Source organism: Cynocephalus volans, chromosome 1, assembly GCF_027409185.1.
Source record: "Cynocephalus volans isolate mCynVol1 chromosome 1, mCynVol1.pri, whole genome shotgun sequence".
NCBI lineage: Eukaryota > Metazoa > Chordata > Mammalia > Dermoptera > Cynocephalidae > Cynocephalus > Cynocephalus volans.
Window position 1 is genome coordinate 190,125,170 of NC_084460.1, and position 71,225 is coordinate 190,196,394.

At 51.1% G+C, this 71,225-nt stretch overlaps 1 protein-coding gene across 3 annotated transcripts; it reads right to left on the reverse strand.

Moving 5' to 3' along the window:
• Positions 1-27,096: 27,096 nt before the first annotated feature.
• RRP1 (ribosomal RNA processing 1) lies at positions 27,097-60,221 on the reverse strand. 3 transcript variants are annotated; one of them, XM_063113939.1, is made up of 14 exons: positions 60,032-60,221; positions 58,921-59,003; positions 57,953-58,010; positions 57,081-57,166; positions 55,211-55,272; positions 52,687-52,816; positions 52,533-52,597; positions 52,085-52,293; positions 50,539-50,618; positions 49,865-49,962; positions 49,546-49,565; positions 48,447-48,557; positions 47,025-47,308; positions 27,097-29,373 (listed from the first exon to the last, which is right to left on the reverse strand). In XM_063113939.1, exons 1-13 carry the CDS (start codon positions 60,162-60,164, stop codon positions 47,043-47,045), a joined length of 1,401 nt encoding a protein of 466 aa, XP_062970009.1. In that variant the 5' UTR covers positions 60,165-60,221; the 3' UTR covers positions 27,097-29,373; positions 47,025-47,042. The 3 variants fall into 3 exon arrangements, with proteins under 3 accessions (XP_062970009.1, XP_062970018.1, XP_062970028.1); XM_063113948.1 differs by lacking the exon at positions 27,097-29,373 and having other exon boundaries at positions 46,706-47,308; positions 57,010-57,166; positions 60,032-60,119; XM_063113958.1 differs by lacking the exons at positions 27,097-29,373; positions 47,025-47,308 and adding an exon at positions 48,989-49,155 and having other exon boundaries at positions 48,468-48,557.
• Between the last annotated feature and the right edge of the window lie 11,004 nt (positions 60,222-71,225).

Here is a 71,225-nt window from a genome sequence, read left to right on the forward strand (position 1 = left end):
CGGCTTCCTGTCCACCCGCTGGGCACGTTGCCCATTCGGTGGCTGTGTACAGGTTCCCTGGATCCTCCTCCAGTGCCCGTGGGGATGCTGTGCTTGTCCCTGCTCCTGCTGCTCTTTGCATTTCTCCTAGCATCTTGAGCGGCTCGAAGTCTCCAGGACAAGTGCTCACCTGGACAGTTCAGAGACTATTTGCCCAGGCTGGGCCAACTCCCCTCTGCCCCCCACAACATCACTCACAGGTGTCCCACTTGACTCTGTCATAATGGAAATATTAGTTGTTGTTGTTGTTGATGAGAGTAATACGTGATCATTGTAAAAAGAGTTTTGACAAAGATAAATGAAGCTGGACATTAGTTAAAGCGGTGAAAAGAGATTTCATTCAGTAACTGCTGCAGTTGGGGAAAGGGTGCTCTGAAGGGGGGTGCAGGGTGGGGAAGGAAAGGACTCAAGTGAAGAATGACAGAGCCTTGGTCAGTAAATGCCATCAGGCCAGGCATGTCTGCTTGCTGGCAACTGTCCAAGCCAGCGTACTAGGGGGGCAGGCCATCACCATGCCCTGGGGAACTGAGTCAGGCCGGGTGCCACCCACAGAGGCAGGCTAGAGATGCTCCTGGGGGAAAGGGGTCAGGGCCTTGCCTTCTTTTCTCTCCTTGAAGCTCACTGTCACTAGAGCGCCATGGAAGGCAGGCACTGCCCATGGAGGGCAGGCACTGTCCAGCCAGTGGACATCCGGGCTGAGGGCTGGACGTTTGGGGAGAGCTGGTTCTGTCCCCAGGAGTGCTGAGGAGAGCCCTCCTACCCCAGAGAGGACAAGCATGAAAATAAACTGTAGCTTTGGGGGGCCAGCATCAGCATCCCAAGGCTGGTACAGGGCACAGCTGTGAGACGAACACCCAGCAGCGTGTGGGATCCGTGTCCCGCTGCATGCACCTGTGGTTGCCATGGAAACGGGGGCAGGCTCTGGTGGACATGTCAGAATTGGCTGTTCCCACCCCAGGGTGTCTGGTGATAGGACTAACCTCTTTGGGCTGATGAGGCCTGGGGTCTCGGAGTGCTCAGGGAGTGGGGACCTCAGCAGGGACTGTGGACTCCCTTCCCATCAGGACGGTGGCGAGGCCACAGCACCTGCTCTGTGGGTTTGAGCACTGTGGTGCCACTTCCACTGATGAGTTTCTAGAAACAGGATCTTCAGGTCGAAGAATAAGGGCATTTTAAACATTGATCCCTATTTCAAGATGCTCCAGAAGCATCCAGTCACCTCTTCGGGTGGCGTGCGGAGGCCGAGGGTCCCTGCCAACCTAGCATGTCATCAGTCCCTCTAACGCTCAACCTATCTACTGAAAGAGAGCAGCCACAGACCCACTGTCCAGTGAAGCGGGGGCTTCAGCCACAGTCCTCAGAGGGCAGTCCACCCTGGGCACAGCTGAAGATCCCTGATGGTGAGGACATCTGGCTTCCCCAGAGGAGGCGTCCCCAGGCAGGCAGAGGCAGAGACACCTCCTATAGGAACCTGGTTTGCAGTCCCATTTTCCTGTTGTTCTGCTCTGATATCAGGAGCTCATGGCCCCAAGAGTCCCATCAGATCCAGAGGAATCAGATCCAGAGGGTGTCCCCACCCTCCCGTCTCCTCTCGCACGGGCAGCCTCTTCAGAGCAGTTGGGAAGGACGTCACCCTTTGCTGCTGACTGGAGTGTTGCCAAAAGGAAGATACAAAGAGGAAAAACGGGCTCTTCTGGGCCCCGTCTTCCTCCCCAGGAGGTCCAGTCACCGTGTCGTCCCCGCTATCTGCCCACCCCAGCATTCATCTGGTCACGGTCTTTGCCCAAGCAAGGGAGGACATGGACGGAGCCCAGCACCAGCCCTGGGTGAGACAGGATGCCAGGCTCTGCACACATGCAGCCCCCCCTAACCCCCCACCCGCCCCCCACCAGCCCCTGTTCCACCTCCCACATAGACAGAAGGGAGACAGTGGGTGCCTCTGCTTTAATCCAGATTGACACCAATCAGTACCACCTTGCAGGGACTGTGAGGAGGACGTGTTTCCTCTGACCCGGCTCTCAGAGCCATGTCTGAGGAGGACAGTTCTCTTCGATCCAATGAACTTTTACTGGGGTCCTGCTGGAGCGGAGTAGGTGGGGCAGGAAAGCTCAGACCCTGGCTTGCTCCTCAGACAGCCAGTGTCCACAAGTCTGACTGTGACATCGTCACGGGTGTGGCCTCGGGCAGGAGACCTCATGGGCCTCCTTGTATGAGGTGGGGTAGAGGGGAACAGGCAATAAACCCTGAACAGAGCTGGCACATAAGAAAAATCCTTCCCACACACCAGCCGGTTTTGTTTTGTTGTGACAAAACATACATAACATAAAACCTACCACTTTAATCATTTTTATTCACATTTTTGTGCAACCGTCACCACCATCTATCTCTGAAACTTTTTATCTTCCCAAACTGAAACTAAAACTCTGCACCCGTTAAATACCAACTCCCCGTTCCATGTCCTGTCTCTGTGATTTGACTGCCCTGGGAGTGGGATCACGCAGTGTGCGCCCTTCAGTGCATACTGTATGTCACTGACCACAATGTCCTCACGCCGCCTCCATGCGGTAGCATGTGTCAGGATTTCCTTGCTTTTCAAGGCTGAGTCGTGTCCGTTTGTGTGCACAGACACATTTTGCTCATCACTCACCACTGATGGACACAGGTTGCTCCCACCTTCCACCTATTGGCTGGCATGAGCAGTGCTGCTGTGGCCAAGCGTGAACAAGATCCTCCTTCAGTTCCCTTGGACATATACCCAGGAGTGGGATTGCTGGGTCGCGTGGTGATTCTGTGTTTGGTTTTTTAAGGAACTGCCCTGCTGTTTTCCACAGTGGCTGTGATTCATTTTTGCTAACATTTTCCAAAAGGTCCTGGAAGAGGAAAAACAGAGCAGACAGTAGGAAGTGCTCAGCCTGGAAGGCGTCTCAGACCCTGCCAGCTGCATGCTGTCACTACATGACCCAGCTGTGACCGTGAGTCTGACTCTGTATTTCACGTCTGACAGCTGACAGCTTTTGAGCCCCCCGCTCCCCTGCCCACACCCGGGAGGACAAGTGTGATCAGCTGCACCTGCCGGCAACAGCGGCATGCATAGGACCGCAGAGTGACCCTCTGCTGAAGGCCTGGCTTTACAGGAATGTCACATATCCCAGATGCAGTGTTGGCAGCAATCCTCCCTCCCAGCTTTTCCTGTCCCGATCCTAGAAGGCTAAGAGATGAGAAGGACACTGGCCTGGGAAGGTGTGCAGTGGGGGTGGGTGGGAGCTGATGACAATGGTCTTTTCCAGGTCCCAACATTGCTAAGTCTAAGGACCCCTGGGGACTGACTGATTCACTGGACAAGTACTGGTTAAGGGTCCACAGCCTGCCAGACACGGCTGTGGCAATGAACAGCAAAGACAGACCCTCCCTCGGGGAGCCGATGGGGAAGGGGGTCCATGTAAATAGACTTGTGAGCAAAACACCTGGAACATCAGAGACCATGGGAGAGGAGCATGTGCCTGAGGACGAGGGGAGCATCCTGCTGTGTCAGGGAGCAGCGAAGAGGCTGGCGTGGCTGGACTAGAGCCGGGGACGTGGGGTGGGAGCTGAGGCCATGGACATAGCTGGTCTTGGGGGCAGGGCCCTGGGGCCTGTGAAGAGCCTTTGCCCTTTTCCCTGAGACAGACAGGAGCTGCCGGAGTGTGCCGTGCAGGGGAGGGGAGTAAATATCCAAAGAGCCACGTCCCAGAGGGGCTCCCCCAAGTCGCTCCTCATCATTGGCATACTGAGTCATAAAAAACCACTACCGTGTGACCCTATTTACATGGCATGTCCAGAACAGGCCAACCTGCAGAGATGGGAAATGGATTTGCGGTTGCCAGGGCCCCGGGGTGAATGGGGGAACAGGGTGTGACAGCTGAAGGGCACGTCATTTCTATCTGAGGTGATGGCAATGCTCTAAAATTGACCCTGGTGATGGTGGCACTATTCTGAATATATTAAAAACCACTGAATTGCTTAAATGGATGATTGTATGGTACGTGAATTTTATCTCAATAAAGCCTTTGTTTTTTGTTTTTATATTGGTGGCTGGCTGGTATGGGCATCTGAACGCCAGACCTTGGTGTTATAACACTGTGTTCTACCCAGCTGAGCTAACCAGCCAGCCAGTAAAGCTGTTTTTAAAAGTTGGGGCATATTTTAATGATTTAAATGGCCCAGTGGAAACCCGTGCTCCCCAGACACACCATGACACCCCCCTCTCCCTCAACCCGTGGTCCTGGCCCTGGTCAGAATCCCAGCTGGCCTCCTCCTGGTGGGCTTGGATCAGGCCTCACCACGGGGCTCTGCTCTCAATCCCAGGAGACCCTGGAGTGGGCGAGGTGTCTGCAGACCCCTCCCGAGGCTCAAGTCCCATTGGAAATGGTTCTGTACAATAGAACCAACTTTGCGGTTGCTTTAAGTTAGATCTTCTTTTTTCATTCTGTCCCTAAGGTGGGCTTGGAAAAGCAGGTGTCAGGGATGTGGTGCCTTTGAGCTGTCCCCAAACTGCCCGTGTGGCTGGGAAATTTCAATAGTTTAGTTAGTTCCACGTGATGCTTCCAAGCTCCTTGAAGGGAAGCTGGAGGATGCTATTTAAATCCAAGGTCTAATTTTTGTCCTTATCTCAAAAAGCAGCTAGAAACAGCAGCCGCCTCAAGGGCTGCATTGAACCTGGCTGCCTCCTGTGACATGAGCTAACACGTGAGCCCCCGGGCTGCTAGTGGGCTCCGTGTGTTGAGCGCTTCCGCACGCCGGGGCTGTGGGTGTGTCTCATTCCCTCCCCCTGACCCTGACCCTGTCCTGCTGTGGGCTCCGCCCCACTCACACCCCCATGGCCTTGGCTGTGAGCCCTGCCATCCAGCACCACGACCAGCTCCCGACCCCGGCTGGACCCTGCAGCTCCCACAGCTCCCCACTCGCACAGTAAGGCAGGGATTAGGATGAGGTTTGTTTAGGGCGGGCAGTTGCAGGGACCGGCTGAGGCCCAGGGACCCCACAGCAGTTCCCCCGTTCCTCTCTCCTCTCGTGCTTGGGCCTCAAAGCACTTCCTCACTGTACACCCATCCAGCACCTTCTCTGTCCAGATAACCAGAGCTACACTAGCTGTCCCTCCTCTAGATTCTGTGACACGTATTGACCCTGCATGGGATTACTGAGCTCTGTGCCCAGCATGGGCCAGGGGATGAACAGGACAGTCACAGCCCTCACCTGTGGGAAAAGCAGTTTGAAGGTGAGACCAGGCACCGACAGAGAAAGTCCCAGCCTGAGACTACCTGAAGCTGTGTCCAAAAAGGCCCCCAGGGCAGGTGGGCAGCAGGACATGCTGGCCTGAGTGGGGGTCACCATCCAGGCATATGTTAGCATGAGGACCTGGGGTCAAGCAGGCCACATCAGTAGGCCATCCAGGGATATCTGCAGGTGGCCCCAGAGGACCCAGAGACAGGCAGATGTGCTCAGACAGACCTCCCGCAGGAGGCAAGGCATGGAAAGCAGGCCTGTGTGGTCCTAGGGTCTGGAGCTGCACGCCCTGATGCCACAGTGGCGTGCAGGGCCAAGAGTCCACGGAACCTTCCTGGCAGGGGCAAGGCAGGACCCAGCCTGGAGCTGCTGTGAGACCAGCAGCCAGGAACCAGGTGGGGCCTGGACTGGCTTCTAGGCCCCAGACATAGAGACACAAACCCAAGGAGGGGGAGAGAGAGAGAAGGGCCTGAAAGGGGCCCGGAGATGACCAGCTCCCACAGGCACGACATGCTCTCCATTCTAACAGCCCGTGTACCAGCCACGCTTCAGTGTGGACAGAAATCCCCGTTCTCCTTCTTCCAGCTGCTGCGTGGGTTGACTGTCACTTTACCATGCCCCTTGGAGACCGGCCTGCCTGGGTGGGTGCCGGTTGGGGGAGGTTGGCCTGGGAGCTCAGGCTGGGATCAGAGACTCAATTCTGGGACATTTGTGGGATGTCTCGGGAGGTATGATCTTACTTTCTGCCAGGCTCCCAGGCTGAGAACCACCTGAGTGTGGAGCCAATGCAGAAGAGACAGATGGGGGGCGGTGAGAAGGGAGAAAGTGGTCAAGATGGGGAGAGTCTCTTGAAGCCGGGACCACCTCCTCCACAGGGCCTGACTTCTTGGTGTGCTCGGACAGTGAGAGTTGGGTTTCTGTCATTTGCACCCAAAGAATCCTCACTGGTAGGTGGGTTTGTGGAGTCCCCACAGGGCCACTGAGGCTGCTTCACTCTTCCTGAAGGGTTCAGGGACATGTGGGAGAGGTGGGAGGTGACAGTGCAGTATTTGTCTATCCCCAGAGACTCCTGGACCTCCTGTGTCTGCTGTCATCGTGCAGAGCTATTTCCAGCACGGCTTGGTTTTGCAGCAGTCTATGAGCTGCAGAACATGTCTGTAGAGGCTTGCAAAGAATGTGCCCAAGACCTCTGCTCCAGGGCAGGTTTCAGAGGAAGTTTCTTTCCTCCAACTCTGGCTTGTTTGTATTTATTTTTTCTTCTTATACTGTCTTTGCAGCTCACTGTGTCACCTCAACTTGGGTCAAACCCGACTCATTTCTTCTGAGTCAGGGTGAAATATTTTCAAACACTCCTCTAATGTAAACTCTAACAATGCTTTTGGAAAATAATTTGATACATGTCAAGAGCAATGCAATGCTCAGACCATCTGACCCAGCAAATCCATCTGCAACTCCGTCCAAATAATCTGCACTCACCCCCAAGAAAGCTTTACACGTGACGCTTGTGGCAGAATTTAGATAGAAAACAACTAAGTGCTTATCAAAAGAGAAGGGTTATGTCAATTTGATAAGATATTATACATTCATTAAAATTATTAATATTACCTTTGCTTACCATAAAATCTTAAATGATAATGCAATGCTAAAATTTGTTTTTGTTTTGTTTTGTGTCTTTTTTGGCAGCTGGTGGTTATGTGGATCCAAACCCTTGACCTTGGTGTTATTACACTGCGCTCTAACCCATTGAGCTAACCAACCAGCCCTCGAATGCTAAAATTTGTAAACATAATTGCTTACATCAATACAAAAAATATCCTGTGTATTTGGGAGAAAGAATGGAAGGATATCAGCCAAAATAATCATGGTTGTTGTTTCTATGTGGCCAGACTGATATACTTTCTTTTTTTCTAGTTTTCTAAGTTTCTTCAATTTTATTTAATTAAAAATTGTTTTAATTAAAAAAGATGCTGGCATCCTGATTACCCTCTTAGTGAGAGTCGGCTCCTGACACTTGGTGAAATTAGCAACTGTACACCACACAATTATACCCATGTGCACAGGATGGTTTTGGGTCTACGATGAAAGGATGGTAATTATCCCTTCACAAAATAGGAAATGACAGTTATTAATTCTAGCTTCAGTGATGAATCTTCCATCTACCTCACACTTATGTTGGTAAAAATCAGGCAGTAGATTGGAAGGTACCTGGGAAAAAATTAAAGCACAATCCAAATTCTGGGAATTCACTCTAGAACAATGCCTGGAGACCAAATGCACACTTTTTAAACCTTAAACAAAATGAGTAGGTCATAATTTATATTTAACTAGGACCAGTTAGACATCCTCACCTCAGACTCGCATGCACAGCTCAGCCACGGTGAGAAGGCCACGCAGTCTAGGGCGGGTTGTGGCTTCCCTGGAGAACGTGAGTGGATGTCCCCCTTTTAAACTGTTTATTCATAGGTTTATTAGAACAAACATAAACAGCCTACTAAACCCATGGCTTTTTAGATATCCTCTAGGGCAAAACGAACATTTTACAAAGTAGTCAATCTAAATTTAAAAATTAACAAATTATTATATATAGGATACTTGGATAAAAAATAATAAAGGTGGTAAAGAAATAATTAAAGCTGAAGAAACATGGCTTAAGAGAAAGGGCCCACGTCTGATGGTATTTGGGGCCTTCTCTTCTCATACCTACCAAACACAAGACACAGCCCCACAGACTTCCCGGGGAAGAAACGGAGTATTTGGGAACAGCCTGTGATTGCAGCCAGTGTGGAGGGAATGTTTCATGAGCAAGTGTCTTTGAACAGGATTCTGAAAGATGGCGAGATTGCACTTGGACTCATGGTGACTCACTGTCTCTGTTTCAATGGCACCCGACATTTTTTAAATGAAGTTTATGTTCACGGATCCCCAGAAACAGGAGGCAGAGGAGGGTGAGGGGCGAGCGTGGGCAGGAGCCTCGCCTGTGGTTTCCATGGGTGGGCGGCTCAGGGTGGGCTGGCTCGTAGCCTCTTACTGTGGCTTTTGTGGCTCCTGTTTGTCCCACCTCTGCTGTGTTTTTACATCTTTATTCCTGCCCCTTTTACACTTTTTTGACTTGATTGAAGGTTCCCCCCTCATTTCACCAAGACCCCTCCACCAGGCCGCAGGGTCCACACTCTGCTCTGTATGCCAGTGTGGCCCTGCACACTTAAACAGGTGTGTCTCACCCCAGGCGGAGCACAGGACGGCGCAAACCTGACTGCCCATTGCCCACCACCCGCCACCCGCTGCCCACCATCCACCACCCACCCATTGTCGAGACCTTCCTCTATGTTGCATCGGATTCCCAGGGTCCCACAACAGGAGGGGCTCTCCGAGTAGCCACACTGCAGCAGCAGAGCCAGTGCCTGCCACGTCCACGTCCTTAAAGTTGTTCACACGTCCTTGTCACAGCGATTAGTGTTTTATGTCATCTCTGTCCTTAGCCAAGGCCCCAAACTCTGATGTCGCGTTTGTGCAGAAGTGGGACTGCAGGACAAGCCATGTTCACCAGCTGGCTGCTTAGTGAGCAGCCTTGGTTAATAATTTCTGAAAAGACAGTTGAACAATTGAAAGTGAGTGAATGAATGAGGCAATTGCTCACTGGGGCACAGGCCTTGCTCATTAGTTGTGGATGGGCAGGGGCAGGAGATGGCAGGCAGGGGTCTCAGAGATGAGGTCATGGTTGGGCAGGGGACACAGGCATGCCTGGGGCCAGGGGAGCCACTGGCCATTCCCCCTCATGATGCTGGAGAGGAGCTGTAGGAGCTGCCACTTCACAGGTGCGACATAGGTCAAGCAATCGTTCCGAGGCCAACGGTCAAAGAGAGAAGCGATTGCTTCCAGGGGCATGCCCTAGCCCTCTGCACCTATTAACACAGCTCTGTGGGGGGTTTTATTAATGTTTCACTGAATTATAAATTTCTAAAAATGTTTTTGCGAAATGAACATCCTGGTCATATGAGTATAAACATAGGCCCTCATACATCTCTACTGGCATTATGTCAGACTTCCACACCCACTAAGGGACAATGCTAGACGAATTGGTCTAAAAAGCAGGGTTTTTGTAAGGCAAAGCACGAGGAAGATGACTCCCCACACCTATATTGCCAGCCATGACCTATCACCACACTCAGATGTTCACAGCAGCTTTATGCATAACTGCCAAAATCTGGAAGCAACCAAGACGCCCTTCAGCAGATGAACGAACGAATAAACTGTGGCACGTCCAAACGATGGGGTATTACTTAGCACTGAAAAGGAACACGCTATCAGGCTGTGAAAAGGCATGGAAGGAGTTCAAGTGCACATGACTGAGAGACAGAAGCAACCTGAAAAGGCTGCACACTATGTGCCTCCACAGAGGAGGAAAAACCGCTTCTGCCCTCTTAGGGTCTTTGGCTGGGCCTGAGAATTAAGTTGACATAAGTCAGATCAACAGGAAAAAGCACACAGATTTTATTTCACACATACATGAAAGTCCCCACAAGAAAATGAAGGTCCAAAGAAGTGTCTGGGCCTCAGTGTATATATACTAGGTTAAACGAAGAAAGGAAATTGTGGAAAAGTAACTAAAATATATGGGGAGACTAAAGGAAGATAAGAATTATTTTAAGAAGGTCTGTTTGTACAGATTTCCCTCAGCCTCAGATCCCCTTTTCCGGTGATAAGAATGTTTCTTTGCACCTGGCACAGGGCAGGCAGCTCTCCTGTGGGAGTTCACCTCCTGCTTGCAGGAGAAGGAGCAGGGGGCAGACCACCCTGCTGGCAGCTGCTATTATTTTTAGTGCCTAAGCTCAAAACAACCTTTCTGCCAAAGGGGCATATCCTGCTGCCCTTCAATTCCAACTGTGTGATGTCAGAAAAAGGCAACACTACGGAAACAGTAAGAAGTGGTTGCTGAGGGTTGGGGGAGGGAAGCATGAGTAAGCTGTTACAGGCATCGGGAGAAATCACCCTTGGAAACTGATAAGGAAAAAGAGAAAAAAATTTTTATTTACAGCGGCAGGACTGCATTAGCCAATTCAAGGTGTGGCCCCAAACCGTCTTTGTTCTCAGTTTTTAAAGCTACAAGCACAGCAACTCGGTCGCCTGATCACTGCGCCAAGAGGTATTAGCCAATGCAAGCAAGCCAACAGTACTTGAACTAATTTTGCAGTTACCGGAGCTCCTCCCGTCCCACCCCCACTTTCCCACCTAGCTTTCACACAATAGAGGGGCTATCTTAAGTGGCGTCGGTCCTGCTCTTAGAAAGAGGGCATTACTTCAAGCAGGTTCACGCCACCACACATTTGTCAAAACCCATAGAATGTCCAGCATCAAGAGCGAGCCCTCGTGCAAACTATGGACTTTGGATGGATAATGCTGTGTGAATGTAAGTTCACATACTGTGACAACTGCACCACTCTGTGGGGTTATTGATGGTGGGGGCTGTGCATGAGCAGGGCAAGGGGGATATGGGAACTCTATGTACCATCCTCTCAATTTTGCTGTGAACCTAAAACTGCTCTAATTAATTAAAAGGAGAACAATCTTGAACCAATAACTCAAGCTTCCATCTTAAGAAATTAGGCAAATGGGCCGGCCCGTGGCTCACTCGGGAGAGTGCGGTGCTGATAACACCAAGGCCCCGGGTTCGGATCCCATATACGGATGGCCGGTTCGCTCACTGGCTGAGTGTGGTGCTGACAACACCAAGTCAAGGGTTAAGATCCCCTTACCGGTCATCTTTGAAAAAAAAAAAAAAAGAAAAGAAAAGAAATTAGGCAAAGAAGAGAAAACTAAATCCAAGTGAGTGGAAGAAAAGAAATAATGAAGACTAGAGGGAAATAAATGAGACAGAGAATATAGAAACAAGAGAAAATCAACAAAACTAAAAGTTGGTTCTTCGAAAAGATTTTAAAAAATTGACAAACCTTTAACCAAGAACAAAAGAAAGAAGACTCAAGTTACTAGAATAAGGAATGAAGGAGGGACATTACCACTGACTTTATAGAAATAAAAAGGATTATGAGGAAATACTATGGATAAATGCATGCCAACAAATTACATAACCTAGACAAAATGCACAAATTCCTAAAAAGACACAACTATCACCACTGACTCAAGAAGTAAGAGGAAATCTTAACAGACCTATCAGAAGTAAAGAGATAGCATTAGTAATATTTTAAAAACTAACCACAAAGAAAAGCCCAGGCCAAGACAGCTACACTGGTAAATTCTACCAAACACTTAAGGAGGAATTAATACCAATCCTTCACAAACTTTTCCAAAAATAGAAGAGAAGCTCATTCTACAAGGCCAGTTCTTCCCTGATACCAAAAGCAAGCAAAGATGTCACAAGAAAACTGCAAACAAACATCCCTTATGATACAGATACAAAAATGTACCAAGAGGGGTCCATCATCCTCTGCCCAAATATCTAAGAAAACTCTTATGCCAAAGTTTGTAGTGTTAAAGACTAGCATTTAGAACCAGGCAAGCAATGGAGCCAGCCGCCCCCTGCCCCGGGGTCCTGAAACGGAGGCTGTGGACCTCAAGCCCCACCGCCACCCACAAACAGGCAAGCAAGGAGCCAACTGCCAGGGGTCATGAGACAGGCCAAGGGCCAGCTCGCCCCCCACCCCCTGCCACAACCATCTTAGAATGTGCTTATTAGCCACTTGTGTTTCTTTAGGGTGTGTGACTTATCTGCTCATGACCTTCACCAAAATTCTGCTTAAATTTTTCTAATTCATTTTTAAGAGTTCTTTTTGCATTGAGGATGTTAATCTCTGAGTGTTAAATTTGTTCTTTATCAATTGACTTTAAATTTAATTTGTGGTATTTTTCTTCATTTCTATGTTGAGAAAATAATTTTCTATTTAAACCTTAAATAAATAAATAAATAAAATGTAGAAAGATTAAAAAAAAAAAAAAAAAAAGATTAGTATTTATTTGAATGCTACTCAGAGGAGCCCGCGGAAGCCAAAGGAGATTTTAAGACCCTGGGATCCCTGACAGCTTAGAGTCACAAGCATTTATATAGGAAAATCATGGGAGGGGGATACCAGGAGTCCTGTGTGAGTCTAACTGGTCTGTGGTGAGATCAGCGTAATTATTTCTGGCATCTTGACTTATATTTTCCATAATGCCTTAGGGTCCAGGGTGTGTGCTCTTCAAAGCAGGTTTGTAGTTGCTTGTTATCTGCAAAGACAACCCAAGATTGGTCTTACAGGTGTTATCCCAAGCCATGAGGTGTTTATTTAAGGAACAAACACCCTGACCTCTAGATCAAGTCTTAGCCTAAGGAAGTTTGTTTAATCAGCTCTACTCTGATCTTATTATTGCTGCTCCTGGGAATCCAGCCCGTCCTACCTGGTCAAGCAGCTTTTCTTTAACTATCCTCCTCCCCAGACTGCTGTCAGGGGGATAGCTAGGAGAGATTGGGGTTAGTCCTCCGTTTTCAAAAAATCTCAACAAAATACTAGCAACACAGAACCAGCAACACATAGAAAGGATTATACACCGTGACTAGGTGGGATTTATTCCAGGAATCCACGGTTGACTCAAAATATGAAAATCAATAAATATAATACACTACATTAATAGAATAAAGGACAAAAATAACATGATCATCTCAACAGGTGCAGAAAAAGCATTCGATGAAATCTAACACCTTTCATGATAAAAACACTAACAAACAGGACCAGAGGGGAGCTTCCTCAACCTGACAATGCACATTTATCACAACCCACAGCTTTAGTAACGTCACGCTTAATGGAGAAAGGCTGAATGTTCTCCCCTAAGATCAGGAACAAGACAAGGATGTCCACTCTCACCACTTCTATTCAACATTGCACCAGAGATTTGAACCAGGGCAATTAGGCAAGAAAAAGGAAGAAAAGGTGTCCATATTAAAAAGGGAAGTAAAATTATCTCCATTCACAGATGACATGATCTTATATACAGAAAATTCTAAGATTATACACACACAAAACCAACCACCGAACGTTAGAACTGATAAATGAGTTCAGCAAGGTATCAGGATACAAGATCTATATACAAAAATCTGTTGAATTTCTGTACACTAGCAACAAGAAATCAGAAAATAAAATTAAGAAAACAGTTCAATTCACAATAGTATCAAAATAATAAAATACTTAGTAATAAATTTAACAAAAGATGTGAAAGACCTGTGCACTGAAACCCACAAAATATCATTGAAAGAAATTTAAAGAACAGCTAAGTAGATGGAACTGTTCTTAGCAGCATTATTCATAATAGCCAAAAATGAGAAACAACCAAACATCCATCCGCTGCTGAGTGGCTAAGCAAGATGTGGTGCATCCACACACTGGACGATTATTCAGCCTACAAAGGAACGATGTGCTGACCCGCCCTGCAATGCAGGGCAAGTGACCAAAGCAGGAGCACAGGCTAGGACCAGCTGGGACCGCCCATGGGCTGCAGGAAGGGATCACTGGACTTGTTGATGCGAGGCAAGGAAACTTCTTCCACAGAACACAACCTACTTTCCCAAGGTGACATGGATATGAGGTGACCTGCACCAGACCTCCCTGCAGAGAAGCGGGCGTAGACCCTGCTCTGTGCACAGAGGTTCAGGCCTCAGGGACTGGCTGCGCTGGCCTGAGCAGGGGCTCAGGAGGGACAGCTGAGGCTCAGCCGGCCCTTCCTTAGCTGCGGCCCCACCTGAGCAAGGATGGCCCAGGGCTGGAAGCCAGGTCGCCGATCTCTCAGGGCTGCTTGTGGGGTCAACACTGCCTGTCAGGGCAAGGAGGAGGACTGTCTGGTGGGTGAGGCGGGCGCACAGCCTGAAACAGGTGTCCAAGGCTCGGCTGGGCCAGCGCCGGGACACAGGGACCTGGGTGCCTGCAAGATGCTAGGGAGGTGTGAGGTCAGTGACTCACAGCCTGCTCTCCTGGGATTATGACATGGCTGGGGGTGGTCTCAGGAGCCTCAATACACTTGGACTTTCTGTGGCCCTGCCCTGCCCAAGGGGGCACTGAAGCCCACTGGACCACCTGGGCCGTGCTATAGGAAGGCCAACCAGCACCCAAGGCCAGCCTGTGTCAAGGAGGCCGTGACTACTGCACATGGCCCGGGGCGAATGCCAGGCTCTGCCTCCCTCCCAGACTGCACGCCGGGAGCCCCTGGCCCAGGGCACCCCAGGCAGCTTCCTCTCCCCTCCCCACCTCCCACACACAAACTCACACCCACACACTTTGAAAATAATTTACTGAGGTGAAACGCACACAAAATAGAATTAACCACTTTAAAGTAAACCGTTTGGGGCAATGTAGTGAACGCTGTGTGACCACCACTTCTATCTAGTTCCAAGACATTCCCTGACCCCCTGAGCAGCTTGTGCCCACCGCCCTCCCCCAGCCCCTGCAGCCACCAGCCTGCCTTTGTCTCCATGGACTTATCCACCTGCATATGTCACACGCATCCTGCAGCACATGGCTGGTGTCTGGCATCCTGCACCCAGCAGTGCATTTTCAGGTCCATCCACCTGACGGCCTGCGCCTGCACATCCTTGCTCATCCTGCCCAGACCACCCGTGCTCAGCCCTTCAGCCACCAGTGAGTGCCCAGCTCTGTCCAGCTTCTGGCTGTTGTGCGTAAAGCTGCGGCGAACATTCCTGAGCATGTACGTTTGCGTCTTTGCTTTCTGTTATTTGGGATCTATACCTAGGAGTGTGATTGCGGGGTCACGCACTGAGTCTATGTTTAACCTTTTGGGGAACTGTCCCACGTTTTCTTTTTTAAACAACTTGATATCTGACATTTTTAAACAAGCAGTGAGATAGATGCCATGGAAAACCAAGACAGCATGAATCAGGGTGGAAAGGTGGCCAATTGTCTCTCACCTAGACCACATGGAGTGGGCAAGGAGACTAAACTTCCCTGCAGGTTACAGGGAAGGTGTCATTGCACTGACCTAAGTGGACCTGTGTTTGCACAGGGCCTCTCTGACCCTGTGTGGGTTGGGCTTCAGGGGGTATCTGTCAGATCTGGCCCAGAGAACAGAAGCCACTTGGACTGTCCCAAGGAGAAATGTCCGGATGCAGGCTCCAGAGTCTCATGCTGCTGCTGGAAGGGACTCCAGGGAAGGCCAGGAGTGAGGTGATAGCTTTCAGGAACCTTAGATGTCCTTGCCTCAGGTGTACCCACAACACTGCCTGCCCGGCCACTGGGGAGCCAAACCACCTGCCTTTCTTGTTGGTGGCAAGGGACTCAGGGAGACATGGCCCTCTTATCTGCAAAGTTGAGGGACATGGGAGGGGTAGGGGATGTGCGGCCCAAGAAAGGAGGTCAGATTCTGGAAACATCGCCCAGGAGGGGCCAGCATGACTTGCTGATGAGTTACTGTGGGGGTAGAGGGTGAAGGGAAGAGAAGAATCTGGTGTTTTGTCATAAATGCCAAAAGGAAAATCTAGAGCAGCTTTGAAAGACCAAAAGTTCACACCATGTTGGGAAGCCTTGGCCCAGCCTTAGGTGCCCAGGAAGCCACATCACATGGCAGAATGGGAAAGAAACCTCAACTGTGGAAAGCACAGAAGCTCTGAGAGCCCAGAAGGCTCCAGGCTGAGAAGGGCTGATGAGAGAGAGAGAACCAGCCAGCGGAGAAGCAGCAGCCGGGTATGAGGCAGAGACAAGAAGCCATGTCCCGGGGACGCCAGCAGGGAAGGTGGTACCTTCGCACACAGCAATTAGTGAGGGGCTTCTGTCAGGTCAGCAGAAAGTGGGCTGTGGGCTGCTCTCTTCAGAGAAGGGGCTGGTGCTGGGGCAGGGACAGACACGGTCCCGATGTGCCTGGGCACCCTGTCCTGCCTGAGATCAAGGAAGCTTGCCAATGGCTCAGTGTGACAGAGGACTGGGCTGCCACTAGGGGCTCCCACTGGCTGAATGCAGGGTATTTGGAACATTGAAAAGAGCAGTAAGTGATATTAACTGCAAAATATTGACTAAATGAAAATCCATAGTGATGCCAAGAAGGAGTGAGAGCAAGAGGGAACCAATGTCACTGGGAGGTGAAACTGTGTGACTTCCTCACTCTGAAGATCGGCCTAGCAATCACCATTTACCCTACCCTTTTCTAGGTGATGAGGAACAGCTTTCTTTACAGAAAACACCAGCTAATAAATGTGGAAAGAAACGTAAACTGAGGAGTCACCAGACCGCATCCCCTGATGAAGTGGTTGACTCAGGCAAGGCTGACAATAGATGCCGGAACCATCTGGTGAGCCTCTGGGGAAGCAGAGGGCTCGGTGTTGCAAGGCCGGTTCCTTGCTCAGCGTGGAGGAAACCTTCACAGAGGAGAGCACTGAAGGTCACAACCTCAGCCGAGTGGTGAGCAGGGACTACACAGACCGACGCTGCAGGCCTTGCAACACTGCCCAACCTGCAGAATCCCATCCTCCACACCAAGGCTCTCAGCATCTTTGTGCTGTGGATCCTCTGGCCATCTGGTGAGCCTTATGAACTTCTCAGAATGATGTTGATAGATCCACAGAATAAAACACATCACATTGGAATGCAAAGGAAGCCAGTTAAAATGAAAAACTGGTTATCAAAATATTAAGGAAGCAATGTTAATGCATTTAACACAGAAACATGCATGTGACATATAGGCGAGTTAAAATAAAAATTGTTTTCAAGGACATCGGTGTGAAGGCCGCAGTGTAACTGAGTATGAACTTGAATTTGTCTGGTGGTCTTGACCTGGCTCTTCACATTTTATCAGCCACAACCATGGATGAAGAGGCTGAAGAGCAGAGTCATTGCCCACGTGCTTGTGCAGGGCAGCCGGTGCAGCCTTGCTGTGACCGCCATCCTTGTGCGTGCCCAGAGTCCACCTGCAGGAGGCGAGGTCCGTGCGCTCTCGGCGTCTGAGCATGACTGCAGTTCCTCCTCATGAGGAGTGATGGTGACATTCAGGATTTCCCCAACAGCTCCAGTGTGGTGGGAGCCTCTATGCTTCACACCACGTTACAGTGTCACACGTGCCACTCACACCACCGTGGCTCGCACTTGCCCTCTTCATTTAGAGAAGCACCAACTTTAGGTAGACATTAGTAACAACGGGGTTTTCCCGTCTCAACACTGCCTGAGAATATCTGCTCTAGATATGACTTCCTGCTTACAGGCAAGGCTCGGGGAGGAAATGGCTGAGTGATGCTCCCAGGAGTCACTCTGACGAGTCCAAACTGTGGGGCCTTCTATGCTGACCTGGCGCCTTCCAACTGCTGTGGAAAAGACAAAGGGTGGGGGCTTGGGGGACATTCTACTGCCATAGGGACTGGAGAAACCTGGCAGCCAAGGAGGAGAACACGAGGCTTGACTGGACACTGGTTTGAGGACACACGTACGCTGGTACAATCAGGAGTGTGGACTAGATATTGGACTACAATAGAAAAATACTGTGAATTAGTGCAATCGTAGCATCATGGCTGTTTGTCCTTATTTTAGCAGAAGTGTCACAATAACCACTGTTGAATCTATGTGGGGGTGGATTCGACAATGTGTAAGGGCCTCAAAGTGTGGACTCAGAGATCTATTAAGGGGATCCAGGAGGTCAGAACTATTGTCATGATGATATTAGGATGGTCCTTTATCTTTTATTTCTTACACTGTTGACAGTTGCAATGTTAATGATGTGTCAGCAACGGTGGTGAAACCGCAGGGCTGAGACTCTGACATGCCCTGCAACACGGGGACCTGAGGACACCACACTCAGTGGAGAAACCAGTCACAGACAAATACTGTGCGGTCCCACTCACATGCCATCCCTAGAGTAGGAGAGTCCACAGACAGACAGTAGAAGGGTGGTGAAGGGGCCAGAGGGAGGGGATAGGGAATGAGTGTTTAATGGGGACAGAGTTTCAGTTTTGCAAGATGAAAAAGTTCTGGAGACGGGTGGTGGTGCTGGCTGCACCCAGTGGGAATGTGTTGGTGCCACTGAACTGTGACACCTAAAAATGGTTAAGATGGGAAATTTTATGTCACATGTATTTTACCATAATTTTAAAAAACTGCTGCTGTCTTGCATGAATCAAGGCCATGCCCTAAACTTTACCCACAGACACTGGATTCTTTACCGCCGAGCACATGCAGTGCCTGATGAGGCATCCAAACCATTAGTTTTATGAAACGTGGTGCCAGGGTGCAGGCCGCTCGATATTAACACATAGGCACTTCCCCTCCAACCAGCAGGGCGCTGCTTTCCCACAGGACTTCCACTTTCCTTGAAGGGATAATTGCTTATTCAGACTTGGGTATTGGAGCACATTTTCTCAGAAAGGAATGGTGAACCTGTCGTTCCAAGGGGAAAAACATGAAGAGTTTTTGTTGTTGATGATACGATTCAAATTCTCAAGCAAAAATAAAAAATGTTAGAGAACCCGATCTACCACAGCGGGCTTGACAGCGGCCCAGTGCTCTGCGGGGAGGGGATTCCAGACACGTGGTAGGCATGAGACGGGCAGCCAGTTTCAGTGGAACCGACGCCATCGTCCACTGATGTGGTTTCACAACGTGGTGCAGTTGCAATGTAGAATGAAAGAAGACTACCCACGCATATCTGAAAAGGCTGATGAAATACTCCCCCTTTTCCAACTACATATTGGTGGGAGGTCAGATTTTCTTCACACACTTCAACCAAAACCTGTTAGGACAGATGGGACGCAGGGGCAGACATGCAATCCAGCTGCCTTCTGGGAGGCCAGACGCTGGAGAGACTTGCGCAGATGCAAAACAATGAATGCCACATGTCTGTGCAACTGTTTTCTCTTTGAGAAGATACAGTTACTTTTCTTGAAAATGTGTTACTGATGTTGACCTGGAATGGGTTTATCATTGTTATTTGAACATAACCAATAAGCTCATATTTTTAAGTCTTCTCAGTTTTAATTTTGAATGTAGTAAATATCAACAGATATATAACCCATATAAATAAAAGCTCTTCAGGGTCCTCAATAGTGTTTAGGAATATAAAGACTTCCCAAAACCAAAAAGTTTGGGAACTTCTCATTTAGATGATTTATTGTACTGTTCTTCCAACTCTAGGGTTTGAAATGTCTTACAATTTAAAAGTTTGGGAGGGGGCCGGCCCGTGGCTCACTCGGGAGAGTATGGTGCTGATAACACCAGGGCCCCGGGTTCAGATCCCATATACAGATGGCCGGTTCGCTCACTGTCTTGAGCGTGGTGCTGACACCACCAAGTCAAGGGTTAAGATCCCCTTACCGGTCATCTTTAAAAAAATAAAAATAAAAATAAAATAAAAAATAAATAAAAAATAAAAGTTTGGGAGGAACCTTGAGGTACTGATGGGGAGAAAATACAGATCAAGTTCAGGTTCATCAGACCCTAAATTTTTAACAATTTCTCAAACAAAACAAAACAACACAAACATAATAACACTTAACACATATACAGTCCTTTCCGTGCGCCTGGCACTGATCCAAGCCTCTTCCAGGTTTTAATGAGCTTAACTGTCATAACCACCCTATAATGTAGTGTTATTATTATACCCATTTACAGTAGAAAAACTGAGATACAACTCGCTCAAGGTCACACAGCTACAAGTGGATCCAAACTCAGGCTGCCTGGCCCTCGAGTTTCAGCCCTAATCACCATGACCACCTCCTCTTGCTGCTTGGAGTTTGTTTGTGTGTACAAATTCATAGGGACAAGCCTACACAGGTGGCTTGGTATTTCTTTGTGAACATCATTATTATGGGATTTAATGACATTTTTCTGGCATAGCTTTTGGTTTGGTTTTTAAAAAACCAATATTTACTTTTTAAAAAATATTCTGATATTGAAAAGATGGTGTAACAGCATTAAAGGAAAGAAAAATGATGCTATCCTAATGCACTATTTTCATTTTCATATGTGACCTCCCAGAGTCTGCTTACATCAATACATCTTTTAGAAAGTTAAATTACCTGTGTGTAAATTTATTTGTACTCTGATTTTTTTCCATACTGCATAACAAAGATTTTTCACTTTTTGTGTGTGTGTGTGTGTGACCGGTAAGGGGATCGCAACCCTTGGCTTGGTGTTGTCTGCGTCACGCTCAGCCAGTGAGCGCACTGGCCATCCCTATATAGGATCCGAACCCGCAGCGTGAGCGCCACTGCGCTCCCAGTGCCGCACTCTCCCGAGTGAGCCACGGGGTTGGCCCGATTTTTCACTTTTTCTACATAGTCTCCATGATACTTCTTTGAATGGTGTTGAAACAGTCTACTGAGTTACAGGACTTTTACATACTAAATAAATCACTTTTTTTTTATGACATTGGGTTATTTTAGATTTTGCCATTGTCAATACGCTGCAGAGAATTTTCTTGTGCTAAAGGGTTAAATTACTCCCATAGGATTCTCAGCCAAGGAACAGGCACTTCAAAAAATAGTTATTGTAACCTGTTCTGTTGCTGTCATTTCATTTTGTCTTAACATTGTTGTATAAAAAGTTTCAAACTTTGACACAAGTGCTGAAAGAGTTGTATGTGACACCAGCTATCCTGATCCTACAGCTAACATCTCACCACCTGCTACATTGCCCACCTGCCTAGTCACCCCTCCATCCCTCTATTGATGCTTCTCATTTTTGTGCATTTCAAAGTAAGCTACAAGTATCAGAATACCTCTCCCCACAAAATACTTCAACATGCATATCAGTAACTAGAATTTAAGCTTAATATTTATTTATAGTTCTTTTGAAGTAAAAACTTACAATAAAATGCACGGAATGTGATGATTTCTCACTAATGCATACACCTGTGCAACCCTAAGTCCTTATTAAGGCACAGAACATGATCATTATTCCAGAAGGGAATGTGCTTACCCACTCAGTCCTTTTCCCTGCCCTGACCCACCCAAGGCTGCCATTGTTTTGATTTGTTTTTTCTGCTATAGATTAGTTTTGCCTTGTTTGCCTTCTTATAACTTCATATAAATGAAATAATATAATAGCCATTCTTTTGTGTAAGGCTTCTTTTATTCAACATGAAATGTTTCAGATTCGTTAGTGTTACTATACGAATAATTCATTCCTTTTTTTTTGCTGAGTTGAATCCCACTGTATTAGTCCATTTTGTGTTGCTATAACAGAATACCTGAGACAGGGCAATTTATAAAGAACAGAGGTTTATTTGGCTCACGATTCTGGGAGAGCTGCATCTGGCATGGGCCTCAGGCTGCTTCTAATCATGGCAGAAAGTGGCAGGCAGCAGTGGGTAGAAGCAGATCACATGGTGAGAGGAAACAAGAGACAAAGAGGGGAGGTGCCAGTGTCTTTTAAAACAATCAGCTCTCACAGGAACTAATAGAGTGAGAACTCACTCACTACCCCTCCTCCCCCAGGGAGAGCATTAATCTATTCATGAGGGATCCACCCCCATGACTCCGCTCCCAACACTGCCACATTGGGAATCAGATTTCCACATGAGTTCTGGGGTGACAACATGTCCAGACTCTGTCACCCATTGTATGGACATACCTCAATCTGTTTATCCATTTTCCTGTGGATGGACCCCTGGGCTGTTTCCAATTTGGGGCTATTATTGATGAAGCTAAAGTCTTTTTGTGAAAATATCTTTTTATTTCCCTTGGTAGAAATCTAATAGAGCAGTTGCTGGCTTATAGGGTAGGTTTTATAAGAAACTACTAGATCTTTTACGAAAGAGACTGTACCAATTTATGTGCCCACCAGCAGTGTGCAGGAGCTCCATGCCAGCCACTGTAGCCATTCTGACGAGTGCTGCGCTGCTAACTCATTGTGGTTTTAACTTTTACTTACTTGACGTCTAATGATGTTAAACACTTTTTCATGTGCATATTGGCCATCGTATGTCTTCTTTTGTGAAGTGTCCACTCAAATCATTTGCCAGTTGCCTTGCTTGTCTCTTTATTGTTGAGTTGTGGGAGTTCTTCACATATGTGATGGATCTTGGATGTGACTGGCACCACCTTGAACGTGACCAGCACCATTTTTACACACACTGAGCACAAAATGGCCACCAGCCTTTCCCTTATGAGAAACATCGTGGTTTCTGAGAAATAGAAACTTCTCTACTTCTGGATGGGTGCAACCTCCCACCTGATTGCGTCAGCCAGCCTCATCTTCCACCCCAGCACTAAACCTCTCCCTGATTACGTCAGCCTTCCCTACAGCCTATATAAGCCCTCCCACCCCCATGCCTGGTGCTGTCCTCCATTTTGAATGCAGCCCAGCAGATTTTTTTCATTTAGTAAAGCTTGATCTGGACCTGGCATTTCAGCTCACTTTCTTTCAATATGCTGGACCCCAGTCCTTTGACAGACAAGTTCTTCACAAGTATTTTCTCTCAGCCTGTGGCTTGCCTGCTTGTTTCTTAATGATGTGTTTGGATGAGCAGAACTTGTTGATTCTGATGAATTCAAGAGATCAAATATCCTTTGAGGTTCTTGCTTTCCGTGTCCTTCCTAAAAAATCTTTGCCCATCCCCAAGCCAAAGAGATAGTCCCCTGTGTTTTCTTCTAAGAGGTTTATAGTTTTAGCCTTTACGTTTGTGACCAAGTTCCACCTCAATTAAATGTTTGTCTGGTGTGAGGTAACCTCACAGAAAATAATGAAGCTTGATTCCCATTCTCTGCCAATACTACCTGGTCTCAGTCACTGTCATTTTAGAGTGAGCCTTGAACTCTCTGGTAGTTTAAGTTCTCCAGCTGTTCTTTTTCAAGATAACTTTGGGTATTCTAGGTCCTTTGCATTTGCATATAAACTTTAAAACCAGTTAGTCAGTTTCTCTAACAAAAGCTTGCTGGGATTAGGGTTGGGATTTTGCATTAAATCAGTAGGACAGTTTGGGAAGAATTGGCCCCTTAACAATACTGTCTTCCAATCACTGAATAAAATTTGTCCACAGGCCCCATTCTTGGGGCTGGCATAAAACAGGGTCCAGGGATGGTCCTGTGGTCTTAGTCATGACCCCCTCACTGAGGGTTCAGCCCTAGAGGAAACCCAGAGGAGCTGGCTGAGCTGCCTGAGCTGGCTGGGTCCCTCCCTGGCCTGCAGCTCACACAAGACCCCTACCCACAACCCCCTCATCTCCCTCCCCTTGAGAGCCCAGCTGCATTCCCCCTCCTGTGGGTTAGGCTTTGCAAAACAGAAGTGGAAGGGGGTGTTCTCTGGCTACTCTGCTTGCCCAGAGGAAGCACAGGGGATGCCCAGGCCTGGCTGGCTGCCTGCTCCACCCAGCCCCACGGGTCTGCACCCCTAGCGATGGGTGCATGTCACACGGTCATTTATGGTGATTGCCCTGGGCTATCTTGTACCTATTTGCTAGTCTCTACCTCTCAGCCCCCAAGTCCAACCCTGGACCTCAGCCCTGCAGTCCTGCCCTTCCCTGCAGCCTGGGGGGGTCTGGTGCAGCGCTCTACCAGGCAGGGGTGGGGGGCTTAGAGGGGCGCCCCTCCATCTCCGCTGACCTCTCCTCTACCTGCCCTTCCTCAGGGCGCACACAGCAGGAGGGGTGTGCAGGGTGGGGTGCGTTGGGCACGAGCAGCAAGAGCCTGTGTCCAGGAAGTCTCGTTTCCCCACGCGTCCTTCTGTTATAAAGCCCTTTGCTCCAAAGCAGTATACCCATGTCACCCTAGCACAAATGTTAAGAAAATGCGCTCTTGGGACATAAACTCTCACACAGTCAGAGCAAACGTAAACGCTAAGCATTGATTTGGTGCTTACTGTGTGTCAGGGACTGTTTGAAATACTTCTCTTCTTACATGACTGTATTTAACACCTGCCTTAGCCCAGGTTCTTAGAGAGCCAGTATGAGTCCTGCAGCCCAGGTGAGCAGGAAGGTGGGGGCCCTCCATGCTGGCACCACCTGGCATCTAGGATGACTGGCTGCTAGAGCTCCTTAGAACTCCTGCCAAGAGACTAAAGGGGCCCCTGGGCCTGGACACAGTCCCTCCTAGGGTGGGGTGGGAGAGGGATGGTAAAGGTCCACCCTCTGATCCCCATTGTCCTGCCCTGACCTCAGGGTAACATGCCCAGTGCAGGGCTCTTGCTGACCCTCACCTGGGGTCTGCCTCAAAAGTGAGGCACAGGCAGAGCCGATGTCCGTGTGGCCTCTTGGGAGGAGACCGTGGCTCTGAGAGAGCATATGAGAGGTGCTATCCCCTCAAACCTGGACAGGGAGCCCATCGCTTTGGAGGTTGAACCCCTTTCCACAGGGCCAGGCCATTGCAGGGCCCCCACCCACCTTCTAGACCATGTTCTAGGTACCCCAGACCTTGATGTCTCTGCCTAAAGGCCCCCAGACAGCCTCCGGGGTCTCCATGGGCCTCTCCCAGGCCCTTCCTCCTAGGGGGCCACCCCAGGCCCATGGGATGCCATCAGTAGCTGTTTGCTGAGGGCCCGGCACTGGGAAGAGGAGGGGCTGATGCTCCCCACACCACGCTCCAGAGCCCAGCTCAGAGCGGCCACTTCCCACGTTCTAACCGGCCTCCCAGGTCTCTGTGGAAACGTGTGTCAGGCAGGAGACAGAAGAGACCTTATTAATGTCTGTTACCTTGTTTAGGATTTTTAAATATTGAGACACATCTGGGCAGCCCGCAGCTGGTAGGGACTGAGGCCTGGGTGGTGTGACCCTCACAGCGTCAGACAGTGGCACGCATGGTCTCAGCTCCACCTGGTGCTGAGGAGCTGGCTGCTCCCAGGCGCTCTCCACACACCTGTCCCCTGCACTTAGAGCCAACATCAGGGCTGACATCTAGAGGTAGCTGATCAGGGGAGGGGCAAGGGGCCTCACCCACGGGGCACCTGCTGTGTGCACACGATGCGTCGAGTTGTCCTTTGCTCTTCAGAACAATCCTGAAAGGCGAGCACTGTTATTTTAAGGTATTAGTATCTTCACTTTATTGGTGAGAAAACCAGACTTGATTGAACAAAAGAGCTAAAAGACCCCTCACTGCTTACAGGCCCAGTGACCACACTGACCCTCAGTTTCCTCATCTCTGAGATTGGCACGATGCTGACCACTATGGCCACTGTGAGGGTGCCACAGCTCGGTATGTGACCACCTCCTGAAAGCAACATGAATGTAATGTGTTCTGTTGTTACTTCTGCTTCCATACTCAACTGTCTGCTTCAAAAAAATCTCCAGGATGCAATTAAACATCTATAAAATACAAGGGGAAAGGGTGCTGAATGTAAATGAATTAGTCTTTGATCATCAGAAAGCCCGTCACCTTTGCAGAGCTTCAGGGACATGGCTGCAGACAGCTTGCCTCATTCTCCAGACACATCAACAAATGGAACTTTCTGGTTGGGAAGACAAGATGCTGGTGATCCAGGCTATCTGAACACCACACACAACCAGACTGCCTGGAAATAGGCCCAACAGCGTGGGTGCAGAAGACGGAGACACTGGCTGAGATGTGAGTCAGCCTTCGGCTCTTCAATCCCAACACTTCTAGAAACAAACATTTTGGGTTCTTTTGCAAAGCAGTCTCTACAGAGGAGTTTGACTTGAGGCACCTTTGATTAAGAAGGAGAAATACTAAGAAAACAGTGAGCTTGGGAGGGACTCAGAAGGGCAGAACAGCCTTCCATGTCCCCCACCAGGTGGGTGCAGCACCGCGGCTTGTGGGCCATCAGAGAGGGTGGGGTCCCTGGGAGCAGCTGGAAGACACAGACATTTGGTCAGATCCTCATTGACATGGCACACACCCACACAGACACCCCACCACCACCACAGACACACACCCATAAAGACACACACCCACACAGACACACACCTGCAGACACACACCCGCCACCATGGGCACACACCCACCAGCATGGACACACACCCACACAGACACCCACCACCACACACACCCACCACCACAGACACACACCCATAAAGACACACACACACACACACAGACATACACCCCCAGACACACATTCACCACCATGGACACACACCCACACAGACACCCACCACCACAGACACACCCACACAGACACCCACCACCACACATACCCACCACCACAGACACACACCCACCACCATGGACACACACCCACCACCATGGACACACACCCACACAGACACCCACCACCACACACACACACACACACACACACACAGACACACACTCACACAGACACCCACCACCACACATACCCACCACCACAGACACACACCCCCAGACACACATTCACCACCATGGACATACACCCACGACCACAGACCCACACTCACACAGACACACGCCCACACAGACACACACCCAGACATGCACATTCAGAGTGCAGGGTTTGAGTTCACACTCTAGACCTTTATGGTCCTTGGTTCTTGATACGCAAAGTTGAGCATTAGGCAAAAAAGAGAGAGAGAGAGAAATAAAAAAAAAACATTCTTTTGTCTGTCTGCTGCTTCGTTGCTTAAACTTTGCTTCTTTCACTGGCTCCCCTGATGAGGAATCCACTGTTTCTTGCTTCATTTTTAATGTTAAGGAAATAAAATTGATTAGCACAGCATTGAGGCCGGGGCTGCTACCTCAGGATAATTGGGAGGTGTCATTGCCCTTCCCTGGAGCGCAAGGTGGGACCACGGCACTCGCCAGGGCTCCCCTCCCTCAGTGTTCGGGGCTCCCTCCTGCAGTGTCTGGGGGGGGCCCTCCCTGCACGGCCAGGCGGGGCTGGAGAGCCTTGCTCACCCTGCCTGCAAGATTCAAGCAGGCTGTAAAAACTCAGTCATGGAAATTAAATGACACTCTAATTCAATGTTTTAAAAATCAAATTTAATGTAAAAAATCCACTCTGAAGAAAATAACAAAATTTGAAGTGAATGCAGCTGCGGCCCTGCCCCGTGTGCGTCTGGCCTCCCTCCTGCCCCGTCTCTGCCTCCCCCTGCCCTGGGTAGTGTGATCCCCAGGCAGGGGAGGCGGAGGCGAGATCGGGCCCATCACTCCTACAGTGTTTGTTCTTTGTGCTTTATAGGTTGCTTGTCCCTGGGCAGTTCAGTGCCCCTCATGACAAACTGCAGAGAGTTAGCACTTCTGGAGTGTCCCAGGTCCCCACCCAGCAAAGTCAGTGTGCATCTCAAAGGGTGATCTGGGCTCAAAGCCCTCAGGAAGGAGCCCCGGTCACTGAGCCCACTTGTGAGGGACTTGTCTGACCACAGAGGCAGGCCCCCAGGCCAGCTTGCCCTTGACCAACGGGACTCAGCCAGAGTAACACAAGGGCAGAAGGATCCCTGTCCTCCTGCGGGAGCCGTAATGAAGCCCAGGGACCCTGACCTCCAGGAAGGCCCAGACACACTCGAGTCTTTGGGGGGACACCCCGTGGGCATGGCTGGCCTGGCTTTGCCCACTCTGGGCACCAGAGCTTTGACTCTTGGACAGGGCAGGTCCACAGTTCGGGGGTCTACCCACAAATGACTGGGTGGGCATCTGTCGAGAACCTGGTGACACAGAGTGTCTGTTGTAAATGGTGGGGGTCCTGGAATGAGGTGCACACTGCATCCTGGGGCAGGCATCAGATGCCACGATGTCCACCCCGCCCCTCATGCCCCTCATCAATCCCAGCTACCCCTGCCTGGGCAGGCTTCCTCTCCCTGGGGATCCTGGCCACTGGTTGAGAGAGGGTCTGGCCTGCCTCAGAGAAGGGTCTTAAGCTCTCAACAGCTGTTTTCAATTGACTTCCCCAGAAGCTGGGATCACTCCTCCTGGGGGACCACCTGCCTGGGCCAGCATAGCTCTGCTGTTCTCGGGGGAGGCCAAGCTCTCTGCTGTGGGCTCCATGTGGGCTGCAGAGGTCACGGTGGGTGGGGGACTTGGTCTGTCAAGTGGCAGGCTTTCTGCTGGAGTGTGCTCAACAGCTGCAGGAGTCTGGGTGTCCACTCCTACCCCATAGGGGGACCTGGAGGTCATGGATGTAAGGCACGACCCCTCCGCTCCCTACCAGGGCTGAGCAGTCTAGGTGAATGTAGGCCACAGGGACAGGCCAAGGCTGGGCCAAGCCCACCACACTCTCCTGGCTCTTGAACATAGGCATGTGCTTGCTGTGCGAGGCTGTGGGACGCCAAGGACAGACAGCACAGGCTTAGTCCCCATTTTCATGAAAGCTCAACTGGAGAACTAAAGCTGCCCCGGGAGCAGCCATTCTGGAGTCACAGGGAAACAAAACAAGAGGCCATGTGACCCCAAAAGACACAGGAATAGAGCAGAGGAAGCTGTGACTGAAAGAGGGACCAGCACAGGATCCTCCAAGCCCCATGCAGACCCTCAGGGGCCCAGCTTGAGTGCATGTCCACATCTAGCAAGCTCACAGTCCCCATGCAGACCACAGGTTTGACCACTCTGCACAGGTGACCCTCACCCCAGACCAGGGCTGTGCGGCCAGTGGCCCCGGACTCAACCCTGGAGAGTGTCCAGCAGGCTCTGCCACCTATGGGCAGTGACTTGGGGACAACTCTCCAGTTCTCCCTCCCTCTCCCCTGACCTGCTGGAGGCTGGGAGGGACAGCGCGCAGTGAGCCTTCCCCATGGTGGAGCTTGCTCCAGTGGAGCAACCCGGAGGGGTGGGGAGGAGATGGAGGACTGGCTGCTGCACGTGCATGGCCCGGAGCACAGACCCCACAGGGCAGCTCCTGGACAAGAACAGCAAGAAGGGGGTCAGGGTTTGTTCTCTGTGGCGGGTCTGTGTCCTCCTTGGAGGGTCAGGGTTCTCCGTGGTGGGTCTGGGTTCTCCTTGGAGGGTCAGGGTTCTCTGTGGTGGGTGAGGGTTCTCCTTGCTGGGTCAGAGTTCTCTGTATCAAGTCTGGGTTATCCTCAATGGTTATGTGGCAAAACCCAAAGCCCCTGGCGGAGCTGAGTGAACAGCCTGTGGGGTTCTGGCCCACACACTCCCCAACACCACGCACCTCTTCTTGCTGAACTCTTCTGACCACATCTGCAGCTTTATCTCCACTGTGTGTTTTGCCAGCATGGATTTTCCCAACTAGACCGTCCCCTCCATGTGGTGTGGCCACTCCCGAGCTGTCCACAGCACAGGGCCTGGTTCACAGAGGAAAGGTAAATATTCGTCAGGTGAATGAATGCACAAATGAGTGGGTGGATGGATGGATGAATGAATGAATGACATAGGCTGGAAGCCGGGATGGGAAGCACGCTCTCAGCTCTTGGCCGGGATGTCCCTTTCCTGTGCAGTCCAGTCTCTGGGAAGCCTCTATGATTCGGATGACTGTGGTCTGTACTGAGCAGCAAAGCTATGTGGCAACCACGCGGTTCTCTGAGTCCCTGGGGAGGTCAGGTGGACTCCAGGCTAGAACTGCGTCCCCCACTGGCCAAGGCAGGGACGCTATGGCCAGCCAGGAGGAGATGGTTTAGAGAGCAAAAGGCGGCTGGCTCTGTGGGACCGTTCAAGCTGGTGTGGCCACTGCAGCCACCAGGCTGGGAGCAGCAGGTCCTCGTGCTGCTGGAGCAAGGCAGAAGCCTGTGCGGTGCTGCCCCGTCCATTCTTCCTTCTGTCAGTGCTGCTGTTCAACCCTAACGCAACACACTTTCCAGGCTAATGCTTTGCCGAGCGCCTTCATCCCTTGCTTGCTGCTTCCAGCTCGTTTTCCCCACTATTTACAGATGACTATTTAAGAGACACAAATTGCTATTGTAACGCAGCCTTTAACTTTCAAGAGAACGCTAAGGAAGGCAATGAGCTGTGGCGTTCGCTAAGCAACCTCACGTCTCTGGCATGTTAGCAGTAACACTGCCTCTTTCTCTTAAGCGAAGAGTGTGCTTTCATGTCCTCAGAGGCCTCTCTAAAAATAAGACCTCCTCTAAATAAACTGCTCCATTGCATTTTCCTAAGGGAGGCATATGCATCCTCTCCCCTAATCCTCTGTCACTCAGGAGGGAAATGCTGTCTTTCCACACAGAGACAGTCGGCTCCAGCTCTGATTCCATGCCAGCCTCCAGATGTCCTCCCAAAGCTTGGAGGCCAGCCTCCATTTCACATGAGCAGAGAGAAGAAAATCACACAAAATCAAGTCCTGGCACGTGCCCATAGCCGCTCTGTGCCAGGCATGCTTCTGAATACACTACACATGTTAATGTACTGAATCCTCAAACTACCTTTGAGGTAGGTCCTATTGCCAATCTCCATTTGACAAACAGGGAAACTGAGGCACTGCTCTCTGGTTCCCAGACGCTGCCCATCAGTGTCCTACAGACCAGCTGCTGGGGCAGGGACTGAGGGAAGACATCTTCACGAAGCTCCTTTGGGCCTGGTTGCTCACAGTGGGCCATGGAGACACACACTCTGAGGCCACTGTTAAGTTACTTATTAGGAAGTGCTCAGGGTCCACACGGTTACCAAAGAGTTAATATCATCTAAAGCTGTGGCTTTGTCCTCTCATGGACTCCCAGGAGGAAGGTCAGAGGATTCAGGGACGGGAGTGGTCAGAAGGCTGGTACCCACTGGATTTGAGTAAGAGTGGATGGAGCTCTGGGGGTCCCGAGCCCAGTGGCAGGGGTGGCAGGGGACTCATCCTGGAGATGGTAGGTACATGAGGGAAGGAGAGGGGCAGAGGGTGGGCAGCGCAGAGCAGGAGGAGAGGCCAACCAACACCCTGCCCACAGATAGCGCCTGAGGGATGGAGGGAAGAGAGCCCCCCCCACATGCCTGTGGGCACGCGTACCGCCCCCCCCACACACACACACGGGCCCCGCAGCCTGCTCCACCTCCTTCTCATCGTTCTTGCTCCTGCTGTTGGTCTCTGGCAAACTGGCACCCTCTGCCCAACACTTGCACTTTCACAAAGCACCAGCCATCGCTGAGGCCAGTGGGAATCCTCCAGCTCCCCTGTCACTCACTGAGACTCACCCAGGACAAAGGCCACGACAAAGTACAATGCGCAAAGCTATCAGGAGGCCACTGCTGGCAACTGCCTGGCCTCCCACCACACCAGACCTCTAGTCAAGACCCTCGTGCACCCCGTGAGCGATCCACCGGAGCCATGAGAAGCCCCCAGAGGGCCCTCTGCTGTGGGCTCCTGCACAGGACATGGCCCCGCAGCTCCCGGGCAATGCAGGGAGAGGGCTCCAGTGCAAGGGGAGCCCTGGACAGGGCAGCAGACAACAGGGTGTTTGAGTTTTCATTAACAGTCCCAAGTGCCACACGGGAAATTGGGGAAAGGTGAAGTGGATCAGCTGAGAGCATAATGGAGGGTCCCAGGCACCAGGCCCTCCTGGAGCAGGTCACATCTGCAAGGGCCCTTCAGGTAGGGATGTAGCGCCCCATTTACGGAAGAGCAACTGAGGCTCAGGCTGGGCAAGGCTAGAAAGAGCATCTGGCCCCACAGCCCTGCTCAAATAGAAGCCTCTCCATGAAGCAAACCAGGAAGCTGGGCTCTGGATCCCTCTAGAAGGATGGTTCCCAGTGTTCTCCGCTGGCGTTTTCAGATTTCCATTATGTTTGCCTTCGTCAGCAAGGCCTCCAGGGAAGTGCTGCCCCTGACGCCTGTCAGCGTGGGGTCTTACAGGGTCACCCGCCCCATGGGGCTGTTGTGAGGAGCAGATCGGGGTGGACTGTAGGCTAACGCACCTGTTCAATGGTCGAGGCAGGCACAGGGTCCTCTCCGGGAAAGCAGATGCAGCCCGACCCGCCTGCATGGGAGCAGAGCGACCGGCAAGGACAGTGCCACTCCTGTTTCTCAGAGGACAGAAGAGCCAGGAAGTCTCTGACCGCTGCCGTGCTCTCCCTTCTCCCAGAACACCTGCCATGTCATGTTTCCAGAAAGCTCCTTGAGGAGGGACTGAAGCCGTAGCAGCACCACAGCGCTACCACCTAACCCTCGGCTCCCCAGGACGGTGGGAGCCCCCACTGCAGGATTTTCAGGGGACTTGGCTCTGCATTCTCCTGCCTCTGGCCTTTGTGAAGTCGCCCCTGCTGGATGGACGGCACATCTGGAACACGCGTGAGGGGCCCAGCAAGCCCCAGCAGTTCCCTCAGGGGACAGCAGTGATGGGGAGAGCTCCAAGGGGGCACATTCTTGGGGTTAGTGCCTGGGGAAGGATTTCTAAAACTCTCGGCCTGAGGTGGCCAAGGTGGCAGGTGGCAGCCCCCGCAGCTCTCCCCCCACCAGCAGGCGTCACCGTGTCTGAGTGTGGGCAGTGTGCATAGGTGGCCCTGGGCCTCGGCCAGCAGTGCGTGTGAGGCTGGTCATGGGGCACAGAGGCAGGAGGGTGTGGCTGGCAGAGCACCAGCGGCAGGGAGCACTCCTAGCCTCCTCCACAAGGAGCACCCCCAGTCTCCTCCCATGGGGAGCACCCCCAGCCTCCTCCCTCGGGGAGCACCCCCAGCTTCTCCAGGGTGGCCGGCTGACCCTTACGTGGTGGGTTGACCAACTCGTAACTGGGCCGCCTCAGGCAAGTCCTGAGATGAGTTGCTAGCACCCTTGGGTTCACTCCACTCAACCTGTCCAGCCCCTGGAGGCTTCAGACCCTGGGCCGACTTAAATCTGGGCGGAATCAACAAGCAGCTCAGGTGGAGCCTCCGGGAAGTGTGTGGACCCCTGAGCCCTCCATGCTGGCAGGAGTGAATGCTGGTCCCCCCACCCTGTCCCGTTCACCACCTGTGTGTCCTGGGGGCTCCCTCCTTTCGTATCTGTTTGGTTTTAACACAACAGAGAAGAGAACAGAGACCGTCCCAGAAGCCCCAAGGCTCTGGAAGGGCTGAGGGTCCAAGGGCTCTGGCGCAGCAACACAATGACCTTATCCGGCTGTTCCATCATGATGACAGTGATGAGGTCAGGCCACTGCCAGACAATCCTGCCAGGGCCACTTGTAGGAGAGTGAGCTCCAGGTGAATTTAGACAATGGGCCCATCGAGGACTGCACTAACTCACGACAATCCAGGGAGACCAGATGCACTGGACTGGCCAGGAGTTGAGAACTGTTGAAGCTGACACTGGGGACATGGGATGTTGATATGTTTGCAACTTCCCATGAAAAAGAGTTTTTCAAACTCATGCAGAAACATGGTGGCAGCAGGGGAAGGGGGGCCAGGGGGTCATTGGCACAGATAGAGCTGAGGGAGGACAGTGATTTGTGGAGTGGACAGGGTGGTTCCCAGGCACTGCATGCAGGACGGGAGGGTTATTGTGGGGGGGGTCTCTAAGCCAGTGGGGTCAGCCGTAGCACAAACCCCTTCCCCAGGGGAATGGCCACCCCCTCTCCTTCCATCTTGCTAGCCCCCAGCCAGGTACTCCTGCCGTGGCCTGTGTCAAGAGCACAGGATCTGGCCACCTCACCTGACATTTAAGAGCTGTGGGGCTCAGGACAGCACGCACACTCTGTGCCTTGGAAGTTTAAAACAAGCAATTATGCGGCTTCCCTCATGGAATTGTTCTGAGGGAGGAAGGAGAAAGAAAGATGGATGCATAAGCACCTCCGGAGGGTGCCAGTGTCCTTTCCTTGCAATAGTTAGGGAAATAAAATGGTCCTGCCAAAAAAAGATCTGCCCTGATGTGTCAGCAGGATGACCTGACACCCCCTGCACTGAACCTGCCTATCACAGCACCCATCCCCCATTTCCGATGATGCATCTCCTGGAAGAAATATTGTTCTTGGGGGCCTTTTCCCCAGGCCCCTTTGGCCCCACCCCGTGCATCACAGGCCCACAGGCAACTTAAAAACAACTGGGCAAGCTTGGCGGCTCTGATACAAGTGTGCATAGCCATCGTAAGAGCCAGCAACTCTACCCCCAGGAATGCACGCAGAAGAGTGGCAAACACGGGCTCAAACAAGATCTTGGACAGCCAAGCACTCAGCAGAGCCACTCATAACAGCAGAAGGCGGAAGCAGCCCAAGCGTCCTTCAGCGGGGGCGTGGTGAAGAAGTCTGGCCTGGCCACGCAGCAGGATGCCACTCAGCCACAAAAAAGAATGATGCACTGACACACACTCCTGCACGGATGAACCTGGACAGCATCATGCCAAGTGACAGCAGCCAGACACGTAAGGCCACAGGTCGTGTCAGTCCATGTATATGAAATGTCAGGAACAGGCAACTCCATGGGCAATACCGCTAACGGGTGTGGGTTTTCTTTTGGGGTGACAAGAGTGTTCTGGAAGTACAGTGGTGATGGTGCACAGTATTGTGAAGGTACTAAATGCCTCTGATGGTGAATTTTATGTGTGTTCTGCCACAATGACGCTGTGTAGAAACAGTCAAAGGGCCAGAGAGCACCACAGGGCTGGGGAGTGCAACTGGAGACACCCCATTTCCAAATACCATCAGGTCACAATAAAGCGTGACCATGGAGGGGAGGCCTGGGATTGGGACCAGGCATGGGGGGAGCCTCTGGGGCTGCTTGGCCTACTGCCTGGGGGGTAGTCACTTCAGAATCGTCCATCAAGCCACACATGGGCTTTGTGTGGGGTTTTACCATGAAGGATGTGGGCACACACCCCCTAAACAGGGCCTGCTGGGTAACCCCTCACTGCTCCCTGCCTCTGGCCTCTGGTGGACTGGCCCACCCATGGCTGTCTTCAAGGGGCTGTCTTTACAGACCCCTGCTGGTGCTAGTGCTCAGACCCCTGTGGGTGCTGCCAGCTGCAGCTGAAGGCTGGGCTGCCACTGTTTCCTGTGACCACAGAGACGCTGGTGGGAAGCAGGAGGAGCAAGGGGCCAGCCCCTCTTCCTATCCTCTGCTTCCCTCTGTGCCCTGTGGGCAGAACCCAGCAGTAAGCCAGCTGGTGAGGAAGCCTGGGTGTGAGGGTTGGCCAGTCCCTAGAGACAGCAAACAACCCGCTGTAGAGCTCAACTTTCAAATACAAACCCGCCAATCCAGAGCCCGCCCCCCCACTGACTCTTTCAGGCTCTCATGCTCAGGATGACTGTTCCCCTGTCCTTATCATCCTGGAGCCAGGCACCCGACAACCAGCACAGCCTCTGCACCCCAGACTCTGCTGAAGTTATTCACACTGGCCAACCCTAAGCCTTCTGACCCAGCCTCACACGTCCCTTCCCATGGAAACCACAATAAAGACTCCATCCCTTACTGGCCAGACACAAAAAAATAAAATAAAAACAAAAATAAGAATAAAGGCTCCTGCCCACAGGCACTTCCCCTCTGTCTCTGACCTGCCCAGTGGCCCTGCGCCTCCCCACCTCCCTGCCCCCAGGATCTGTGAGCAACAAACTCTCTTTTCAACAGCAGTCATCACCATACCAGAATGGTGATAAAACCTGCATTAACACAGGGCGTCATCAACAGACCCAGCCCTGGCAGGCACAGAGCCCAGTGGCCTGGGGTGAATGCCTGGTTCAGGGATGGTGGACAGACACACTGCTCTGTCTGCCAGGGCCTGGCCAGCTCCTCAGCACCCCACACTCTGGTTACTAGGCACAGTGAACACCAGGCTGTGGAAGGGCATCCAGCAAAAGGGCCAGGGAGAGTGGTGGCCTTTGAGGCAGTGACATGTGCTAATATTGACAGTGGGTGCCAGCAGTGACAGAGGGCGGGAGGGAGGAAAAGGGAGCTAAATTATTGGGCACTACTAAACATTTGTGTATTCATAAAGGAGGTGGCACCCCAGGTGCAATCCTCCTGCGGCTCCTTCTCAAAGACCCCTGCCCCCGGAGCCCTAGGCATGTGCGTGGAGCGTTCCTGCGTAAGTCCATGGGGGGCAGCTCCAGTGGAAGCAATGCAGTGGCCTCTAGATTCAGACTTTCTGTTTGCACAAAACATAACAGGATAATTTAAAGTACAACTATTTCACTTTTACAAAATAATAGAGCCAATTAATCTACTTTGTCTTCCTGTAATGCTTGGCTTTTTAAACACAACCACTTCTAAAGCCCTAAAAGGTGACAATAGAATGCAAACCATGACAAGGACGTTCTCCACAGATTTCTTCTCTTGCTCTTCTCTTACTTTTTGTGATAGAAAAGAATGTAACATCTCAAACATAGATAAAATGAGATGTTAAAACAACCTGCAACACTTCCTGAGAGTCCTTCAGACAAGGACCTTCTCCCACCTCACAGCAGGGCCCCAAGGTCAAGAAGGACTGGCACTCAAGCCAGCATCGCCACAGGCTCAGCAGACTGTGGGCAGGACTGGGTGGGCAGGGCTGGGGGGGCGGGGGCTGTGGGGCTGACCCAGGGGGAAGCGGACACGCTCCCCGTTTGTCCCGCCTCTGCTTTTCTGTCGTGATCTCACTCAGAGCTCTTGCTCTGGGACACAGGTGTGTTGATGGAGCTTTTGGGTCTCAGGGAGGCCCACCCCTCCTTCTGCCTCATGCACATGAATAACAGCCAGGGTTCTAAAATGAAATGTTGAGCTTTGCAGAGATTAAAATATGGCACACATTTTGCAAGGTGTGTGTGGTTGGAACATATGAATTACAGAAAATAAACTGCCTTCCATTTCATTTTAGAATCTGCAAGTTTCAATCTGATCACTGCTAAAAAAGGAAAAAAACTTCCAGAAGCGTGTTGAGAAATAAATTAATATTATTGTTTTCAAAATCCCTGCAGAGGCGATAAAGAATCTCATTTAGTTTTTACTTGGTGGCTGGCCCATCCAGGGATCACAACCCTTGACCTTGGTACTAAAGGCCATACTCTAACCAACTGACAAAGTACAAGGAGAAAACATGGCCCCTGAAAGAAAGTGAGCCCAAATGCCAGGTACTGATCAAGCTTTATTAAAGGAAAAGATTCTGCCAGGCTGTGCTCAATGGAGGACAGCACCAGGTGTGTGGGTGGGAGAGCTCATATAGGCTGTGGGGAAGGCTGATGTAGTCAGGGAGGGTTTTGGAGCTGGTGTGGAAGATAAGGCTGGCAATGCAATCAGATGGAAGCTCGCACCCATGCAGAAGTAGAGGAGTTTCTATTTCTCAGAAACCACGAGGTTTCTCGTAAGGGAAATGCTGGTGGCTATTTTGTGCTTATTGTGTGAAAAATGGTGCTGGTCATGTCCAAGATCCATCAGCCTCCTCATAGCAGCTAAAATCCTGGGCAGTGGCATTTCCGGGCAGAGATGTTCCCAGGAGCCACCCCAGTCATAGACACCAAATCTGGAACCTTGAATGCCCCTAACTCCCAGTCGGGACTGGCTGCTATTTCCTTCCACATCAGCTCATGTGTTTCCTTCCCAGGAAAATCTCTGTGAAGTTCTAGACAACGTCAGCTTCAAAGACCGGCTGCTCTAGAGCAGCAGGAACTGCCAGCAGTGGAAACTGGACACGACACGCTGCATGAGCAGAGGCGGGGCTGTTCTTTTCTTTCACCCACAAAGAAACACATACATCTGACCAGAACTTTCTAAAAAGGAATTATTTCAAAAGGAAAAACAACAAAATGGTAAAACCCCACCAGGCCTTTCAGCTGCTTCCAACCACACAAACGCTCACCTGAGCTGTCTGGCGTAGCTTCAGTCGCATCTGCCCAGAGCAGGTGTCCATGCAGTGACGTAAGCCTGGCACTGCAGCGCACTCATGCCTGAACTGGGGAGGGGGAGGCAGGCTCGCAGGGCAGTGCCGCGGACAGTGTCACAGCATCAGGGCAACCGTTGGGTCTGAAACCTGCAGAAGTTGGGGGCAGCGAGGGCACTGGGGGAGGAAAGGACAGCCCAGCCACGACTGGCCATCAGTAAAACCTCAGTTCAGAACCGACTGCTCCTCACTATCACCGCATTTCTTTACCCTTATCAGGAGTTTCACCTTAAAAAAAAGGTTAAGACTTGGTCTTGTGTTTGAAAATCCCACCTGGTAGAGACAGGAGTAGGTCCCATGCTGCCACCTTCCCCAGGCCTGCCATCCCTTTTGCTGTAGTCCCTGAGGTTCTGGGATCAGAGCGCTGCACGGCAGGGCCTTGTGTGTGGTCCCTCCTCTGACCACCACCAGGTGGGGTCACAGCAGTGCGTGGCCCGGCCCTGCACTCCATGGCCTCAGGAATTGGCTGGGGCCACTGTGCGCTGCCCAGCCCGGGAGCACCAGGGCTGCGGGCTCCAGAGGGGCACAGGCAGAGCTGTGGCGTCCCCTTCCTGTGTGCATCAGTGTGCGTCTGGGTCCTGTCAGCTGAAGTGTTATCAAAATGTCCACACTTTTTGAATTCAACCACATCTTCCATTTGCAACAAGGCAGAAGTTATTATCATAATGCTTATACCTAAAACAACCACCGCCTGCCCATGAGCCATGTGGCGCCAGCTGGAAGCAGAGGGTGAGGTGCCCCGCGCTCCTCCCAGAAATCACCATGTACACGCGAGACTGGCCATGGCGACCTGAACACAAGGGCACAGAACACGTTGTCACCTGCCCACCCTGAGAAACAACAGCCACATCTACTTCTCACCCAGACAAGGGAGAACTGCATGCAGAAACACAGGATTTGGAGGAGTGGGGAGTCGAGGCCACATTTAAATGAAGTGGCATTCCAGTTGGCACAAAGTGAGGGGGACTGTGAGAAAAGTTGACGGTTCATCTGGCCTGGAAGTCTGTTTCCTTGGAATCCACTAAAATATGGCACATATTTTATATGAGAAGGGGCCTGGCCTGCTGAGGGCAGCCCTGCTCCGGGTGGTGGCCCGTGGATGGCAGCGATGGCATGCAGGCCTGGGCCTCAGCAGGCAGAAGACAAAGAACAAGGGACCGGGCTGGGACTTCTCCATGTCCAGATGACCCACATGGCTCAGAGCCCTCAGATAAGAGTGGGACATTATGCTCTCAAAGTGGGAGTCTGCCAACATTGGCCACCATCAGACAGCCCAGTCCCCACCCCAGGCAAGTGATGCAGAGCAAGTGGGGTGCTGGGAGGTGCCCCAGGGCCCCTACATGCAGGGCCCAGGGTCAGGGTGAGAACTTGCGGTACTGACTGGGGACTCAGGCTGAAAGTGCGCACTGAGAGAAGGATCAGGAATGTCCTCTTCAGCCTGGAAGGCCAGGGTCCACTCCCAGGAATCCTCAGGCCAACCCTCCTCAACAGAGCTGCGTGCTGACACGAGGTGTTACTCCAAGTCACTACGTCTGTGGTTGTTTGTTACGCAGCAGCACAGGTTGCTAACGCAGGGACTGGATAGACATTTCAGCAGGAAAGGAGAAAGGGAGGGAAGGAGCCCACAGGAAGGAAAACAGGAGCCTTGGATGGCAACCCTAGGCTGGGGCACAGAGCCAGCCCTGCCACCGTGGTTGACCTCCGAATGTCATCATCTGAAATCACACAGTGCAGACTCCTAAATGAAACAGACAAAGGCAAAGAAGTTCAGAGAGTGCCGAGAAGTGACCACGGCCCTTCCTGTGTGGCCAGGCCTACATGGGAGCCAATGCTGCCACCCCAGAGCAGAACCACGCCCAGTACACCTGGGACCCAGCACTACCCAGTGCTGCCCTCACGGTGATAGCCTGCAGGCCGAGTCCTCCAGGCTGCGCCCAGCATGCAAACGAGTGGCAACATAGTGGCCAAATCCTAAACACATAAGGGAACAAGCTGAACCCCCTGGAAAGAGGAGAGTGGTAAGTTACTAATGTCTTTCTGCTCTTAGGTTTCTAGAAACACAGCGGCGGCACCAGGAGCAAATCAGACTGTGCATCGGGGATGCTCCATGGAGCCTGCAGAGGTAACTGGCCCCAGCCCTTGTAGAGATGAGGAAACCGAGACAGAGCAGTTAGGGACTTGCTCGAGGGGGCCAGGACCCCAGCTCAGCCCCATCTCAGGGGAGCAAGAGCCAGCATCGCCGCTTCTGCCACAGCCATGGCCCCCAAATGGGGCTCCTCTGAGTGGAGCTTCCATCCTCAAGTCCTGCATCCTCCAACTTCTGACCTGTGACTCTAGAGGCTTTCAGAAGATGGGTAGGGTGGCAAGGCTAGGAAGTTGACTTCTCCGGGTCCCCTGTGAGGTGTGCAGTGGCTGCCAGCTCACCCAGGGAACAGGGAACACCAGCCCAGCAGGACCACCCCAGGAGGTGGCTACAAATGCGCATTGCTCCTCGATTTTCTTTGCAGGCTGCACGCTCGCCCACGGTCTCTGGGGCACTGGGGCTCGAGGCCATCCTTTTCTGAGGACAGCTGTGTGGTTCCTCCCCAGCTCCCCATTTTCCCAGTAGTTGGAATTGAGGTTTGGAGCCTCCAGGAGAGGGAGGAGAGTGGGGCAAGTGGCCTGGAGCCCCCCAGAGTGGGCCCCTGGAGGGAGGGGCCAGAGGTGCCTTCTGGGCCTGGGTAGCTGGGCAGGGGCCCCCCACAAGACTGAGACTCCTCGGGGAAGGAAACCCTCCATATATGAGGGCCAGGGCCAGAGGGGCTTCACCTAAGGGGCCTCCCCCTCTACCTCCCTCCCCACCCCGGCCAAGCTTGGGGGTGAGAAGTCGAGTCCTGCCAGCTGACTGGACACATGGGCCACCCAAAAGCAGGTCATGGGGTGAAGGCCAAGGGGCTGAGCTTGGCTCCAAGGACCTCAAGGCACATGTCCCACTGCACAGACTTGGGCCCTGGCCACCCCCTGAGAAGGGACAGTGCCAGGAGGCCACAGTGGCAGGGTCCTCTGGGGGGACCCAGGTGGAGGTGAGTGCCAGCTCTCGGGGGCACCTTCAGAGGCCCCAGTCAGGGAAAGAACCAAACAAGCCTTTGCCCACTGGGCACGCCAGACGGCACATGGAGGCCCAGCGACCAGTGAAGGACTGGAGACGCCCTCCCCAGGGCAAGCCAGTTCTGGACCAAGGGCACCCCCAGAGGCAGATGGTGGGACTGCACCTGTGAGTGGATGGGTACACAGAAGGTAGTAGGGAGGGAGGGAGATGATTGATTGGCAGACAGACAGAGATTTAAGAGTGTGTTTGCAAACTCCCACACGCAGTGTTGCAGGAACAGAGTTATCTACAGTGTAACCTTAGAGTGGACACGTCTGGCTGATATCAGCTCAACGCAAAGAAATGCAGCGTGGAAAGGAAGGTGTCAAATGTGATCTCAGAGTGCCACGAGACTATTTGAGGGAAGTCTCAAAATTCCAGTGGCAGCTGCTGTTGGGAGGAGATGAGGTGCTGTCTGCTACAGTTCCTTCCAGACAAATCTGGTTCCGGAAATAATATCAGCCCAACTTACAGGGTAAGCAATGCCTTTCTGTGTCATCTCCAGGCCAGCCCACACCTGAGGGTTGCTGGTGACTCCGTTTTCTTCACAGTAGAAAAGTGCAGTTGGGGAAGCTGTTTTCATCTGAGATTTAATGGGTCCTTACAGATTCCAGCCTGTGACTCCCCTTGCCATCTGGGGCTGCGGGCATGTGGATCCCCAGGCTGGGCCCTCCTTTCTTCTGCTAGGCTGTAGCACCTTGCGCACGACAGTGATCAGACCTCTCCTTTACCTGCCCTACCCCTGCCACCAGCCGGTCCAGGCCTCCACATGGACTGCCTGCAGTCTGTGCCCCAGTCTGTTGTCTTTTGCCCATTTGGGGCCAATGACCTCCTGCCAGGCTGCTTTTAGGAGGCAGTGTGTGAGAAGGTTGGAGCCCCATGAGACATTGGTTAGAGTTATCCAACCCTGGGGCTGTTGGCAGGACTGTTCCCAAATACACCCTCCATCCCATAGCCAGAGGGTGGGTCCCAAACTGGCCTGGCTTCCCTGTGTGACTGCCGCACAACACCCAGGCCTCTGACCAGCCGTCCACCTCTCCGTCCTTCTCACTCCTGCTGTCATCTGCTCGACCGGACCCTGCAGGCAGCTGCTCCCCATGTCATCACCCTCTCTGGCCCTCACTGGGAACCAAACAAGGAGCCTCAGGCTCCCAGCAGGCCTGGTTAAAAACTGGGAGAAGTTGCAGGTCATGACAATGTTTGATGAGGAGCTAATGCAGAGAGCATCATGGCTGAGGGTTTGGGAACTCAACCCTACACGGCAGAGCAGGGCGAGGTGACCCAGGGTGCTGTGAGCCACAGGGAGGAGCCATGGGCACATGTGTGGTCTCTGGTTGCCAGGACCAATGCACAGAGGGGCAGCAAGTTGCCCCCAAGATGGCCTCTTTACCCACGCTGCTCCAGATCTTCGGCTGCCCTCCCAAGCGTCCCCTCTATGCAGAGCCTGTGGCAACTGCAAAGCCAGGAAACCCATCTTAAGTCACTTGAGACAGCCCATCTGTTCTAGACCCTTAGTCACTCAAGGAAACACGTCAGCCTTGTGACCAGTAACCCTGTTGCTTTGTGCTGCTTTGCCCCCCATGGATTTGTCACCCACTTCCTCTGGGTAATGGAGATGCAAAGGATTACTCAAAGCCCATCTCTTCTGAGCAGTGAGAAGCCCTGAAGCAGTTAACTTCCCTGGGACCCTCCAGCGAGGGGGATCCCTTCCTCGGGAAATTAACACCAAATTGGGGTTCTCTTCCTGCATTTATTTCCCAGAGCAGGAAGTTACAGGAAGAGACATAGGTGGGGTTATAGTTTAACAGTATAGGCTAGTAACTTTCAGTGAAACAAGCCAGATGACATTCCAGTAGACAATTAAGTGATCGTACAACAATTTCTCATTATCTTTACATAACAATCAGTAACTAGTCTGTCCTTGAGTCAGCAACCTTGCTGTGCCACAAATCTTATCTTGCAACAGAGACTCACTAGGCCTGGGGAAAATTTCCTGTCCTTGCAAGGTCAATATTTGAAGCTGCAAGGCTTTGGAACACCGGGCCCTGTGAAGTACATTTGCTTTATAGTATATTCCACATAACCCATCACTACCCCAAGCGGGTTCCTCACTCGGGCTTTATCCCCGAATCTGTGCAAGAGGAAGGGGGCCCTGAGCTTGGGGTTCCTTTTGGGGGTGATGAAAATGTTCTAAAATGGACTGTGGTGATGCCTGCATAGCCCTGTGAATATACTACAATTACACACTTAAAATGGTGAATTAAATGGCATGTGAACTGTATCTCATTAAAGTTGTTTTTTAAAAACAGGACTAGGGGGCCCTAGCAGACCCTCCTGCCCCCCAGTGTCCCCACAGCATGTGCGCCTGGGCAGAGCCCTGCTGCCTGTGCTGGTGGACTGACTCGGAGCTGCTGAGGATCCCTAGTAGGGCTTCAGGCCAAGCTGCAGCATTGGTCACTAGGATCTCCGTGACCAAGTCCTCAGGCTTTCTCTCTTTGTGTGTATATATTGCTTCTTGTGAGCTTCACATGGAGGGGCTGCCCTTCCCGGTCCTGTCTCTGACCTGCTGGGGATCTTGCTCTCACTGCAAAGCCGTGCCAACACAGCGAGGACAGGGCAGGAGAGAGGAAGACCATCCAGGGTACCTCCTGCACCCCCAGGGGAGCCTCAGAAAGAGCCAACAAGGGGGGAGCTGTGCCGTGGGGGTGGTGGCCACAGTGGCCCAGGCCAGGCGAGGAGGGCACCTATGCAGGCAAGGGCACAGTGCCCATGCAGGCCTGAGTCATACACAAGGTACACACTGGGGTATTGGAAGCCAGCTTACTACTGCAAAGGGAGGAAACGAGAATGCAGTTGGATGACGGCAGGCGGCCCCCCTCCACATGGAGGAAACACGCAATGTTAGAGGGAGGGCGGACAGGTGGTAGATGAAAGACAGGGTGATGGTATATTTAAGTGACAGCTCGGCCAGGCCACAGTACCCAGTTTCTGGCCAAACACCCAGATGTTTCTGTGAAGGTATTTTTAGGTGAGATTAATATATAAATCTGTAGACTCTGGGTAAAGCAGATGACCCTCCATGGCATGGGTGGGCCTCATCCGATCAGCTGAAGGTCTTAAGAGAAAAGACTGAGGTCCCCAAGGAAGAAGGAATTCTGCCCCAGACAGTCTCTTCCATGGGTCTCTAGCCAGCGGTCTGTCCTGCAGATATCAGACTTGCCAGCGCCACAACCACATAAGCCAATTCCTTAAAATGAATAACTCTCCCACCCCCACCCCCATACATATACACACACACATCTGTTATGGACCAGATTGTGTCCCCTCAAATTCATGTTGAAGCCCTAACCCCCAGTAGGACTGCATTTGGAGATGGGGCCTATAAGAAGGTCATTAAGGTTAAATAAGGTCATAAGGGTGAGGCCCAGATCCGACTGGACTGGTGTCCTTACAAGAGGAGACCCAAGAGAGCACAGAGAAAAGGCCATGAGGACACAGTGAGAAGGTGGCCATCTATGAGCAAAGGAGAGAAGCCCCAGGAGAGGCCAAGCTTGACAACACTGTGACCTCAGAATCGTGGCCTCCAGAATTGAGAAAATAGTTTTGTTTAATCTACTCAGTTTGTGGTACTTTGTAATGACAGCCTGAGCAGACTGATACACATACTACCAGTTCTGCTTCTCTGGAGAATCCTAATTCAATGGATCAATGGGCGGATGGAAGGATGGACTAATGACGACAGGTAGATCGGGCAGACAGGCAGACGTAAATGTACATGTTTTTGTGGACATGCACACATATCTCCATCTCCCTAGCTCTGTCAACTAAGACTGTCTGAACAGCAATGGCCCGGCCACACCTTGGGTTTTTTTTGGCTGCAGGCTGTTCCAGGGATCAAACCCTGGATCATGGTGTTATCAGCATCATTCTCTAGCCAACTGAGCTAGCCAGCCAGTCCGAGATCTTGGTTTCTGAACACCACCCTACACTCAAAGAAACTGGTGCTCTCTGGGGAAAGGACAAGTGACTCTGAGTGGGTTCCTGTAGCTGTAAGGACGCCGTGGGCCTGAGGGTCAGGCAGCAGCCCGTGGTTGCAATGTGGTGAAGAGAGTGTTTCTGTGGTAGGAAATGCACACTAATGGGGCACCAGTTCACCACGTGCTCTCAAACAGTTTGTGGAAGAATGCTTTTTGTATTTGCGAGTTTGGGATGTTGTGGGGGGTGCAAAAAACAACACAATCCTCATCACAGCCCTCTGCGTTATTCCCATTTTACAGGTGGGTAAATGAAGGCTCAGGGCAGTTGTTTCCTGCCCGAGGTCACACCCTTAGGGAGTGGCTGAGCCAAGTCTCCTGAGAAGAGCCACCTCCTGGGACTTGACGGCCTGGCCTGAGGGGAAGGAGGCAGCAGGCAGGGCAGTGTGGCAAGGCCAGGGAGGGCCGCCTCGGCGCAAGCTGCCCCGGCGCACGGGCTCCACGGGCTCCCCGCAGCTCTGAGCAAAGGGCATCACTTGGTCCTCACGACCCACTCCCACTGCAGAGCGCCTACAGGGAGGTGGCCACATCCCAGGTTTGCGGGTGAAGCAACAGCAGCGAGCGCTCCCCTGAAGCTGCCCACGTACAGGATCACAGCCGGACAGGGGCCCGCCCTGAGCCAGAACATAAAATGGAGCAGCCACTGTGGAGAACAGTCTGGCAGCTCTTCAAACAATTAAACAGTTACCACAAGACCCACAATTCCACTCCGAGGCATCTAACCAAAGAGAAATGAAAACGTACAACCACACAAAACTTGTACGTCTATAGCAGCAAAATTCCTTAACAGCTAAAAGGTGGACACCACCCTTGTGTCCACCAGTGGACACATGGACAGATGAAATGTGGTCTACCCACACAATAGATTATTCAACCATAAAAGAACGAAGTTCTGACATGTGCCCTCAGAACAGGCAGGTCCACAGAAACAGAAAGCAGATTAGTGATTGCCAGGATGGGGTCCAGGGCGGGGGTGTGTGGGGGGTAACAGCTAAAAGATACCAGGTTTCTTTTGGGGTGAAAAAGTTCTGAAATTGACGGTGGTGACAGCTGCACAACTCTGTGAATATACTAAAAACTCTAAGACTATACACTTTAAACGGGTGAATTGTATCCCATGAGCCTGCTTATATGGGGAAAGAAAATGATGCCAACTTATAACACAAGCCCCTGGGAGTTCATGGGAGGCCAGGTCACACTTCCTCACTCCACACAGACAGGAACCTGCACCTCTCCGCCTCCATAGTGGGAACCTGCTGCCTCCCTCATGGGCTCCCAAGGGTGCTGCTAGCTCGGACCTCCCAGGTGAGTGCAGGGTTGAAAGTGGATTACACAAGCCGAGAGGGGAGGTGTGCCAGGCACACAGAGCAGCAGCTGCCCACCCAGATGTCAGGTCTGATCCTGCCTCCACGCCACTTAGGACGATGGGCAGCCACAGCCAGACCTGTCTAACCCAGATGCACACGCCATAAGCAACAGGCAGCTTTGCACAAAGTGTAAACTTGCTGTAACGCCCAAGACAGAAGCGTACGAAGTGGAAACTAAAGGGGTCCATCACACAGCCCGATAACACCCTGGTGGCTCTTCTTTGAGATTTCTCTTTCATGTGTGAACAGATTTTTCCCCCACAAAACAGACATAAAACACCAACACTGCAGTAGAGCATGCGCTGTCACTTCACATCCAGGAAATGTGCCTGATACACACGTCAGACGCAACACTTCTTTTGGAAGGACTCACAGCATTTTATTTGATGGATGCCCTATGGCATAGGTGACTGTCCTCAGGGCAAGTAGAGTTAAGTCTCTTAGGTGGATTTTCTTACCCAAGGTCATCACAGCTGCGGGCAGTAGCTGTGGGGAAGGAGTGTTCTCTAGGACGTAGGCACTAAGGGAAAGTCCACCCTCTCTGTCCCTCAGCTCTTTCCTGACGCAGTGGGTTAAGGAGCCGTCAAAATTTAGTCTAGTGGGGGCACGCCCGATGATCTTGTCCCTTGTTTGACTCGGTGCAGACAAGAAGCAGCCAGCAGCAGCCCTTGCTCCTTACCCGGCCCGCCTGGCCGCATCACTTCCTGCCCTCCAGGGTCCACTTCTTCTTCTCTGACTCCTGGACGTCGGCCACCTTTGCCCTGGCACCAGCTGGCTGCCGAGGCTTCCTCCTCCTCTTGCGAGCTGCTCTCTGGCTGCAGCCCCTGGGCCGCCCTTGGGGCGGGGCACCCTCCACTCTGCCCAGCTGCACTGCGGGGACTGCCCCTGCGCCCCTCCTCCGGCTCCTCTTCCTTTTGGTTTCTGAGTTTGGGTCAGGACTTGCATCCTTCTTATCAATCTTCCCTGACAAAAGAGCAAGTCGGCTTGAACTAAATGCCACGAACGCACATGTCAATTCCACTCACCTCAATTCTGTGACCAAAAGTGCCAGCACTGCGGGTTCAGCCAATCAGGGGACCCAAATCCAGTGTGGACTTCAAGCTCCAGGACCACCTATGCTGGCTCATGACACCAGGGAAGGCTGACCAGCGAATTTGGGCCTTCAGCAAGACCAGTATGGTACACAGTGGGAACACTGTGGGGTGGGGAGCAAAGGCAGGAAAGAGGGAGCGAGCACGACCAGGCTGGCTGAGGGTAGGGAGGTTGAAGGAGGTGACCCTGGCCAGAGGGCCAGCAGGCCTAACTCTACTTTCTGTGCAAGAGAGCCACGAAGACAGTGTCCATGTGGGTGCATGTGCCAGGCTGAGGTGGTCTGGCGCCTGCTTCCAGGGCCAGGTGGGAAATGATGTGCTCGAGCCTCCACGGCACAGGTGGCCTGGGCTGGAGGAAAGGGGTGGATCCGGCGGCCCTGCGAAGGGTGGATCCTCGGGAAGGGGGGCTGGTTTAGCACAGGTGGGGTGGAAGGTGTCTCAGCTTGGGCGGATCCACTGTCTCTCTCCTCTGCACCTGGTTCTGGTTCCAGCCCCAGCGCCCCAGCACCCCAGCACCCTGCCTGGCACTGTGTACACAGCCCAGCTCCACTGCAGGCAGCAGGCCCAGGGCAGCCCTCAGCAAGGGTGTCACATGCCAACCACACTCGTGTGGCCACTGAGGCTGAGAGGAAGGACAGCCCCTGAAATCAAGGAGGAGTAGCAGGACTGGGACCTCTGGAGGATGTGGGAGAGGAGTGGATGGGATGCAGACCAAAGATGAAGGTCAGGAGAGACCACCCAGAGGACAGTGCACAGACAGCAGGTGCCTTGGGTAAGGAAAGAGGGGAGGCGGGAGTGATCGACAGGACGGAAGTCCTGAGGCTGTGACCATGCAGGGCATCTCCAGGACATGTGGACAAGGTATCTCCAGGATACCTGGATGGTGGTCACTTGGGACGGGAAACTTGCAGGAAAGCCTTCAGGAGAGACCTCCCAGGTGACTTTGAGCAAGGGAGACAGACGAGCAGGGGAAGAAAGCCCCTGACAGTGAATAAATCCTGCAGCCCTACCTTTCTTCTGCAACCGCGACTTGGACAAACGCTTCTTCATCCTCCTCTCTGGCCGCCCTCCATGCAGACTCCCGTAGGCTTCTTCAGGAATGTCATCCTCAGGGAAGATGCCTGAGAACCAAGGCAGAGTCAGGAGGCCCCAGCCGGCACCACCTCTACGCACTCTGTGCCAGAAAGGGGCCCTGTTCTAGCACCCAGCAGCAGCTTGTTCATACCACCACAGCTGGAGCAACCACCTGAAGCCCAGCACACCTGCAAAAGCAGACTCTTGGAGCACCTACAATACATTAAGGTCTATTCCTTCTTTTTTTTTTTAGGCATTGGCTGGAACAGGGATCAAACCCTGCAACTCAGTGTCATCAGCATGCCCATCAAGGTCTAGTTCTTAAAAATGCTTATGCTGGGAAGGGGCATGAGAGAACTTTCTAGGCAATGGTAATATTTTGTATCTCACCAGAGACTTGGGTTACACAAGGCTATGCACTGGCCAAACACACCAGATACACACAATATTCATGTACATCACTGCATGCAAATTTTACCTAAAACGTACTAGGCTTTAGTCAGGACAGGCATGCTGAAGAACTGGGGGTGCGGCCTGATGCATGGACAGAGGCAGACACATGATGGAACGAGGACAGTAAAACATTAATGCTGGAGTTGAGGTGGTGAATGTGCAGGTATCCACTATAAGATGCTTTCGGCTGTGCTGCAGGTTTGAAATTCTTCATAATGAAATGGTGGGGAAATGCTTACACCCCATTATAAACCTCCTAGGAAAGCATCTTCTAGATAACCCACGCCAGTCCCACCAGCCACGTGCTGCACAGTGGGGATGCTCACTGCAAAGCAGACCAGACACAGCAGCAAACGTCCCACACACGCGCTCTGAGAGACGCTCGAGTCTGAGACCCACTCAGCACAAACTGCAACAGTGAGCTGCAGAATCCCTCAGCCCTGCCTCCCCCTCCCACATAAATGCCACAAGCCTCTGCAGAGACTTCACTGTGCTATGAGGGAACCGATCCACTCCACCCCCATGATAGTGGAACCACTCCTAAGCTGGGTGGCTGCTCTCGGTGCCCAGCCCAATCCTTACCTTCTGCCAGGTCCTGCAACCTGAAAGAACAAGACAGACACTGTCAGTCACCACGGCTGTGGTTTCTGCAGGAGGAAGGACGCTGCATCCACAGGGGCCTTCAGAACCTAGTAAGGGGCTACCCTGGGGGCTCAGAGGGACCCCAGGACACATGGCCCTTGGTGAAATATGCCTCCCTTGGGGAGCTCAAAAGACCTCTTGCCTGGCTGAGGCTGCTGGCAAGGCGCTGGGGCAAGGAGCAGGCGCTGGGGTGCATAAGGAAAGCGCCACCCCACGGGAAGCGGGAAGGATGGTGCCAGCCACCTTCAGAGACACTCACTTGCGGATCACCTTGTAGAGACGCTTCCGGTTCTGAGAAGGGGTGTTCTGCCGGCTGGCCACTTCAAACAGTCTGTTTGCAACTGCCTCATAGTCAAACTGTTTCAAAAAGAGACACGCTAAGACTCAGGCACCTTCCATGTGCTCTGAGTATGTGAACCCACTGGACTGAGAAAGCACCTGGGCTACCATGAGGATTCTCTACTCCAACCTTCCCCCACTCAGCAGCGCTGCCCCAGAGAGACACGACAAGATCAACAAGATAATTTACGCGTCCTGTTTGCCTGAAGTCGTAGATCCCATTCGCTGAGCTCTGACTCTGAGCTGAGACCCAACCACCCAGCACAGCCACCTCATTTGTGCTCAGCACCCAGTGAGGAAGTTGGAGCAGATGTGGGAGGCTACCCACTTGTCCAGGGTGAAAGGACAGCCCTATGGCGGCACCAGGCCCAGAGAGCATGGTTTGCCTCTGGGCCCCGCCCCAGCCCCGCTCAGTGACCCTGCACTCCTGTGATGAACAGGGTCTGGACACCTGTCCTTCCTCCAAAGCTGACCTTTGTAAAGGCCAGTCTCCACACTGACAGCTGCCACCCTCCCTCCTATGATGCCCCTCCTCTTCCAGAGCCCGAAGCAGAGTGGGAGGGCAGAAGACAGCCAGAGGTCCGGGAAACCCACCTGCAGCACGGGTCCTGCGCCATCCCCATCGTCGTCAGCCTGTGCCTCATCCCTCTCAGGTGCAGTCCTGCGGATGGAGCCTGGAGCAAAAGGGACTCCGTGAACTCAAAGGCCTGCACCAGGTGTGTGCAAGGCCTGTAACACAAAGCCCTGGTCAGAGGATGGGCACAGGCTGGGAAAACCACCAAGCTGCCTCATATAAGGGCAGCAATGTCACTGCAGGCCTAGAAGTGAGAGGCCATGTCCCGGGAAGGTGGCGCCAACCCAGCCCCTAGAGAGTGACTGAGAGAAACACCTCAGGCAGAGAAGGTAGCAAGGAAGAGGGCAGCAGTGGCCAACACAGGGTGGGCCCAGCCCAGGAAACAGCAGGAGACGACACTTCAGGCTGGGTGCTCCGATGTTGATGGCACTCTCCGTGAGGAAAGTTTCTGGATGGCAGGCAGCTGTGAGGGGAGGCATGCGGCAAGAATGCTGATGGCTACTGGGAGCGAGGGGACCAGGGAGGGACAGGGATGACACAGGATGGCCAGAGACAGCCCTGGGGTAGGGTGGCTTCTGACTGGTAAGAAAGCCCAGGGGCACACAGCAATGGCCCCAAGAGGAGGCGGAAGGGAGCCCTGGGACGGTCGCTGAGGTGCCCTCTACAGCAATAGGACACAATGCTCGGGAAACAGACCACCTGGCGGAGTCAAGACACTGGCCTGCAGTACCAAGCCTGGAAGCCAGGCGGACCCCACCTGGACCCCACCGCTGCCAGAGCAGCACAGCCCCACCCCAAAGCCCCTCAGTGGGACCCATCTGCAGTAGCATGTTCCCCTCACTCCTTCATCCACCGACACGCAATTGGAGCCCGGCCACAGCCAATACAAGGGCAGCTCCCTGTCCTCGTGGGAGAGACAGGCCAGGAGTGAGGGATGCAAACCAGCAAACTATGTAACATGAAGTGATAGGCAGCGTGGAGAGGCCCAGCATGTGCAGCAAGGTAGAGGCAGGGAGGCTGCCCTGCAAGCAGGTAGTCAGGGCAGCTCCTGAGAGTGACAGGTGGACTGAGATCAGGAGGGCAGGGGCTTGTCCAAGGGGCCGACTGAGCCTGGGGTGGGGGGTGGCTAGCACAGAGGAGCGCAGGGAGTCCAGCAGTGCCCTGAAAACACCAGAGGCCGGGCCGGCCCGTGGCTCACTTGGGAGAGTGCGGTGCTCAGAACACCAAGGCCTCGGGTTCCGATCCCATATACGGATGGCCGGTTCGCTCACTGGCTGAGCGTGGTGCTGACAACACCAAGTCAAGGGTTAAGATCCCCTTACCGGTCATCTTTTTTAAAAAAAAAAAAAAAAAAGAAAACACCAGAGGCCATGGAAGGTTTAGGGAGAGCAAATCACATACAAGCTTTGCATTTTCAGAGGTCATACCGGCTGCTGTGCCGAGAATAGACTGCAGGAGAGGGCAAAAAGAAGGGACCAGCCAAGAGGCGGCTAGGATGATCCCACAAGAGCTCAAACTGGCTCAGCCAGCACAGGCGCCCCAAACCCGATGTGTCATGAGCCTCACCTGCAGGCGGCTCCTTGGACCACTTGCTGGATGGTAGGCCTTGCCCACGCTCACCACTCCCTGACGAGTCATCATCACCCTCCGACACCACCTCCTCCTCCTCCTCCTCCTGTGCATCCACTTCATTCATGAGGTCTTCAATGGCAAACGGGGCCTGCTCCACAATCTTCTCAAAGATGCCTCGAGTGATGTTATGCAAAACCAGGGGACTGAGGGTGGAGCAGAGGCCAGACAGCTGCCTGTCAGCTGGACCCTCACAGAAGCAGCAGTGACTCCTCCTGCCCACGCCCCTCTTGTGCAGCCACTTGCTGCTCTGGGACGTGGATACGAACCATACAGTGCAACCCCTCTTCCCTGGAGGGAGAAGCCCTCCCCTGAAGGCAGCAGTCACCGAGAATGACTCAGTGACAAAGAAGAGTCAGGCCTGACCAGGCCAACCACAACTTACTCCTTAGTCCGGGCAGCAATTCTGCAGAAGGGGTCGATAAACCTGAGATTCTGGTCTGCCGTAAGCTGCAGGGGAAAGGAAACAGGAGCTGCCTCAGTCCATCACTCATAAGCAGCCCTGACCAGCTCGGTCACCTGGCCTGACCCAGCCTCACCTCTTGGGCGCCCACTTTGCTCAGCTCCTCCAGGAAGATCTCAAGGAAGTGGCTCTTCACCCCGTTGGGGGCCTGGCTGTTGGGGTGCAGGATCTCGGTCGTCAGCAGCTCCAGCAGCTGCTTGACCTGTCTGAGGAAAGAAGAGGCGAGTACAGCAGGCAGCCATGCCCAGCCACAAGCCCACGCACGCACTCTCCCTAAGTTATTAGGGCTGATGGAATATGAGTGCAGGCAGGTGCCACGGTCTGTGAATGTGCCAGCTTTCACATGCACACAGGTGAGGATGGATGATCCCAGGTCTGTTCTGGCACAAGGAGTCTTGCAACTACAGGTTTATGTGGACATCACCAGCACCAGAACACACGGCATGGGTTTGGATCTCAGATGCAACAGGTGTAAACACTCTCACAGGCCTCCCCTCTGTCCTGAAGATTACAAGTGGAGGCAGACAGACTCAGCTGAGATGCAATGCTACCACCACCTTGCCTGGCATGCCTCTCTGGTGTCCCTTCTGGGTACCACTCGGGAAGACACGGCAGGAGAGACAGGCCAAGAGAGGAAGGGGCTGAGGCCTGCAAGCCATTTGAGGGCTTCCCAGGTCCTGCTACAACAAGCACTCGGCCATGATACATGAGTGTCAGAGGCCCTGGATCCTAGGACCAGAGAGCGCCCAGAGACCAGTCAGTCTCCAGCAGTCTGAATGCATCAGAAAACCCTGGGGTGCTTGAGGACACAGATAGATCCCTACACCCTGAATCATAAGATGCTGTTGCATTCTCCAAGCTCCCCAGACAACTGTCATGACAGTAAGGTCTGCTAATCACTGGTTACAGGAAGGAAAAGTGATGCTCTGCACGTTCAAGGAAAGGAGACAGGGGCGAGAACAGGGGCAAAACTCAGAGAAAGAACCCCAGATGCAAGAGACCTACTCCCATGGCTAGTAATAACACAATCACACACTTAAAAAAAAAAATCAGTAGGGGCTGGATGCTTAGCTCAGTTGGTTAGGGTGTGGTGCTGACAACAGCAAGATCAAGGGTTCAAATCCTCGTACTGGCCAGTCACCTCCCTCCCCGCAAAAAACTAGTCACGTCTGCAGGAGACTGAGAAAGGCTAGCAAGTACCTCAAACTATCAGCGTTAGTTGCCCAGGGCAACAGGGGAGGCTGCCAACATCCTTGACATGGTCTCTGCATTAAATCACTACTTACAATAAGGATGAAATTACTTTTGTAATAATAGACAAAAAAAAAGTTAACTAAAATAAAATTGTCCCTTTAACATTTTAATTTAGAGTAAATCACGACATCCCTAAGGGGTAACCCATAATACTAAGTCCTAAAATGAGTAAGAGACTCCTGGCCTCAAAGTCCTCACTGGGAATTCAAGCATAGGAATCACTCAAAACCAGAGGCACTATTGCCCTAAATATAAAATCACCCATAGTAATGTAAACCTAGAGAAATTCAGGAACTATGGTCCAATTCCTGATTTTTTTTTTATAAGAGAACAAAAAAAGTGGGTTAGGGGCAAAAATTTGTTAGCTTTGTTACCTTTTTTTTTGGCAGCCGACCTTGGTATTACGAGGCTGTGCTCTAACCAACTGAGCTAATCAGCCAGCCCCTGTGAGCTTTGTAATGCTGAAGATAAAAAAGCCATATAGTAACTCCGGCCACAAGCTGAACTCTCTGGTCTAAGAGGAATTCTGACATCTGGGCACCACTTTTAGTATTCATATACTTGAAATCAACTCCTTTAACGTACACTTTTTAATTACACATCAATTCCAAATACATTTTTCTAAGCCCCTCCCCCACTACAAAAAAGCAAAACAACAAAAGACCACGCAGCAGCGGGACACCGACAGACGTTTTCCAGCACTGTCAGTACAATAAAAAAGCCGTCTGCAAAAATGGTCCCCACGCCACTGTGTGAGCAGCACACAACTCTAGACGGCTGTAACACTGCTACATGTAACATTCCAAAACTAGTTATCTGTTGTAGTTAAAATTACTTTTCAATGTTATTCATAAAAGCTTTCTGAGTTCTTTACACTGAGCACGTACCACCCTCATCACTGGAAAAACATTATAAAGAAATTTTAAATTTCTTAAATTTTCAAAACTTTACAATGACCCCAAACCCCACTTTGTGTTGTGGAACTCAGACTGCCCCCTGAAGTCTGGATGATTTAGTATTTTTGGAACCGGGACCTATTACTGTTGATAACAGAGCTGAACGTGCCGTGTTTTATAAAAAAGCTCCTCAGCTGGACACCCTTTATCACAAGGACTCAATTCTGACTCACGAGAACATGAAAACAAACACCATCACGTCCAGGAACACATGACAAATCTTAATTTTTTAAAATGCTCTCACTTTAAGCACCATTAAGGCTAACATCTTTTTATGCCAAGGAATTAAGAGACATACGTGCCTCCAACCCCCTGGGAAACGAGTCTGAGGGCACACAGCACTCCGACCCCCCACCTCGCCAGGGAGAGGCCCTCGCTGCAGGTACTAACCTTTCTTCCCAGCCCTGCATTCTCACGACCTTCAAGGACTCTTTCAGCACCATCCGCATAAGCTTTGGCACAAAAGGAGACTCATGTTAGTGAAAGCACAGCCCAGACTTCGCCAACCCCCCCCCCCACCCCATGCACTGGAGCCTCTTGAAGCCATAGCCTTGGTCACCTCTGCCTGCCCCAAAATACATGCAGACCCTTAAGAGCTGCTGACTGGCTGATGCTGGGGGACACGACACCACGTCCACAGGGCCCTGGGCAGGAGAGCTCAGGCCTCCCCCTGGGTGAGATGCCCCACTGCCCACAAGCAACAGGAAGTCAGGCGCACAATAGGTAAGTCCCGTCAGCAGCTGTGGTCATAAACTACAGCTGGAGCACAGTGGTCCCTGTGTCAGAAGTGAGAACGGAGAGAAGTACAGCTCCTCCAGGGGAAGCAGAGCCCTAGGCAAAACTAGGCCAGAAACTCGGCATGTCTTTTCAGACCTCACCCAGCAACTTCTGTCCTCAACAGAGAGAACGCAGCTCACTTTCTCCCTGGTCTTCTGGGCGGAAAGACCCTCCCACTACACCTCACAACACAAATAAAGCTCAATACCTGCCTCACAGTCCCGCATCCTCCCACAGGGCTCAGAGCATCATCTGTCCGGTTTCCTGCTTCAGGACATGAACACACTCAGGGACCCAAGCCATGGGAAAAGCTTGACAGAGAGCTCATAGACTAAGAGCCTCACTTACAGAGCATACCCCAGCAGCCAGGACACTGTCCTTGAGGACACTGGAGGCCTGTCTCACACGGCTACCAGCAGCATCCCCAGAGGGTCAGCCTTTATGGCAGGGCTGTGCTGCTGCCCTTGGTCACATGAGGGGGATCATGGGCCTTGAAAAGCAACCAAATTCATCACATAGAAGGACCCAGCAATTACATCCTGGCAAGACAGCATGGTGACTTATAAACCTGTATTTTGTCACAGTGCAATGCCTGGCCCTTGGCCCGCTCCCACACCTACCCACATGAATTCAAATCCTGCCTTCCTTCCTTCTTGGGCTGCATGCTTTGCTCACCAGCTGGCCCTCACTTCAAGAATACGTAACGTATACAGTTGTCCACATAATCCTGGCCCATATCTGAGTTGGACGCTGAGACCCAGGCAGGTCACAATCTATCCTCAGTGAGGCCCAGACACTGCCACACTCAGTGTCCCCACTAGACCACCAACTTCTAGACAGTGACAATGTCCCTTCATCTCAGGAATGCTCCAAAGTCACAGTGTCCACCACCTTCGTAACAAAACTGTGGTTCAACAGGAAGGACAGAAGGGAAGGAGGTAAGAGCAGCAACAGACTTAGTCTGTAAAATTCTGCTTCCCCCTCTATTCCTCAGGGCAAATCAGTAACCTAAATGGGAATGCTACACAGGAAAGGAGAAAGAAAGGGGAGTTCTACACAGCATAATTACAATCATCCTCTGCCTGCGCAAAAAACCCTGGCAGGCTAGACCCTCCACAGCAGACACCTCAGGGGTGACCTTGCCTCCTCTGCTGTGCATCTGGGCCGTGGCCGCTCTAGCAAGGTCGCAATGGCCTCACTACTGATCCGCACCAAGAGGGCACCTGGAACTCTTCTTCTCTGAACCGAAAGTTCACGGCAGTGTTTTAAGGACTAAAGTCCCTCCCCACTGGCTAAGCCTCAAAGAAACGGGACAGGTATCACAGAACCCTAAGCAAGCACATCCCACACGAGGCTTCAGCCGCACGCCCAGCCACTAGACTCAGAGTCACACTGCCGCAGGGTCACCTCACCATGGAGGCCAGACACTGCCATGACGGCGCTGCTGGGAACTGAGACCGCCCGCGAGCCACAGCTGCCTCACCAAGTAGTACTTGTCCAGGCGCAGCCTGTCTATGCCCGGCCACTCGCGGTTCATGGTCTGCCAGAAGGTCTGAAGGAACAGGTGCTCTGGGGAGGAAAAGCCTGACATTAATGCCAGAAAAGAACCGCTGAGGAACGCCAAGCCACTTCGGGCAGTGAGGTGAGGGTACAGGGCAACCTGCTCAGGAAGTTGGTCACATGCAGCCTGAGATCTCTCGGCTCATCCTGCAGAGCTGAGCAGCAGTGCTGTCTCTGGCTTAAAAAACAGGGCTATGAGGCTCCTCAGAAAGAAAAGAAAAGCATGGCCACAACCTGAACCAGAGTGCCATAACCTCGGAGAAACAGGCACAAAGAAGGGGGAGCAACGCGTTGGGCGAGAGAAGCAGCTGCGACCCACTGCCAGGGTGGCACGGGGAGGTCTCCCACACACGCCCACACCCCACCCCCGAGCCAGGCATAGCTGGACAGGATGTGCACGTCAGGACTTTCAGAGGCTCCCCAAGTGATTCCATCTCAGTCAGGATAAAAAACAGAATCAGAAAAATAAACTTTAGGAACTGGACAATGAACAGGTGGAATTCGGTTGAATACCGTGGTAACTCTATACTGGCTCTTTGTTTTAATTTTAAAATGTAAGATACTAGCCTGTTGACTCTTGAACTGAATATATCTGGGGTAAATGAGTTAATGCCTGTGGAACACTTAGAACAGTGTTTCACACACACAAGCAGTCAGCAGACACCAGGACTCTCCCCTGCTCTCAGGTATCGCCTGCTCTAGATCTCAGAACACAAACCTTCTGTGCCTGGTGACTCTGACTCTAGGCAATTCTGGTGTTTACAAATTGGCTTAACTATGGCAGAGTATACTTACGTGTCTCTGTGGTCTGAAAAGCATGGATGAGCTGGGAAATTGTCCTTCCTAGTTCTTCCTGTGCAGGAAACAACAAAAACGCCCTCAGACCCTGAAGTGCTGTGCTCTTACAATGACGAGACAAACATGCTCCACTGTCCACTCATACACTCATCACAAAGAACCCACTTCCATGGGCCTCAGCCCAGGGAACTTGAGGTTTGCAAGTCTCATCCCTGCCACAAAAGGCCTCCTCACAGCTGGGACCAACAGAATGTCACCACAAAGCATGGCAGTCACTGTCTTCCTGACTGAGGCTGTGCCCTGAGCAACAGGGAGTGATGGTCAAAGCAGGGCATGGGAGGGAGCAGCAGGGGGCCTCAGGACACAAAGCCTCCTCACTGGCAAGAGGGGAGCCAACCAGATCCTACCAATAGCTCACTGCCTGCCTGCATCACTATGTCAAGCGTCCCCCAGTGCACTTGCTAAGAAAAAAGAGTCCAGAGCTTCCCTTTGAGACAGTAGTTGAATAGGCATGGGATACAGCCCAGGAATCTTAAACATGTACTCTCACCACCCTGGTGACTCTGAAGGAGAGTAAACAATTCACACTTTGTGAAACACTGATCTAAAAAGGCTAGCAGGAGAAATCCTTGTCTCAAAAGACTTGGAATCTGTCTCTTGGTTTCCACTATTTTAGCACTCGCTCTGCAACGTGGGACAAACATGAAAATAACAACCCATTGTTCACCCATGCCATGATTGCACTGCCTACCACCAGTGTCACTATGGTGCTCAACTCAGCAAAGTACGTCAATGTCCTCAGCAAGTGTAAGACCTGCTCTCAACAGCCATACAGAACAAAGCACCGAAGTTATAAAACTTCTCCCAGCATGTTCGGCCGTCTTAAAATGGGGTCAGCCACATTCCCATCTGTCCTCCCACCACTTCTATCCACCCCAGCTTCTGCTGCCTTCCTATCCACTTACCTGCAGGAGCGGCTTGTCCTGCATCCACATACAATAAAACAGTCCTTTCCATACCTTCAGCAGCTCATCATGAGTGAAACCACCTGCACCAAAACAGGAGCATTCAGATTATACCAACCAACCTTTTAGTGCCAGGAAAGAAGCCAGAGAAACACGGCTGCCTGAATTAGACCACAGTCCTATTTACTGTAAAAGCAATGGGGTAGCACAGTCCAGCCTTCCCCTCTCAACCAATCCTTCTAACTCAGGACCTGCTGTGTCTGTGGCTGCTGGGACTCCTCCAGGTAACTGCCACTTCATTCACTCAAACAAAATTGAGTACGTCAAGTACTTCCTGAGCAGGATGGTGGCCACAAAGGTCAACTTGTTTGTGATAATTCACCCAGCGTTACACTGAAGGTTTGTGCACTTTTCTGTGTTATACTTCAAATATCAGAAGAAAAATCTAATTCAGTTGTTCAGGCTAGGAAGAGAGGTATATAAAACCACTCATTTGGCCAATATTCCTGGAGGCCCTGAGTGTCCTGCCCCCTGTTCCTGGAGTGTGGTTCGCAGACGTCAGTGTGGATCGGGATCACCTGGAGGGCTTCCTAAAGCACAGATTGTAGCCCTAATTGAACAAGTCTGGGACCCTAGTATTCGCTTTTCTAACAAGTATGCAGGCGATGCTGAAGCTGCTGGGGGGCGGGGGAGGCGCACGCTTTGAGAGCCACTGGTACTAGAAACAGTTCACAAGAAGCATGCTCTCAGCCCTCAGGGAGCGTAGCCTCGAGTGAAACTCAGACCACGATCCGCCATGACGGGCCAACACAGGGTGTCCACACAGCGGGCAGCAGAGGATACGGTCTGACGGGGGGGTTCCCAGAGGAAAGGAGGTCTGAGGCGGGAAAGCTAGAGGCTGGAAGGGCAGGGGGTGTCCAGAGGGCCCGCGTGTCACCGCACAACGAGGGACAGCTGCAGGAGCCGGGCGCGCGTGGGGACAGAACCGTCGGCCCCGCCCGGTCGGTCACGTGGCGGCTCTACGCAGTCAGGAGCTCCCCCTAGGCCGCCGCCGCCCCCAGCCCGCCCCGTGCGGCCCGGCCCGGCCACCCCCGAGCCGCCCCGCGCCCACCTGCGGTCCACTGGGTCCTGGCGACGATGTACTTCCGGAGCTTCCTCACCGCGCGGTCCCGGGTCACTTGCTCGTTCCCCGCCAGGCGCTGCGCCAACTGGACCTCGGGCGGGAGCCGCACGCGCGGAACCATGACGACCCCGGCCTGGACCCCGCGCCCGCCTCGGCCGGCGCGCCGCGTGACGGCACAGGCCCGCGCCGCCGCCTCCCGCACGCCACCGCCGCGCAGTGGCCGGGCGGCCTCACTGCAGCCCGCGGCCCGCCTGCGGGGTGGGGCGGCGTCCGCTCTGACACCTGCCCCGGCGGCTCTGTTACCAAAGGCTGCCCGCGAGCACACGCACCGAGGAGGGGCCTCCGCCGCCGCGAGGCATTGCTGCCAAAACGTGTGCCCAAGTCTAGTCTGGGCTGACCTCTATAGGTCCACGTCCCGCTTTCTAGAGACGAGAGGAGGCGATAAACGGTGTCCGAGGAAACAAGCACAAATCCAGATCCCTGCACGGACTGCAAGTCACCATCCCGGGCGCTCCTAAACCTTGACCTCATGAATGAACAAATGGATGCCTCTTATCACGGAGGACGGAAGGCAAATGTTCATTGTATCCTGCTTCAGGGAAAACACCGCAAAAAGCGTTTGGGGGACAATTGGGAAAACGTGCATATACACTAGACATCAGATTATAGTACAGAATGACTGCTTATTTTCTTAGGTGTGACAATGGTGTTTAAGCAGATGGGCTTAGCAAACTTTTTCTCTAAAAGGCCATGTGGCAGAGGACCGCAAAGGTAGGGAGTCCCAAGACCAGCCCAGGTTCGATGATTTGCTAGGAGGACTCTCAAGACCCAGCAGACAGTTGCACTCATGATATGATTTATTTCAGGGAAAGGATTCATAGCAGAAAATCTGCAAAGGAAAAAGCAGCATGGGGTGAAGGCGGGGAAGCCAGACGCAAGCTTCCTTGCGACCTCTCTGGGTGGAGTCACACAGAATTCACTTAATTCCCACAGCAACGAGTTGTGACAATGCAGATGAAATGTTGCCAACCAGAGAAGCTTGTTAGAGACTCGGTGTCCAGCAGTTTTATTAGTGACTGGTCACATAGGCAGCTTCTGCCTGGCATATGCCGGAATATCAGACTCCCAGAAGGAAAGCAGGTGTTCAGTATAAACCATACTGGTCGTAGGAATAGTTTAGGCAGAGTGAGCCCCTCTTATCTGGGAATGGTGGGAACCCTCCCAAAACCCAAGTTCCCAGAGGCCAGCCAAGTTCCAGCCTCCAAAGCCTTTCCGAGGATAGCAGTCAGGTCTGCAACATTAACTTCTGCACAAGTCAGACAGAAAATATTTTCAGCTGAGTGGGCCAAACGATTCTGCTGTTTTAGCTCCAAAGTAGCTATAGATGATATGTAAATGAATGGGAATGTTTATGTTCCAATAAAACTTTATCTTTAAAAACAGTTGGTGGGCCAGATTTTGCTTAGGCCCATAGTTTGCCAACCCCTCATGTAGAAGAATATCCTTTCTTTTTAGTAATAAACTGCTGAACTATTTGGTAAGGGTGAAGTGTCATGATGTCTGAAAGTTAATTCTGCAAAAAAATAAATACACACACACATATATACATATGCATATGTAGATAAACAAATCTGGCAAAATATTAACAACTGTGGAGTCTAGTGGTGGGAATACAGGTGTCCATTGCCCTATTCCGACTTTTTCTATGTTTGAAATTTTTCATATCAAAAAGGTGGGAAATATTTTAGAAACTGGTCTTAGAATCAAAATTAGTTCTCTCACTAATTGTTTAAGTATCATACCAGTGCCACTGTCTGCCCTAGACAACAGGGATGTCATGAACAACAGCAGGTCCCTGCCTCAGGGAGCTCACGGTTCAGTGATAGCACCAGGTAATAAAACAAATGCACGTGTTAGAGTGGACATTGCCTCGTGCTGTGAAAAAACCCAAAGTGGGAGAAAGAAGACAACCAGTCCTAAAGAAAGGAGTAGTTGTAAAAGACATATGGCGAATTTCTGACATGAAATTTCACCAAAATAATAAAATACATCAACATATACTTTTATTTTTTTTTTATTTTTTTTTTAAAAGATGACCGGTAAGGGGATCTTAACCCTTGACTTGGTGTTGTCAGCACCACACTCAGCCAGTGAGCGAACCGGCCATCCATATATGGGATCTGAACCCGGGGCCTTGGTGTTATCAGCACCGCACTCTCCCGAGTGAGCCACGGGCCGGCCCCAACATATACTTTTAAAATGTACTTTACAATATATACAGCTATTAGATGCTGATGGCTAATTAACTGTAGGATGTTCAGTGCAACTAAAAAATAAATGCCTTGTTTATTAATGAATTAATACTAATTAATATTAATAAATGCACAATTATCTCTCTTTTGGAAACCTTAAAAACCTGTTTTTAGAACCCTCTATGGATATTAAAATTAGTGAGCAAAAGTGTGATGAGAAATATGATGTTTAAGGGCCGGTCCATGGCTCACTTGGGAGAGTGTGGTGCTGATAACACCAAGGCCAAGGGTTCGGATCCCTATATGGGGATGGCCAGTTAGCTCACTTTGGAGAGCGTGGTGCTGACAACACCAAGTCAAGGGTTAAGATCCTGTTACTGGTCATCCTTAAAAAAAAAAAAAAAAAAAAGAGGCCCAAGCCCGTGGCGCACTTGGTAGAGTGCTGTGCTGGCAGCGCGGCGACGCTCCCGCCACGGGTTCGGATCCTATATAGGACTGACCGGTGCACTCACTGGCTGAGTGCCGGTCACGAAAAAACGACAAAAAAAAAAAAAAAAAAGAAATACGATGTTTACAGTTTCTGTGGTGCTTGTCAACTACAAAGGGAAAACAGTATCTTCACGATGGAGAAATCTGGCAGACACCACTTTACTCCAGGGCTCAAGGTCACCACAACCAATGACATCACCGTCAAGCACCCTGATATGATGTGTGGAGAAGGACACAGCATCACTTCTGCAGTTTTCTTCCCCAAAATGCATAACTTCAATCCAATCATGAGGAAATTTCAGACAAGCTCAAACTGAAAAACATTCCTCACAATAATTGACTAATACTCTTTAAAAGTGTCAAGGGCACGAAAGACAAAGACTGAGGAACTGTCCCATATGGGAGTTGACTAAGGAGACTCTACAACAAAATGCAGTGTGGCAGGAGCCTGGACCAGAGAAAGGATGTCAGAGGGACAATGGTGAAATGTGAGTTGATTCTGCAATTAGTTCACAGTACTGCATCTATACTGTGCATATGCAAGATGGTCACATTTGGGGAAACTGGATGTGAAGGTTAATTCTAGATGTCAACTTGGTTGGATGAAGGAATGCTGAGAAACCTGGTAAAGCAATCTTTTCAGGTATGTCCATGAGGGTGTTTCCAGCAGAGATTAGTATGAGAGTCTGACTGGATTAGGTGAGAAAGACCCACCCTCAGTGTGGGTGGGAACCATCCAATCCACTGGGGGCCTGGAGAGAAAAAAGACAGAGGAAAGAGGTGAAGCTCTCTCTTGATCTACTGGAGCTGGGATACACTCTTCTCTCCTGGACATCAGAGTTTGAGACTCTTCAGCTTTTGGGTTCCAGAACTAACACCAAGGACACCATCAGCTTCCCTGGTTCTGAGGCCTTTGGACTTAGACTGAGCCACAATACCAGCATCCAGTTTATAGACGGCCTATCGTGAGACTTTTCTTCATAGCCACGTGAGCTAATTCCCCTAATAAATCCCTCTCATATAATTATAACATATCCTATTGATTCTGTCTCTCTGGAAAAGCCTGACTAATACACTGGATGAAGAGCTTACAGGAACTCTGTGCTGTTTTTGAAAACCAGAATTATTTCAGTATAAGAAGATTTAAAAATTGAAAAAGTAAAAAAAGAAATTCTGATGAGAGTCTGGGGAATGAATGTAATTTCCAACTTTATATACATTACCCACTATAACATCAGCTTCCAAAGGCAGGGATTTTATTTGCCCTGCATGCAGACAGTGCCTAGATAGCAAGAGTATGTGGAAACAGTTGTGAAGAGCTCACAAAGTCCAAATTAGCAATGGAAGGGGCACAATTATTCCACAAATAATAAAAACCAACCTCTCTCACCTCCACACAATAGCACATTGGTCCATTTCCTGTCCTGAGGTTGTCGTGTTTGCGTTCTGTTTTCTAGAATGGAGAAAAACCCACGTGCATGGGTCCTGTGTGTTTTCGTAAGCTGTGTGTTTTCAACTTTATGCTCGACTTAAAAATAGGTAGGTCCAAGAGTGTGTGTCACACCTTTAAAGCAAAATTTTGCTTCCATGCTAAGATATGCGTATGTTACGTACTGGAAAAATATATCAATTTCCTACAACTGCCATAACAAATTACACAGACTGGGTCACTTAAACAACAGAAAGTTATTCTCTCACAGTTCTGGAGGCCAAAAGTCTGAGATCAAGCTGTTGGCAGAAGCACATTCCACCTGGATGCTCTAGGGGAGGGCCCTCCTGCCTTTCCAGCTCCTGGTGGCTCTTAATGTCCTTGGCTTGTGGTCGGATCCTCCCATCTCTGCCTCCCTCTTCACCTGGACTTCTCTGTCTCTGTCTGTGTCCTCTTCTCTTCTTTTAAGGACACCAGTCATTGGATTTAGGACCCATTCTAATCCAGTATGACCTCATTTTAACTAATTACATCTGCAAAAATCCTATTTCCAAATTAAGGTCACATGCTGAATTTCCAGGTGTACATGACTCTTGCAGGGACCCTATTCAACCCACTACAGGTGTAAGAAGATGCAATAGTCAGCACCGTCTAATGTGTGCCTGCTGTGTGCCTAGGACTCTACATACACAATCCTGCAGGGGAGGTGTGGTTTTGTAGATAAGCAAAGATGCTTACAGATTAAGCAACTTGCCCAGAGGTGAAGGACAAGCCCAGAATGGTCTACAGTGTCTGGCAGAGTGTGAGCGCCCTATGCTCTAGCCAGGATGGCTTCCCAGGCAGTCAGCTGGGCAGGCACACAGGGCCTGCATCAGATGTCACGGTCCTGAGATGCTGACCACTTTGAATACTGCGCCGCAGCCCCACAGTGGATCTTCTCGCATTGCCCCAGCCCCCTTCTCTTCCTGCAGGCTGAGAGGGTGCGGCTGCGTGTCCCCAACCCCACCTGTCTCTGACAAACTCATTCGCTTCCACACTGTGCTCCTCCCCCATGTGCACTCTCTCAACATCTTATTGCAGAAAAGAAGAAAAAGGGGGAGAAAGCTTTCCACATCTACTCTTTATTTTCTGTGCACAGGATTCTAAAAATGTTTAATCACACTGTAATGATAGTTTTTGTAACCTTTTTTCACTAATGTACCTAGCAGTTTTCCAAAATATCACTAGCTTTTCAAAACTATCCAGTATTTCCAAAAAAACAGCAGTTTTTTTTTCTAAAGACAAAAAATTACTTTAAAAAAACTTCGGAAAAATACAGAAAATCACAGAGAAAAAAGTTTTTAAATACCTGCATTCCACCCCCAGTGATGGCTACTATTAACATCTCAGTCCATACCCTTCGGTCCTGCAGGAGCCTGGACCCCCCAACCCCCAGTCTCTGTGAATGAGAATCTTCAGAGAAAAGGCCTAGGAACTCACACTTCAATCAGCAGCCTAAAGGGTGCACACAGCAGGCAAACTGGGGAAATGCTGTTCTATCGATGCCTCTTCCGAACTTCGGAGTATCCCTTGCTACGGGCAGAGGTTGGGCACTGCAGTTGCTTCTAAATTCTGTGATGGGCATTTTCCTTCTGTCTAGCCATTTAATTGTCTTTAAGAAAAATTCCTGGAATCCACTGCTTTAATTCTTAAGTTTTATTTTTTATTTACGAAATTATGTAAAGAGTCAAATATTTATTTAGTGCTTACTCTGTGACAGACATCAAGGTGGGGAGCAGACTTAAGCTCCACATGGGTGCAGTGTCAGTCTGTTTGCTGGGGAATCCCAAAAAGGATGCAGGTCACTAGGAGACACGGAGAAAAGCTGCGATGGCCCAGGACATGGTGCAACAGGGGTACCCAGAAAGGCAACTGCTCCCTGATGTGTGGTTCCGGCCTCTCCGTTCTGATTCTTCCCATGCTTCTAAGTTTAGAAAATCCTTTGCCTGCCACTGGTTTATAGCAATGGCCTTTTAAAATTGTACATCTGGACTCCCGGGCAAGATGGCAGAATAGATGGTCCCCAGCGTCACTCTCTCCCACAAATCAACCAGTTTACAACTATAAAAAAGCAATGACAGCCAAGCTGGGGCCACTAGAGCTGAGGGGAAGAGGAGGAGAGACCTACAGAGTTCATGAAGGTGGGAGAAGCCATGATGAGAGAAAGAAAAAACCTCTCTGACCGTTTCGAGCCCCGGCTGCATCCAGGCTGGCCCTGCTGAGTGCATTGAGCAGGAGAGGGCAAAAGCCACAGCCATGCCCTCTGGATGAAGCTGCTTGGAGGTGGCAAAGGGAGAAGAGGGCCTTAGTGGCCCCCAGGCCAGCAAGACCACTAATAGGGTTCCTGTGGACTCACATAGGGGTGAGGAGTCAGAACAACTGAAAAAGAGCCATTCAGAGGTCTGTGAGTCATTGCAAGGAATCGGCGCATGGCCTGTCCCATGGGAAGTGTTTGCAGCACGGGCAATGGGGGAGATGGGCCCACTAGGAGAACACTGGGACACAGCAAGGGCAGCTGATCTGTGCCCCAATCAGCACAGGACCACAAGGAGGAGACTGATGAGGAATATAGAATTGCAGGGGGTGCAGTTTGATGAAAAGGATCAGGCCCAGACCAGAGTTTCTACACAACCCAGTGCACCAGATCTCACTAGACCCAGAAGTACCTATAAAGTCAAGCATTAAAACCTGAGCTGCACAAAAAGCCTTTCCTGGGGAATCAGCAGCAAAGCAGCAATTTAGCTCAACCACAGAGCTCAAGTACTGGTTCCCACAGGAAGTTTCTCCCATTTAGAAGTAAGCAAAGGACAACAAATTAGTTCCAGCACAGAGTTTAAGTAGCGGGAATAGCAAATAATCCAACACAGAACTGAAAGAAAAAACAAAGTACCCACAACCAGAGACAAAGTTTGATATTAAGTAGTAAAGGTCTCATTTCACCAAAGAACACTTATAACACCTAGAAGGACCAGAAGTCCCCTGGGCTACCAAGCCAGAAAGGGGGGAGGGTTGGGGGCCTCAGCCATGCCCCCCGACACCTGCAACCAGTCTGAGGGGTGGGGGATGAGGACCTTGGTCACACCCCCCAACATGTGCAACCAGCCCAGTGGTGACCACCAAGCCACAGCAAGAAGGGCCCCGGGTTCCTGAGCTGGGGTGGTGGGGGGAAAGGGCTTTTGCCACACACGCCTGACATCTGCACCCAGCCCGGCAACGACCAAGCCACCACTGGAAGCCCCCCCACCCCCAGTCTCCCCTGTGGGAATGAGGGGGGTGCAATAGGCCTCAATCCCAGCCCCTCCTCCTTCCTCCTTCTATAAGATTTCCTTCCCCTTTCCCTTCTCCCCCCCCCCCCCAACTGCTCTGCAACATCCTAGGATGTAAAAAAATAATATTAATAAAATCACATTTTCTTTTAAAAAAAGAAATCTACATCTGTACCTTCCCTTGGCTTATCTCAATTTTTGTGAATCCCTCAAATGTTCCAGGGCTGGCTCAAGGCTTCCTTTGTTGGCATTCACTCACTTAGAGAGGTCCCAGCTGGGAGGCAAAGCCACTGTCCACTCCCTGTTGGGGTCCCCAGGAAGCCAGGCCTATGATGGGATCCCAATGTGGGAAACAGCTGAAAGTGGAGTACAGACACCAGTCCCACCTAGCTATTCCCCTGACCCCAGTCAGAGCAGGCCTTGGCTGGGGGGAAAGGGGGAATTAACAAAAGAAAATCTGTTTGACCAAGTAATATGGACTGGATTCCTAGGAGGAACAGATTCAGTTAATAAGAAGATAAGAGTAGAGCTAATTAAACACAAACTTCCTTAAGCTGAGACTTGATTAGCCGTCAGGATCTTTGTTCCTTAGGCTAAGACTTGATTTAGAGGTCAGGATCTTTGTTCCTTAAATAAATGCCTCATGGCTTAGGATATCTGTAATGCCAATCTTGAATTGTCTTTGCAGATAACAAACTACTTTGAACAAGCTTGCTTGGAAGTTTAGGCGCCTCCAGATTTGGAGTACAGGGGGACCTTAGCCAAGATGCCAGAAATAATTACACTGATATCACAACTGACCAATGAGATGCTCACAACTGCCGAGACCCCCCCACTCATGATTTTGCTTTATACACACTTGTGATTTTAAGTGCTTGTAGTGGATTGAATTATGTACCCCCACAACTCCCTGAAGCTTGAATTTTATCCCTCAAGTTTTATGTATTAGAAACTTAGCCCCCACTGTGACTGTTAAGAGGGTGGGAAATCCTATTATGGTAATTGAAAGGTGGAGCCTTGAAGAGGTGATTGGATTGTAGGACTGTGCAGTAGTGAATGGGTTAAAAATGGTGGTCAGGGGTGTGGTTCTGAGGGCCTTAAAGGAAGAATCTCTCTTTTTCTGCTCTCTCTGCTTCCACCAGCTTGCAATGTGAGACCCCTGGGTCATTGTCACCACCACCACATGGACTTTGGACTCCTCAGCCTGAGAAACTGTAAGCAATAAATTTCATTTTCTTTACAAATCATTCTGTTCAGTGTACTTTGTTATAAGTAACAAAAGCGGACTAATACAGAAAATTGGTACCAGAAGAGTGGGGTGTTGCTTATAACAAATACTTGAAAATGTGGAAGCAGCTTTGGAACTGGGTGTTAGGCAAAGGTTGGAGGAGTTTGGAGGACTTAAAAGAAGACAAAAAGATGAGAGAATGTTTGGAACATTTTAGAATTAAATGGTTAAATCGTTGTGACCAGAATGTTGATAGAAATGTGTAGAGGGTTAGAAATCTTCTCATTTGATTTTTAGAATAGGGTTTTTAGGTAAATGCATGTATGAGGCAACAGTCCCCAGCCAGGGGGCAAAAGCCCCAGGTAGCATGGCAACAGCTCATCTAATCAACTCTAATCACTGCTTAGGTATGGGACTGTAGACTTTGATGATTTTAGAGCTAACAGATGGTTGTCATACTGATCCCGTGAAGAAATTTTAAGAATTGCTGAAGAGAAAGATGTGAAAAAATGTTTGCTAAGGGCAAGCTGTCTGCTGGTGGAAACTTTAGAGACAATTATACTTAGATTCAATCATAAGAATGCAACTTTTGCTTAAATCATTTGAGGAGAGGTTATATTTTAGATAATGATTGCAGTTTGACCAACTTAGCTTTTCACAAATTGTACTTTGGAATGTCACATTGTTAATTTTACTGATGTTTCTAGTTTCCATTGTTTAAGCTATATTAGCCATAGATAACTTTTGTCACACTGCCCATGTCTTTGCGTCCTTTTGAAATGATTGAATCAACTGATTTTTCTTGTGAAACTTCCTTGTCTTTACAATAAAAAACAGAAGCTAACTTTGAATCAGGGCTGTACTCAGTTTTCTCCTACTAACAGAGGAGTTGTTGAGGTGCAGTCCCTTCGGGCTTCCATTGCATTCGTGGTGCTTTGAGTAATCTTTTTTTCATCTCCGTTACACAGTGAGAAGCATAACAGAAACGTGAACAGTAAGGCCATGCTCATGATGAGGTCTCAGAGAGAAATGAGAAACTTATTCAGACCTGGACAAAAGATTACCCTTGCTACACCATAGCAAGGAACTTGGCTGCATTGTGTCCATGTCCTTGGACTTTGTGGAAGTTGGAACTTAAGAGTTGTGAACCAGAGCATTTGGTGGAAGAAATTTCTAAGCAGCAAAGCATTAAGGAAGCTGTGTGGCTACTTGAAACAACCTACACTGAGTTATGGCAGAAAAGCCATGAGGTAAAGCCAGAATTTAAAAGGGAAGCAGAGCATAAAGATTTGGAAAATTTGCAGCCTGGCCATGTGGTAGAGAAGCAGAGAGCATGCAATGGTGCAGCCCAGTGACCATGAGCTAAGAAGATCAGTACAAAGGAAAGGGATTATCAAGAGAAGGAGGAAAAGGCCCTGAACGCATTGCAGAAGGCTCTGGGGCCAACTCTTCCATTTCAGGCCCAGATGCCTAGGGAGACAGAATGGTTTTGGAGAACAGGCCTGAGGTACCCTCTGCAGGCTCGCTGCCCAGGGACACCTCAGGAAGCTGCTTCCAGCACCAGCACCCTGGCTGCTTTGGCTGCTCCAGCTCTGGGTAAATTGGCCCCAGGTGTGGCTAGACGTACAGCTTTGGAAAATACAAGCTGGAAGCCTTGGTGGCATCCACACGGTGTTAGGTCTGCAGCCTCACAGAATGCCAGAGCAGTGGAGGCTTGGGAGCCTCCACCACAATTTCAGAGGATGGATGGAAAAGCCTGGGGGCCCAGGAAGAGATCTGTTCCAGGGGCAGAGTCACCACATAGAACCTTCACTAGAGCAATGCCAAGTGGAAACGTGGGGTCAGAGTTGCCACAGAGAAACCCCATCAGCGCCATGGCTAGAGGAGCTGTGAGAGTGGGACCACCACAGAGACCTCAGACCTGTGGAGCTACCAGAGTAGAACGACAGCCTGGAAAAGCTGAAGTGAGGCCTGTGACCAGGAAAGCCATAGGAGCACAGCTGCCCAAAGACTTGGGGACCCAACCCCAATACCAGCATGCAGAGGAGGTCGAACATGGAGTCAAGGGACCTGATTCACCAGCTTTGAGATTTAATGTCTGTCCTGCTGGGTTTCTGACTTACTTGGGACCTGTTACCCCTTTCTTTTGGTCTATTTCTCCCTTTTGGAATGGGAATATGTACCTTATGTTTGTTCCACCATCGTATCTTCAAAGTAGATAATTTGTTTTGATTTCACAGATGGGACTTTGAACTCTGGACTTTTGAGTTGAAATAAGTTAAGGCTTTGGGGATGAAATGAATGTATTTGTATGTGAAATAGATGAGTTTGGGGGGTTCAGGGTGGAATGTAGTGGATTGATTTACATACCCTCACAACTCCCTGAAGCTTGAATTTTATCCCCCAAGTTTTATGTATTAGAAACTTAGCTCCCACTGTGACTGTTAAGAGGGTGTTAAGAGGGTGGGAAATCCTATTA

Bases quoted from the DNA above. Each gene is read 5' to 3' on its own strand.
- RRP1 (XM_063113939.1), bottom strand. From the start codon at position 60,164: ATGGTTCCGCGCGTGCGGCTCCCGCCCGAGGTCCAGTTGGCGCAGCGC. The intron at 52,294-52,532 runs GTAAGTTGTGGT...CTCCACCCTCAG, and splicing joins ATTGCTGCCCGGACTAAGGA to TCCCCTGGTTTTGCATAACA. The intron at 50,619-52,084 runs GTGAGGCTCATG...CTTTTGCTCCAG, and splicing joins GTCCAAGGAGCCGCCTGCAG to GCTCCATCCGCAGGACTGCA.